The sequence below is a fragment of the Babylonia areolata genome, chromosome 6, assembly GCF_041734735.1.
Source record: "Babylonia areolata isolate BAREFJ2019XMU chromosome 6, ASM4173473v1, whole genome shotgun sequence".
NCBI lineage: Eukaryota > Metazoa > Mollusca > Gastropoda > Neogastropoda > Buccinidae > Babylonia > Babylonia areolata.
Genome location: NC_134881.1, coordinates 15,461,194 through 15,533,282, shown reverse-complemented (window position 1 = coordinate 15,533,282; position 72,089 = coordinate 15,461,194). Strand labels below are relative to the sequence as shown.

Sequence of the window (72,089 nt, the reverse complement as noted above, 5' to 3'; positions counted from 1 at the left end):
GCAAAAGCTACTGGAAAGACGCCACTTTTTCTTTGAGAATAGATAAGAGAGGGAGAGAGAGGGAGAGATCGGGGGGGAGGGGAGGTATTTGTTGTGGTGGTTGATGACTATACAGTGTAAAAAAAATGTTTAAACCCAAGCGATCTGCGGGGTGCATAGAGAGGAAGAGAAGAGTGATTCTGTTGACATCGGAACAGATATTATTATATCTGCCATAGCACATTCCCATTCCTAGCTGTACTTGGTTCTTTTTTGTGCAAACACTTTATGTAAAGCAATGCATTTCAATTCAAAATTACAAAATGCACTGGTGTCTGTGGTGCAAGTTCGGTCACACTTTGTTTGAAAATGTATCGGGAAAGTTGATCAATCTGTGTTGGAATACATTGCCAAGTTGTTGGGTTTTTCGTTGTTGGTTTTTTTGTTTTTTTTTTTGGGGGGGGGGTTCTTGTTTGGTTTGTTTTGGGTTTCTTTTTCATTTTGTTTGTTTTTTGTTGCTTTTTTGGGGAGGGTTTTGTCGCCAAATGTTCAAGGGTCACGTGTGTTGTGCTATTACATTTTTTGATTATCTGTTTTCTTGGATACTGGAGCCTATTTGTAAATACTATTTGGAGCAGACATGATGTAACTGGTTCACTTCGTTACACCTCCACGTGCACCAAGTCTCATGCCACCACCACCACCACCACCACCACCCCCACCACCCCACACCCCACCCCCCAACTCTCCCTCTCGCTCTCTCTCTGTTTCTCATGCTCACTGACACACACATGCTCAAGCACACTCAGAGCCTCCTGTCGTGTCCACATAGCTTAATTTCAAGGAGGACGTGTAGAGAGAGAGAGAGCTTCCAAATAATTGCCATCTTGCCAGCAGTTGTATTCTGAATAAAGATGAACTCTTGCAGTCATTTTCATAGGGGGGAAAACAGTTACCTGATTTTGTAACGCTTGATCCCACTGCTGACCTAAACCATATAAAGGATCACTAACAAAATACGCTGAATACCATTTTCTTCCATGATACGCTTGCAGCGCAGGCTGACTGAAAATGTCCATTAAATGTGGAAATATGGATCCCCCACTCCGCTGAATCATACAGGTGGTGTAAAAGGTATGGTGAAATAACGCAAACGGGACAAATAAGTGAGCGAATAATATGAGCACAATAAATAAAACAACATGTTACTGACAATTAAATTCAAAAATCCTTTCCTCACACTGAGGGGGCACAGTTTGGTACGGAAGGGGAGAGGGATTCCTGACTGCCTGACCTCTGTTCTCGATAAAGGAACATCACACTAAATCAATCAACAGCTAATTTGGACTGGGGTTTTTTGTTTTGTTTTGTTTTGTTTTCGTTTCTTTTAAAGATGTTTTATTTAATCAATTCATTTGTCATTGTTCTTTCTGCTAATGTTGTTGTTATCACTGTTTTATTTAATCAATTCATTTATCATTGTTCTTTCTGCTAATGTTGTTGTTATCATTGCTGTTGTCAGTGGATTTTTCGAGTGGGTTTTATGTTGGACTGACAAAAATGATGAGAAGAAAAAAAGAACAAAGATGAAGAAAGATGCACTTCATTTTGTTGTCTTTAGTTCTTTCTTACCGACCTTGTTGATAGCTAAACGAGTAATCAACTAAATCGAAAAGCTATGAACACCCAGGTAAATCGCGCTGCTAAAAGCTGAACGTTCTGGTTTTGGGTTGGAGAACAGCAAGTTCGGGTTCAGACAAGGTGGCATGCTACTGTGTTCACGCTTTGTGGTAGGTATACTTACATTCCTACGATGACCGTCTTTAGAATTGACGTTTTGTCCATTTTTACATATCGCTGTGACCATAACTGTCATGACGATTGTGCTCGTTAACTGTGTGAAGGCGTGAGAATATTGCAGTACAAAATTAATGGAACTAAACTTACATCATGTAAATGGAAAAAGTGAGGATAATTATGGCTGACTGACGAGCGGTATCGTTAAGATTACTTTTGTTTCAATAACAATCAAGCCCGTCATAGCGGAGTTAGATATGGAAGGATGTTTTTTTCGCTTTTCTTTTCAATTATGAAAAATGTGCTTTGTGCAACTTGTCATACACTTGCTAAGCTTTGCTCTAACGTGCAGAAGATCGTTCGTTTCTATTCCAGTAAAGTAAGACATAAAACAAAGAATAACCCTTACTGTAAATCATAGAATGCTCCACATGTCCAGCAATTTCTATTACTTTATGTTCAACCCTTTTTCCCATCCGCCTTCAAATGTGTATTGACCACCAATGTAATGATTGATTTCAATTGTATCTTCTTTTCTTTTTCAAAGTGAGATGTATTGCAGATCAGCAAAAAACACACACCACATGTTTGATAAGTGCACTGTATGTGTTTTACATTATCATGGATGAAGTTCAAAATCAGAAACGTGTGTTTTTATTAAAGACACAGTTGGGAAACAAAATAAAAGATACGAAGGAAGATAAACAAATTTGCTTGGTGGTGATTCTTCTGTTTTCTGTCGTTTTCTCTCGGCAAGACCTGTGTGCACGTGTGTTTCAGAGAGAGAGACAGACAGACAGACAGAAAGAGATGTTGAATGCTTTTCCTTGGAGTTTATCATTCCCTTTCTAAATCTCTTTCGCATTCGCCCAGACAAACATGTGCGAGTTAGCACCATCCCCTCTCTCTCTCTCTCTCTCTCTCTCTCTCTCTCTCTCCACACACACACACACACACACACACACACACACACACACACACACCACACACACACACACACACACACACACACACACACACACACACGCATATCGTCATATCGCTTTCAGTGGAAAGACTTTTCTTCAACCTGAAGAACATCAATGTACACACACACACACACACACACACACACACACACACATGCCTTGCGATACAGAAATTACGATTTCTAATTAATAATAACAATCATCATCATCATGATAGAAATGATAATAATCCAACAAATAGTAATAATAGTATTAATAATACCATTTATTTTCAGTCTAATATCAGAAAAAGAGCTCCAGCTGGATCTGGTCGAGGAGGAATTCCCTACTCAATCTAGGCGTACGATGGCTCAGTGGTTAAAACGTCTGCCAGAAAAGGTGACTCAGTTATGAAGTGGCGACCACCTTGGAGGCGTGGGTTCGAGCCTGCTGAGGACCAGAGAAAAAAAAAAAAAAAAAGAAAAAACGAAAAGGCGGCAATACAGGGGCATCCAGGTGTCATGACCTGGGTGCGGCCCGGCCCCCCCTAGAGTGTAAGGAGTTAAGGGCCGGAACACTTGACTGAGGGGGGCTTCTTCTCTGAAGACCTTGTACTACTGTCCAGCTCTCCCTACAGTTTCTTATCACTCATCTTCTCAGATGAACAGACTAGAAATAAATCAACGAAACGAGTGCACACAAACTCGCACAAAGCAATACACAAGTTCATTCAGGTTTAGTGTTCTGCCAGACTCTTCGATCTTGTTTTCAGTTCATTTGAGGACGGGGCTTCGCGTGCAGGAAGAAACAATCAAAGCGAAACCAAGGAAACAAAATAAATGAAGAAAGTAATCAGAAGAGAATGAAAAAAAAAAAAAAAAAAAAAAAAAAAAGAATGAAAAAAAAATCGGATTACTCGCTTTTTTCGTTGGAAACAAAAAGGACACGAGAAAGGAACAGGCAAGGCTGGAACTGATCCTATTTTCGTAGCAGAAAGAAAGGTAAGTGGACAGAAGCTGAGAAAAGATTCGCATTGTTCTATCCCCTCGCACTGTCAGAAATGAACTCGGGTGATACTTTCAACAACAACAACAACAAACAAAAAAATCTGGAACAAGAAGGATCACAGGAAAACCTTGAAAGATAAAATTTTTTTTTGTTGGTGGTGTTGGTGGTGGTGGTGATTTTTGTGGGTTTTTTTGTGGGTTTTTTTTTTTTTGGGGGGGGGGTTGTTTGGTTGGTTGGTTGGGTTTGTTTTGTCTTTTCGTTGTTGTTGCTTTTATTATTGTTGTGGGTTTTGTTTTTTGTTTTTATTGTTGTTGTTGTTATTTAAGAGGGGAGTGGGGGGGGGGGGGGTTTCTACACATACGAGACGAGTCCCTGGTTACTTCTATCGGCAGAAACACCCCAAAATGAGAACGGCTATTTTCGTTGTCCATCATACCGGGCTGCCTACATGGTGGGTGTCAGTCAGCCACCTTCCTCACTCTCGGGGTGCTCATCCCCATCGACAATTCACCCGAGGAGGAAGGTGACAGAATGGTTAAGACGCTCAGCTGCCGATACAGAGTCCGTGAGGGTGTGCGTTCGAATCCCGCTCTCGCCCTCTCTCCCGAGTTGGACTGGAAAATCAAACTGAGCGTCTAGTCTTTCAGATGAGGCGATAAACCGAGGTCCCGTGTGCAGCAGGCACTTGGTGCACTGAAAAATAACCCATGGCAACGAGAGTGTTGTCCTCTGTCAAAATTATGTAAAAAGTGATAAGAATGCAAATATATATGCATGCAATGAAAGCCTGACAAGCGCGTTGGGTTATGCTGCTCTCAGGCATCTGCCTAGCAGATGTGGTGTAGCGTATATGGATGTGTCCGAACGCAGTGACGCCTCATTGAGAAACTGAAACTGATCACCCTAAGTGGAGATGTCGATGCTAAACCCGGACTAGTGTAACAAACAAACTACCAGACGAAATCGTCATGAGCTGCATCTTTCTGTTTCAGCATGGGTGCCGTGTTGTTCGTGCCGTCTGAATGTGCACATGCTTTTCGTTTAATAAAGAACAGCAACGACATCAAAATCTGTCAACTGTACCCCGATTCTCTTATCATTCAGTCTTTTTTTTTCCATTTTCTTCTCCGTTTTCTCGTCTTCTATATATGAAAATGATTTGAATCTTGCATGCATGTCAATCCTTGTGAAGCAGACTGCAATAGTGAAATGCGGTTACATCATCGTCTACTGTTTCGACAATGACTGCTTGCCACGCTTGCTGAGAAATACTAATGACAGCACTCCTCACTCGTCAAGTCGCATTGTCGTGAGTTCGCTCACGGCGATGCTCACACCTGCTACTTCTCTGCCCAGCAGTTGCGCTGAAGAAGCTGGCCGGATCGCCGACGAAAGCTACGCAAGTGAGTAGCCTTCTTTGACTAAGAGATCGATTTAACTTGGTTGTCACTAATGACAGTTATTTATTTGTCCACACCAGGAGAAACTAGCCCGAAATGATTTCGTACAATTGTTATAACAGTGCCACTAAGCCAGATGCCCAAGTGGAGTTAACTGTATACATCATTCTCACGTTAATCAGTTTCAATCTAAGAAGCATGCTGATGCATAGCGTGAAGATGGAAAGAAACTTTCAAGGGTTGCATCTCGGCCACACTTGCACATATGTTAATCTTTGTTGTTTTCTTTTAAGCCATTCAGTGCACAGAAATTTCAGCGTTAAGGGTAGAGAGTCAGAGTGTACAGTCAGAGAACCATTTTCTGACATAAACGAGCCTTGTTTTATCTTTGGCAGAAGCACCAATGTATTGCGTACCTGAAAATCATTCATTGACCTGAACTGCCCAAAATGTGTTGTTGATTTTTTTTTTTAAGATAAAAACAGTTAAAAGTTAAGTCACACAAAAAAAAAGAAAAAAAAAAAAAAAAAAAAAAACCCGGAAATGTCATGACCCTTCAATAGTAAACGTGTACAATGTTTTCAGCACATGACATATCATTGACATGAAAACTAATAGTCCTCTTCATGGCACTGCGATGCTTTACTGGTGAAAAAAATACGAGGAAGAATTCACACACCAAAGGAAAAAAAAGTAACAGCATTGCACAAAACGTCAGAATTCGTTGTTTTTTGTTGTTGTTTTCTTGTTTGTGTGTTGGTTTCTGTTGTTTTGCTGTTGTTGTTTGTTTGTTTCTGCTGTTGTTTTTGTTTGAAAATACCTGACGATGTCTGGGTCACTCCAGTCCTCGGCGAAGGGAATCACATGATTCCGCTGATATGCCACGAACACCTGTCAGCACCGGTTAATTAACCTGACCACAACATGTACAGCAACAGGTGAACGGACTCCAAACGAAAACCACATACCTCAAAGCAAACAAACACAAAACAAGACACGAACAGCGAAAAATACAGGTGACCGAACATGAAAATATGACGCATTGTGGTTTCAATTGATAACGGTGCGTTAACAGCGAACTAATCAAAATGAACGATAATAATACAACAGCTCTGCAGTCAGCATTTCGTTTTTAAGATATTCCGAGATAAAACGTCTCCTCTTCTGTGTAATAGATTGAGACATGTCTGATGTGACCGGCCGTGTCCACCTGACACTCACGAACACAGCTAGCTAAGCCCTCTGTGTGCAGTGTCTACCTGTTGGACCCCAGAAACCAAGGGAATCCACAAGACTTGACCTTGGATTACAGGACCCTTCGGACAGGAGCACCCACAAAGGAGGAGACGGACCAAGAGGTGTGGGTTTGAAGAGAGTGAAACACAAAAACACGTTCTCACACAGTGAGGAAGGTGGTCAAATGGTTGTGACGCCTGTCTGTCAATACAGTGTCCGTGTGGGTCTGGGTTCCAGTCCCTATCTTGCCCTTTCTCCCAAGTTTTGACTAAAATATCAAGCAGAGCGTCGAAGTCATTCGGATAACACGATAAACCTAAGTCCCCTGTGTAGTAAGCATCGAGTGGACTGAAAAAGAACCCATGGAAATGAGTGTTGTCCTCTGGCAAAATTCTTTGGAAGAAATGCAATAGGTATACAAATATATATGCATGCGCTCAAGACCTAAATAAGTACGTTGGATTATGCTGCCGGTCAGGCATCTGCCTAGCAAATGTGGCGTGGAGTGTATGGATTTGCCCGAACGCATTGACGCCTCCTAAGAAAGAAACAAAACGAGCAACAGCCCCATGAAGTTTCGCATTCCTTTACTCATGGGGTGAGTTCGTCTGACTGACTTCTTTTCTTTTCCTCTTCATGTCCTTTCAAACCGTTGAAAAGAAAGAAGTCTGTTTCACACTGAGTTATGCAACCCATTACTTACTTACTTACTTACTTTACTTTTTCCTTCCGCTTGTACCGGTGGGCGTCGCGTGGAGATATAGTTGTCTGTCTGCAGCAAGGCGAGTGGCCTGGAGGAGAGACATCTCGTGGGCTCTGAGGGTGTCTGCCACTGAGTCGCTCCAGCGCCGTCTTGGTCTTCCTCTGGCTCTCCAGCTAGAGTATTTGGTGGTGTATGCCCGAAGACCAGCTCAACACAAGCTGCGAGAACTACAACATGAAGATCAGCGTCAGTTAGACCGAGGTCATGACCGTCAGTAGGAGACCAGAAAAATTGGACATCAGCATCAATGGAACCCAGTTGAAGCAAGCAAGCGAATTCAAATACCTGGGCAGCATCTTCACTGAAAGCGGCAAATTAGAGAAATAGAGACCAGATGCCAGAAAGCCAACGCAGTCCGCTTCCAACTCGCCCCTCTCTTGAAACATCCCAGCATCCCCATGAGCACCAAGGCGAAACTCATCAATGCCATTTACCTACCAACGCTCACATACCAGTGCTAGAAATGATCCTTAACAAAAGCCCTCGAGAGAAAATTGGTCACCTGTGAAATGAAATGCTTGAGAAAAGCAGTGAACAAGACCAGGAGAGACAAGATCAGGAATGAGGTGATACGAGACATGGTGGGAACAAAACCAGTACAACAACACATGGAACAACAGAGGATCAAGTGGTTTGGACACCTCACACGTGTGCCTCTGAACCAACCAGCTCTTCGCGCAACCCATTACAGGAAGACTAAAACAAACCAAAAGTCTGCTTCACACCCAGTTATACAACCCATTACAGGAAGACTAAAACAAACAAAACAAAGTCTGTTTCACACCCAGTTGTGCAACGCATTACAGGAAGACTAAAACAAACAAAAAGTCTGTTTCACACCCAGTTATACAACCCATTACAGGAAGACTAAAACAAACAAAACAAAAAGTCTGTTTCACACCCAGTTATGCAACGCATTACAGGAAGACTAAAACAAACAAAACAAAAAGTATGTTTCACACCCAGTTATACAACCCATTACAGGAAGACTAAAACAAACAAAAAGTCTGTTTCACACCCAGTTATGCAACGCATTACAGGAAGACTAAAACAAACAAAACAAAGTCTGTTTCACACCCAGTTATGCAACGCATTACAGGAAGACTAAAACAAACAAAAAGTCTGTTTCACACCCAGTTATACAACCCATTACAGGAAGACTAAAACAAACAAAACAAAGAGTCTGTTCCACACCCAGTTATGCAACGCATTACAGGAAGACTAAAACAAACAAAAAGTCTGTTTCACACCCAGTTTTCAGCCCATTACAGGAAGACTAAAACAAACAAAACAAAAAGTCTGTTTCACACCCAGTTATACAACCCATTACAGGAAGACTAAAACAAACAAAAAGTCTGTTTCACACCCAGTTATGCAACGCATTACAGGAAGACTAAAACAAACAAAAAGTCTGTTTCACACCGAGTTATACAACCCATTACAGGAAGACTAAAACAAACAAAACAAAAAGTCTGTTTCACACCCAGTTATGCAACGCATTACAGGAAGACTAAAACAAACAAAAAGTCTTGTTTCACACCCAGTCATACAACCCATTACAGGAAGACTAAAACAAATTAATTCAATCTGGCTCTCTCAAAGGGCTGGGGTGGACACTCGGAAATCTGAAAAGCACCATGAAACCCGCGTGAGTAATTCCGCTTTGTGCATCGGTGAAACGTCATATTGTGTATATGCTATTCTGTGTGTGTGTGTGTGTGTGTGCGCGCGCGCGCGCGCGTGTGTGTGTTCTTGTTAACACATGTTCGTGTGTGTGTTTGTATGCGGAGTGTGGGACCTGCATGCGCGTCGATGGAAAACTGGACCTGGATGTCTGTGCTGCACATTGGTGCGTGCGCGTCAAGTTGTGTATGTGTGCGTGCCTACGTGCCCACGCGCACTTGCGTGCTTAGGTGTGAGAGTGTCTCTGCGTGTGCACGCATCTGTATGTATGCACGTGTACGTATATGGTTGACTTGAGTTCACTAAATATGGCTCATTTTCATTACTGATTTAAATCATTTTCCTTTTATCTAACTTTTTTTTATGTAGTTACTTATACATTTATTACTTTTATCTGTTTTGTCTTATTTTACGTCAGTGTTTTCTCTAAACCTGTGCTTAGTTTTCAATGGCCAGACCAGAGTGTTGGGTATATATATACATATATGTATATTATATCATATGTATGTATATATACATATATATATGTATATAGATATAGTTCGGGCATGTGCTCCCTTTTAGCAGATGTTTTACGTGTACGGGTGGATTAGTCCTAACGCTTTTGACACCTCGTTGAAACTGAAACTGGAATGCACAATCAAACATGGTTAATCTGATGTGCTTTGTTTTGTTGTGATATGCACCTGTGCGATTTGAGACTGTGATGGCGCCTGTGTTGATTTCCATTTTATGTCATTTAGTCTTACATAATGTATATCTCAGCCAATGTCATGTAAAACTGTGTTGACTTTATACATATTTTACGACATTTAATCTTAAATTTATATATTTTATTGTAAAGCGCGGTGAACCCCATCTGAGATGGGGGAACTGCGCTGTGTAAGCCTACGTTTTATTATTATTACAAATGCAGTACGAGACAAGAACCATGACAACTACACCCCCACATGAACGGACAGAAAACTGTCAGGCTGCACGCTCAGACAGTTCTATAGAGCACGATGATTTTTCCTGTTTGGTTTTTTTTTTTTTGGGGGGGAGGGTGTGTGTGTGTTTTCTGTTGGGTTTTTTTTTTCCTTTGACCGGGGTGGTTCGAATTCTTTTGGGGGTCGTTTTTAGTCAATGAGTGCCACGCACCACACTCGGGTTTAGACCACTGTTCTAAAAATACATGGATAGCGCATGCCTTCTTTGAACCCCTTTGCTAACTGAAGCCAGCGGAAGTGTTCAATCAGCCATTTTGCTTCTCGTGTCAGTATAGCGCGAAGCGGTGACTTCATATGTGTAGCCGAGCGATCAGCTGGCTTCACGGCAAGCTTTCACTTCCTCGCGGCGTTAGTTCAGCTGACATTCCTCTGTGTGTCTCCACTGCAAGTTTGCGTCACGTGTCACTGCACTGTTTTCCTGTAATAACTTTGGTATATAAATCATTTGTATATTTCAATCAAGACACAACATTTAGCATGCCGTGGGGGCAAGCGTAACACAATTTCATCGAAGATACACGGTTACAGTAAAGAAACTACCACCACTTAGCAGAGGACTTGTCAACGGACTGATGGCCGGATACGAGAAACAATGTGGCGTCCAGTTGGCTTCAGCTTTCCTGGCCAATGAGCTATCCATGTATTTTTAGACAGTGGGTTTAGACAGAAGCGTTTGACTTGACCAGGGATATATCAAGCAAACGGAAACCAAGTGTAAAAAATGAAAGATGATTTTAATGTTTGTTTTCCGGCTAGGTGTTCTTTGACACTGAAGGTCAGAACGTATATTAACATTGCGATTTTCTTCGTCGTAGAATGTCAGTTGTTGCTATGAAAAAGGAGCCATGGCGACATCATCAGTTGGCGGTACGAATTAAATTAAATAAAATGACACTTCGTTACATCTCGCCATCGGTGACTCATCAGCACGAGCACAAACAGGACCAGATTATAGAATTATCGATATTATCAGGCGGACGGGGCAGAACATTAGACAGTCTGGTATGCAGCTGTCACATGAAACTAAACCTTGATGAGATGTTATTATGGCTTATTTAAACAGCAGACTGAAGAGAGAGACAGAAGCACACAAAGAGAGAGAGAGAGAGAGAGAGAGAGAGAGAGAGAGAGAGAACTAACGAACGAAATTTTATTTTACGATTAAAGGAGTAAGCACAAACTACTTGCGTACATCCGGGCCTCTGGGCAAGAATAATAACTGAGAAGAAAAGCAAGAAAAAAAAAGCGAGAGAGAGAGAGAAAAATAAAACCGCACGTGCGAACGAACGAGCGGACGAACGAAAAAAATTTTTTCAAGGATATTGATAAGCATAATAACAAGAACGCTTTTTTTTTTTCACCCAGCCCCGGGGTTCATAATAAAAAGAAAAGCACAAGAAAAAAAATAATAAAGCGGGAAAATTCACACCAGAAGAGAGGAAAAGAGGGAGGGGGAGGGAGCGAGAGTGAAGAAAGTAAAGAAGAAATAATGAAATGAGAGAGAGAGAGAGAAGAGGAAGAGACAGACAGACAGACCTGGTGGATCTCAAAACGAGAAACAAAAGCACAATATGCAGTGACTTTTAGCACTAGTGAGCGCTCGTTTTCAAAACTGGCATTAAATGTACACCAGCTTCCCACATCAGAAACGGTAGGCTTATATGTGCAGTGAGCAGCAGTCAGACTGACCTGCATAAGAAGACTATTTTGGAAAATGGGGTTGAAAATAAGATACCTCAAAATCACTACGATAACCCAGCGGTTTTATTGTTGTTTTTCTGTATCATAAACATTCTGCTAATGCGGTGCAAATGTTATGGTAATCGGTATCCTTTTAATCCCTCCCCCCCATTTGAAGTGAAAACTTGTATAATCTGCCCAAATTGCAGCTAGCAACTCTCTGAACTATCATCAGAAATTCAACAGAACAATAAAAGCGTTTATTGTTACGAATCCATTGTTAACAAAACACACTCCTAAAAAAAAAAAATGTAGAAAAAAAGGAACAATGTCAAAAAGACCAGTACAATGATATTGATAACCTATACACACACAAAAACACAACAACAACATAACAACAAAAACTGTTTTAAAATGGCTAGTTAAAACACGACACAACCTTGTACCACATTCTACGGTTCATATTGAAAGGACTTTTTCAAAAATAAAAAGTTTATGGATGTTTTTTGTTTATCTTGTTTGTCCGCTTTAACCATTCGGTCGTGTGTTCGCCAGATAGGTACACTAGTACTCAAGTGATCGTTGGTGGAAGCGCTCTCTCTCTCTCTCTCTCTCTCTCTCTCTCCACACACACACACACACACACACACACACACAGAGACACACACACACACACACACATATATATATATATATATATATATATATATATATGATGTTCATCGTTCGGAATCGAAGATGACCATGGCTTCAGAAATCAGATGGAAGATCGGTGGCTGTGGGTGTCCGGAGGTGACTGAAGAGGCCAATCCGGACCCTGAAGGTTCGCCCACATGTGGGACACAAGTGAGTGGGTGATTTTGTGGCAGCGGATGTTGCTCGGGCCTTTCTATATGTATGTATGTATGTATAGACTTTTAAATCCGTGTGTCTTGTGTGACAAAGTATGTCCGCGTGCATGCGTCTTTGCACGTCAGGAAAACAAATTGATTCTGTCATTGTCTTGCCTTCTCAAATAATCGTGAAAATGGAAATTATATAGTCTCTCATGACCAGCTTTGATTTGATCAAGTAGAACAAAACCTGGGTCTCTGCGAACGGCTTTCCTGTACGTTCTCAGATGTTGTCAGTTCTTTTGTGTGTGTGTGTGTCTTATTCTTGTTGTTGTTGTCCCTTCCGTCACCCATCTCTCGAAAGTTCCTCGGTGATTTTTGGGTTGTTGTTTTTTTTTTTCTTTGTTTGTTTGGGGGTTTTTTTCAAGGCCAACTGATCTTGTTATTTGATTGAAAACTACGTCAGTTCGTCCAAATTGAACATAAAAAAAACGTAAACGGATATCAAAGACAGGAACGCCGATTTTTTTTTTTTTTTTTTTTTTTTTTTTTTTGCAAGCTCGATCGACCAACTCTACAGCCGTCATTTCCTTTTCCATGTAACATCAGTTTTCGCTGTCTGGCTGACACAAAGACAGGGAGACGCTCTACGTCATTCATCAAATTTCGTCATAAGTGACATTTTTTTTTCATGACGTGTTGCATCCGTGTCACAATTCTGAAGCATTGAAAACATGAACGTTTTATTGAAAAGTTACTCGAATTCGACCATCACTTTCGTCTTTTGCACTGTTACTGTCTTCAGAGAGGTGACGGCTTGTTTTCCGTTATCACTCACCTTCCAGGCTTTGATTTCTATACCGCTTGAGAAAATGTCAACGTTAACGATTACCACACACACACACACACACACACGCACACACACATAGGCACCATACACACCTGCGCGCGCGCGCATTACACACACACACACACACACACACAAACACACGTATGCGTGCTCGCAACTGAAACAGGATTGTCGCAAAGACTGACTTTAAAGCGCGAACACGCGTCAAAACTTTGCAAATACTTTCTATGTGAAAAAAAAACAAAAAAAAAAAAAAAACGGTCTTCATTTTCTTGTAAAGGGATGCATGGTTCGGGGCTCCAAAATCCATTACATTCATTCCGTTCTCTAGACTTCTTCAAACTTTGTCGTACGTTGAGGGAGGATGGGGGAGCGGGGCTGGGGGGGGGGGGGGGGGGAGGGGCGAAAGAAAAAAAAAAGCAACCATATATTTTTACCATTGTTCGTCGAATGTTTTGTACGAGTGTCACTGTTGTGTCTAAAGGTCGCCTTTGTCGAGCCTGCAACCGTCTGACGTGTTTTTTTCTTTTTTGTTTTGTGTGTGTGTGTTTTGTTTTGTTTAGTTTTTTTTCTGGCCCGTAATTGTGTTCTGGGTTTCAGCTGAAAAGAAACTTTTTTTTTTCTTTCTGGTGTTCCATGGTTCAGTTGACACCCAACCGAAATGAACGGAAGAAAATCCCGTAACTTACTGACCACTCTCTGTGTGTGTGTGTGTGTGTGCGTGTGTGTGACATCAACTTGTCATTAGGTTGTGAATTATTTTAGTTCGAAAACAAAACACCGTTTCAATTATTAAAAATAAATACATAAATAAAATGAAATAAATATTAAAAAAGAAGAAGAGAAAAGGTTTTCAATTAAATAAAATTTGATCGAGAACACTCCAAACTGAGTTACTGTAAGTTATATTGAACAGTTAAGTGTTCCTGAAGCCTTACATGTCAACACGAGCTGTGTTTTTCATTTGTTTCGCTTTTTTTTTTTTTTTTTTTTTTTTTGGTTGTTTTTGTGTTTACCTTTGGCCTACCTTTCCCCACTCTGTGTGTCTCGAGAGACAGAGAGAGAGAGAGCGAAGGGGGGATGGGGGGATGGACAAACGTAGATTAACGTTTCCTTTTAAACAAAAAACGGACAGGAAGCACCCAGAAAATAAAAAGCTACACGCTAAGAAGCCCTAACAATTATAAGATTTTTTCCTTTTTCTAAATCTCCCGGGGAAGGAAACCAGAGACTGATAACATTTCTCAGTATCCGCCGTCTAACACACGTCTTCCACGAGTAATCAAAGAGACCCGCCGGTCCTGTGCCAACACTGGGAGAAGTTTACTTACGTCACGTGGAGATCCCCCTCAGCTCAGCACCTGCCGACAAGCACCTGCGGCGGGATCCGGCCTTTCAAACTGGGGATAAAGCTTGTGATGTAAAAATACTGACAACTTCTGTTCAGATAACGGATGCAACAATAACCTCGTCACCTGCTGAATGCGCTCTTCACGTCAAAGAATGAGAAAGAGAGAGAAAGAAGAGAAAGAGAGAGTGGTTGGAGGGAGGGTGGGGGTGGAGGGAGGGATAGTGGGGTGGGTGGGGGAACTCAAAACGCAAGAGCGCGCGCAAAGCTGGCAATGCTTGCAGAATTAGTTATTGATTGGGAAATCGTGTCACAAAACGTCGTTGTTGTTTTTTTGCTGAAGATGTGTGATCTCGAATTGCTGGGCACTGATTTGGTCAGATGGCTCAAACAGATCTCATTTCTTCAATGAGTGTGTGTGTGTGTGTCTGTGTGCGTGTACATGTGCATGGTTACCTGAGTAAGTATGCGTGTGTGGGGTGGGAGTGGGGAAGAATTGTGTCTGTGCATGCATGCGTGCATCATAGCTTAGGGAATTCTTGATCACCAACAAATCAATGATTGCATATACATTTTTTGGTAATAATGAAAACTTGCGTTTTGATTCTCTTTTTGTAACTTAGCTGTGGCTTTGATAAAGACTGACAAAAGACAAGGCAAGAAAACTGGTTGCCATCACAACTCCATCAGTTTTTAAGGTGAGAAAAGTTTTCTGGCACTCAACTAACTTCAGCTGCTTTACAAAAAAAAACCAACAAAAACCACACACAAAAACAACAACAATAAAGCATATTTTCAATCAGGTAAACAACCCGATGCTTACCTCAGACTTACCACAAGGGCATGACACAAAGTCAAAATACATCAGCAAGAACGACGACTAACCCTGTGAAGATGATGGAAAACTGATGGTGTCAGCACTACACAATATATTCTGAGATGACTGCTTTCCCTACTTTACATCCCCAACTAAAGATTATTTGTGACTCTGAGAGGAAGGAACTGCACATGAATGAAAAAGAAAGACAGAAAGACAGAAGAAGAAACTTTCTTAAGTCAGGGAATTAACTGGTGACAGAAAAAACTAGTTCACCGCACTGGTGGGGAAATACCAGAGGTCATGCACTCATATGCACAAGATCAGTGGCACTCAGATCCAACAATTTTATCCATCACACATTTTATCTGAAGCAGCCAGTCTGGTAGTGTAATGCATTCCAACCGCACAGACAGGGAGGGAAGAAGGGAAAGAAGGAGCGGACAAAGAGAAAGAAAGAGAGAGAGACAAAGATGGAGAGAGACCAGAACAAAATAGAGTATACACTAATCCCCTTCTCTGTCTTTTTGTGTCCTGAGATCTTTTTTTTTTAAGTCCACCCATCTATGGGGGAAAATATCCACAAACAAATTAACCTTTCCCTCCCCACTTTCCCTTAGCAAAAAAAGAAAAAGAAAGAAAAGAAAGCATTTGTGCAGACAAAGGAAAAAACCAAAACAAAAACAAACATCCAAGATGGTAGTTACTGTACTGAGTGGTGTGACACAAAGAGGTCTCTGCCATGTCCAAGTACTATTTTTTAAAGTGAACAATGAGTTACATCAAACAACTGTCTCTGTTCTCATAGCTTCTTCAACCAGTAATCATAATTCAAATCTTGGATCAAATCAGTTACGTGCAGTGTGTATGAACATAGGAATTTTCTTTCCTGGCTCCATAGTCCGAAGTCGTTCATACTGTGCAGTCTGTTTACACAAGAAAAATGACAAATATCATCTTCAAAATATCTATCAAAACAAAAAGCCTAACTGCTTAGGCCTAAGATGTTCCACAAGATTTAGAACTCTGTGAATGAAATCAGTGGACTAAAATCAACACATTCACAGTTTGATTTCCAATACAAACACTGATCAGATATTATTACTGGACTGTTCCAAGAAGTGTACAAACTGAATATGAAAGTTATTTTACACTTGTCTCAAATCTCAGGAAAAACTACTCGACCAATGTAAAACAGCAACACAGAACTTTGGTAGTGCTCAACAGCCTAACTCTACCTTGAAGTCATGTTTAAGTCTGTAAAATATATACACAGATTGGTACAAGTGTCTTTTGGGTTTTTTTGTTTTTTGTTTTTGTTTTGTTTTTGTTGTTTTTTTGGGTTTGTTTTTTTTTTTTATCAAAACTAAGTTCATTTTTGTCATCGACAAGATGTGATGATGATGAATGTAAATTGTCTTCTTTTTTCTTTTCTTTTTTTCTCATAAAAGCATGTACATTCTGGGAAACACTAAGACCCTGTGTACTTCATTGCAGTGTTTCTGTAGGCCTCATTGCAGGAATTGATAATTTATGGTAGGTTTGTTATTTTCGTTGTCTGATATTATGTCCCTTTTTTGTTGTTGCTTTTTTTCAAGGATTTTTTTTTTTTTAATCAAGGAAGCATAATATTCCATATTCTATTACTTTTTTTCAAGGAGTATTTTAAAATCCAGGAAGCATAATATTCCATATTCTATTGCATTGTAGTACTAGGTTCTTGTTTTATTATGTGATCTGGTGAGCAGAACTAGAGAAAATCAGCTGTTTGCGAGAGCCTGGAACAAAACAATGGAATATAATTCTACATGCTGTGATGCTCATCCTAACTGAATTATGCCACCAAATGGCTGTGACCAACTCATGTAAATCTATTCAATTTTGCAATCACCAATGAACCCCACTCCCCCACCACCACTCGGAAAAAAAAAAAATTATAAAAAAAAAAGTCACACATGCAGTGAAAACAATGTGGCCATATTTTATTCTGTCAAATATAACCTAAATTATATTTCAAAAGTGACTAAAATAAAACAGTTGAATATATGCATGTGTGTGTGTGTGTGTGTGTGTGTGCAAGTGAGTGAGTGAATGTGTGTGTGTGTGTGTGTGCGCGAGTGAGTGAGTGAATGTGTGTGTGTGTGTGAAGCAACTTAATTACAAATGACTTGGTTTTCACAACTGTATAAATAACATCATCATTATTGTTATCATTGTACACAACTTTCATTTCCTCCTTAAGAGTTCTTGGAGTGAAGGGAAATGGTAAAGCTGCCCTGAACCATTCATGTATATTCATGTGTATGCCATGCTAGAAAACAAAAACCTGCCCACTCAAATAATTACAATGAAAAATATCTTGTTTTCCCTAATTATCTTAAATTTAACTCTACCAATAACACATTTTCTTAATCACTATTATCAAGCCACTTCTAAACTTCCATGTCAACACCCCTTCCTCACTATACTTCCCTACCCCCAGCCCACCCCCAAAATGAAAAAAAGTGTCACAAGTATTTCATTTTTTTAATCTTTAAAATAGAATTTCAAAGGTGGACAAGTCTGATTCTTCCTCCATGATCTTAAGTTCATATTTCAACGAACTTTCAAACTCAGTCAGTATAACTTTTTCTTTTATTCAAACTCTGTTTTGAGTGTAGATATTTTTCTTAACGATGTTGACACGACCTTTAAATGAGATGCCACATTCTTGCTTCGAGAGTCACAGAGCTGTACTGGAACTGGGAGACAACCATCCTCTTTTGTCATTCTACAAGAAACAGTTTCGTCTGATAACTGGCAATGGAATCTTTTTCGCAAATAATCTTTCTTCACTGGTGTTCCCTCATTTAGACTATAAGCTATCTACTCTGACCTTTTCTGCAGTCAACGGATCTGGCCCCAAGTATTTTTCTGAACTCATCCATATCTATACCCCATCTCACCAGCTCCGTTCTTCCTCTGATACTCGACTTCTCAGGATACCTCATGTCAGAAGTAAGACCTATGGACACAGATCGTTTTCTTTTCAATCGCCAAAGACGTGGAACAAGCTCCCTGATAACCTCTGTCATTCTGATTCCCTCGCGTCCTTTAAATCTCGTCTCAAAACTCACCTTTTCCCTCAGCAATAAGTTCAATTGTGGCAGGTCCACTTCCTTTGCGTTAGCTGTGCTTGACTATGTGTGTGTACGTATGTATGTGTGCATAACTACATGCATGTATATGAATGTGTATTGTGTGTGCGTGTGTTTATGTAAGTTTGTGCCTGCCTATGTGTACATATGTGTTAGGGCAGCTGTTACTTACACATGTATGTTAAAATGTATGTATGCAGTGTGTGTGTGTGTGTGTGTGTGTGTGTGTGTGTGTAGTCACATTTTGGTGTGTGTATGTAACATAGATATAATGTTTTATGTTAACAAAAGCGTTTTTGTAAAGCACCAAGAGCAGATTTCTGGATAGTGTGCTACATAAGTATCCATTATTATTATTATTATTTATATGCATCTCTTTACCCCTGGTTCCTCTCAAAAAATCAGTAACACATCTGTTGTTTAAGCTTCCATCCCAACTGGGCTGAGAAATGCGACTTCCTCTTTCTCCAAATATTAGAAAATCATGGCTATCTTTTTTTCAAATTCCTTTCAAACAGATCAAATCATGATTCATGCCCTTTAAATTCAAATGGAAAAGGAGCATCACAGTCCGATTAGATCCTCACACAGCTCTGGTGTCTGGAGACTGACAGTCCAGTCTGACTAAAACCTGTGCTCAGAACTCGAGCAGGTTGGGCTTGGCAGTCCGGCTGCCTATCCTCACTTTGTTCACAGCTTTTGCACAGCTCTCCACACCGTCTCCTTCACAGCCACACTGGTGTGGACCCTCAGCTGTGCTGAGGTCTCCAGTCTCCTCAACATTTCCCTCAACACTTTCTGAGGTCGTCTGGCTGCTCCTGCCACAACCTCCTTTCCCACAACATCTGCTGCCAGTGGTGAAGGCAGCGGAGGAGGTGGTGGTGGTGGTGTCACTGTTGGGATCTTTTGCTGCTTCCTGTGCTGCCTGGCGAGCAAGTTCCTCTTCCCACTGCAACAGAGGCTCTGTCTGTGAATATCCCTCTCTTTTGAAACAACACATCACCTCAGATATGACAATCAAACAAGCTTACAAGCCTGGAGGAGAGTTGATTATGAAAAAGTAAGAGAGGAAAAGCATGATACATCTTCTCTTCTTTTTTTTTCTTCTTTTTTTTTAACACCTATCATGCATAAACCAAACGCCTAAACCAAAGTGCATGTGACACACATACACACGCATGTTAGAATTTATTAATTCATTTAGGTTGCTAAACTTATGAACATCAATAACATTCAAAAAAAATTTTTTTTAAACAACAACAAAAAAACAATTAGACATTATCTTTTGCAAACTTTCTTCTCTGCCAAAGGACCTTTTGTCAGCTGTCTGAAAATGCCTTCTGCCTTCTTGTGCATGAAACCATAGGAAGGTTGGTGGAATCAGGAGGGGAGGAACTGGCTGTCTTGAGATTCACCCTCCAGTGACTGGGAACTCCTGTCATAATCTATGCACTGTGCATAAAGCTTCACTTATATATATGTGTGTGTGTGTGTGTGTGTGTGTGTGTGTCCCTCACTCTTCATTTGCATGTTAGAATTCATTTAGGATGAAAAACCTATGAACGTCAATAACATGCAAAAGAGTTTGTTTTTGTTTTTGTTTTGTTTTTTTAACAAAAAAAACATTGAGACATTTTCTTTTGCAAACTTTCTTCTCTGCCAAAGTGACCTCACTTGTTTCAAAATGCCTAATTGCCTTCTTGTGTATGACTGGTGGAATCAGGAGGGGAGGTATAGGCTGTCTTGAGATTCACCATCCAATTACTGGGAGTTTCTGTCATTATTTCTGCACTGTGTAAAATGCTTCACTTATTTGTGTGTGTGTGTGTGTCTGTTTTCTCAATCTAATAAAATTGTATAGAAAAGCATGTACTTCATTTTCTTCTTACATGAAGGCTTTTCCAATGATAGAAAATAATGCTTTTCCTGAAATAGCCCTTAGCTTAGACCTGATAAAAAGTACATCAATAGTGAACCATACAGTAAAATTAGCAAAAATCAACTGTCAAAGAGTGAATAGGAACTGAGAAAAGTCAGAATACATTCACAAGATCTGAACACATATGAAGAATATCCCTTAGGCCTCCAAAATTCCAGAACTGAAAAATAGATAAATAAATAAAAATAGCTTTCTTCAAGCATACTCTTGTCAACAATTTGATAAAACTTACTTTATCCACCAGCAAACTGGCTCAAGCCAAAAACCTGCCCCACCTATTGTTATTCAGAGTTGTTGTTTTTTTTTAAAGTGCTTTCTCCAACATAACGTAAAATAAACTAAAATGCTTAATTTCAAACTGGCATCCAAACCACATATTCCAAGGGAAATAACCTGTCACAAAACTGAAAGACATTTCACGCAAATTCTCTCCCCAGACAAAACCGGCTATTTTTCTTTCCTCTGGCGTATAGCTCAATCACAACAAAACTCCATTTTTTATAAAGGCAGGTTTGCCAAACTCTGCAAAAAATCCTTCAACATCCACTTTCTGAACATGGCTTTGCCAGTACAGCCACGTCCTTACAATGCTCACCTATCATTTTACAAATTTACCAGTAGTTCTGTTGACATTACGGCTACAGTTTCAGTTTCTCAAGGATACGTCCATTTGTTCGGACAAACCCATATTAGCTACACCACATCTGCCAGGCAGATATAGATGCCTGACAGCAGTATAACCCAACACACTAGTCAGGCCTTGAGTGCATGCATGTATATTCGTGTACCTATCTGAGTGGATTTTTTCCTACAGAATTTTAGCAGAGGACAAATCCTCCGTTGCCATGGTTTCTTTTTCACTGTGTCAAATGCGTGCTGCATGCTGCACAAGGGGGCTTTGCTTTATCGTCCCATCCGAATGAATAGATGCTGAGTCTGATTTTCCAGTCAAACTTGGGAGAAAGGGCAAGGGCGGGATTCAAACCCAGACCCTCACAGACACTGAACTGGCAGATAAGCATCTTTTCCATTCCTCCTTTGGGCTGCAAACATGCACCAGCAGAGAGGACACAGACTGAGGTTTCCCCCTTTCTGTCCTCTTGTAAACCTGGTTACTATTCACTGTGTTCTTGCTGCTCTGCTCCATCTTCTTCATCACTCTCACTCATTCGCTTCTAACGGCTAGCTATCTTTTCAGCTGAGCACTCCTTCTTCGTTACTTTGGCTCTTCCATTGCTGGTTATGGTCTTGTGCATAATGCACACACAGCGTTAGAACTTCCTATCCCCTGTCTGGTTTTCCCATCCACAAAAAGGTGTTTATTTCCCTTAATATGCAGTCCACAGCCACAACATCCAGAAAGGTTATCAGTTTTCTTTTGTTATCCCATAGCAAATACTGTTATTTCACAATAGTAGGCAGATGTCTTTCTAAATAATCAAATATTCTATATCAAACTAGCTGTCAATGCTAGTATATAAAAAAAAAATTGTCAAAGCTAGTCAAAAAATCTTTTCAAAAACAAAAAATATACTAAAAAAAAAACACCCACAACCACAACCTCCCCACCAGTAAAAAACAAGTCATAATTCCCAAATTAAAGCATAACTTTATTATTTCTTTGGAAAATGTGTTTCTCAACTTACCAAACGCCTCTCCTTGTGTGTTTTACCTATACCTAGTCTGGAACAAAAAAAGATCAGTATAAGTAAAAAGCACTGGGAGAAATACAATCAGTCAAGACACCAAGATAAATATGATTAGTCCAAGACATCACTGAATCAAACCAACTAACAAAGAATACTGTAAAACATCGACCTGTGGCACAGTCAAGACACCAAGATAAATATGATCTGTCAAGACATTATTGAATCAAACCAACTAACAAAGAATACTGTAAAACATCGACCTGTGGCACAGTCAAGACACCAAGATAAATATGATCTGTCAAGACATTATTGAATCAAACCAACTAACAAAGAATACTGTAAAACATCGATCTGTGGCACAGTCAAGACACCAAGATAAATATGATCCGTCAAGACATTATTGAATCAAACCAACTAACAAAGAATACTGTAAAACATCAATCTGTGGCACAGTCAAGACACCAAGATAAATATGATCCGTCAAGACATTACTGAATCAAACCAACTAACAAAGAATACTGTAAAACATCAATCTGTGCCACAGTCAAGACACCAAGATAAATATGATCAGTCCAAGACATCACTGAATCAAACCAACTAACAAAGAATACTGTAAAACATCAATCTGTGGCACAGTCAAGACACCAAGATAAATATGATCAGTCCAAGACATCAGTGATTCAAACCAACTAACAAAGAATACTGTAAAACATCAATCTGTGGCACAGCACTAGAAAGCACTTTCAAAACATAAAACTTGCATCGAACCCTAGTATATTCAAGTAGCTTCTTGACGATAACAATGTTTGTCCCCACCCTCACCCCCACCTCCTTCCATAAAAAAAAACAAGAGAGGCAAGGCCTTCAAGACTCACTTGTGATACACTTCAAAAAAAAATCCAAGCTTTTTATGTATTGAGTATAATTTCAAAATGTAATGTTTAAGATGAGAATGATCAGTTTAAAGCAAATTAAGTCCCCTAGTATTAATTAAAGATTAATTTCCCCTTTTTTACCCTCTGCACCAAAACGTTTGCAAAATAAATAAAACTTCCAAGCTTAGCAAAAGAAGTTCCTGTTTGAACAAAAACTGATAATAATGACTGCTCTTGTTGTTGGGTCAGAATATCAGATCAAAGTGCCAAGTTCAGAGAATACAAAAAATATAAGAGTAAATGCAGTTTGCATATAATTAGGCTTCATTTTTTATTTTTTATGCCCATCCCAGAGGTGCAATATTGTTTTAAACAAGATGACTGGAAAGAACTGAATTTTTCCTATTTTTATGCCTAATTTGGTGTCAACTGACAAAGTATTTGCAGAGAAAATGTCAATGTTAAAGTTTACCACGGACACACAGACACACACACACAGACAACCGAACACCGGGTTAAAACATAGACTCACTTTGTTTACACAAGTGAGTCAAAAAAAAAAAAAAACTGAAAATATGTCATTAATTACATTATGTATGCAAAGACAAAAACAGGTATCATATGTTTCAACATTTACACAAACATCGTGAAAAAGATCATCATTTGGAGAACTATTTGTACAACTCTCAGAATCAACGAAGCAAATGGCAGGTCTCTTTTCAGTCCATACACCACCTGAACTAACATATGCATTCCTGTTTTCACATGAAAAAGATTTTTTTTTTTCTAATCTTCCATAAAAAGCTGCAACAGCCAAACATCCCAATCTACTTTTAAAAAATGTTTTATTCAATCTCATTTACATAGCAATTTTTTTGTTCCTGCAGTTACACAATACGTGATAATCAATCACTCTATGTAAAATTTGGCCATGTACACTAACACCAACTGTAACTAATAAAACAGACAAAGGCAAAAAATGTTTCTCACCACTTATCGTCAATATCTGATCTCAGACTTTCGAAATAACCTTCTCCCATTTACACATCCTTGCTGTCAACATGGAGGTTTTTTCTCCTCCTGGAAAACACTATGGCTTCCAGTCTAAATCAACATTGTGTGTCCAGTTACTTCCCAGAAAAATGTATCAATGTATCTCAGTTTTTGATTAATGTGAAAGACTGGGAAAAATAGAAAAGATAGTCATAAGTAACGTTCTTGCAAATTTAACATCAATTTTTTTTATTGTTCAAGGGTTTGTGAGATTATAAGTAAATAACATATTAGTCTGCTATGCTTAACGCTAAAACACTGTGGCATACTCCCACATACAACATTAAACATCTCATGTGGTGTGATGGCCTAGAGGTAACGCGTTCGCCTAGGAAGCGAGAGAATCTGAGTGCGCTGGTTCGAATCACGGCTCAGCCACCGATGTTTTCTCCCCCTCTACTAGACCTTGAGTGGTGATCTGGATGCTAGTCATTCGGATGAGATGATAAACCGAGGTCCCGTGTGCAGCATGCACGTAGCGCACGTAACAGAACCCACGGCAACAAAAGGGTTGTTCCCGGCAAAATTCTGTAGAAAAATCCACTTCGATAGAAAAAACAAATAAAACTGCACGCAGGAAAAAATACCCAAAAAAATGGGTGGCGCTGTAGTGTAGCGACGCACTCTCCCTGAGGAGAGCAGCCCGAATTTCACACAGAGAAATCTGTTGTGATAAAAGAAATACAAAATACAAAAAATGCAAATACAAAAACTATTTGACACTTGTACCTGGGTCGTCCCTTGTTCAGTCCTTCCAGCATGACACAAGCTTTGCACAGCTCATTGCTGGAGATGTAGCCGCAGCGGGTACATGTAGCTGGAACAAGAACCATGACGTATCTACCATGCAACAACATGATGACATTTCTCATTTCATCCGTTAGCCACAGCTGGGTACATGTAGCTGGAACAAGAACCATGACGTATCTACCATTCAACAACATGATGACATTTCTCATTTCATCTCTTAGCCGCAGCGGGTACATGTAGCTGGAACAAGAACCATGATGTATCTACCATGCAACAACATGATGATATTTCTCATTTCATCTCTTAGCCACAGCTGGTACATGTAGCTGGAACAAAACCATGACATATCTACCCAGCAACAAAACGAAGACATTGCTCATTTCAAACATTCCCAACACACGCCACACACAATACACGCTCCTCTTTCTTATTCTGCCAAAATCAGGCAGACTCTCATGAAGAGATAATCAGTCTTCTGCACATTACCTGTGTATAAATACTGGTCTGATCTGCATCTCAAAAACCACATAATTACTCTACTTGAAATAACTGAGAAAAAGCAGCCATCCACTGATTATCAAAGCATGCATGTGAAAATGTGTGCATTAGTGTGTTTGCGTGTGTGTGTGTGTGTGAAATTGGTGTGGGTGGGTGAGTGTGGGTGTGGGTGGGTGTGGGTGTGGGTGTGAAGGGTGGGGGTGGGAGGGGGGGGGGGTTATGAATGTTTGTGAGTGAAAGGAAACAGTAACTACAAGGTGGTGCGGAGGAGGCAACTAAAGTGGACTGTTGCAGACAAGAACAGCAAATCAGAACCGCTTTTGCTTCAATGTTGTCCTAAAGAATGAATGCTAGTGAAGACGCAAACAATCTGCTACCCAGAAGCTGATTCAGTCCAAGACACAGACCTCAAGAGGAATCTGTGCATCCACATCCCAACACACTGAGAGTACCTGTCCACCATTAGACTGATGACGCAGCAAGTGCAGGCTGAGGCTGACTCCCCTTGACAAAACAATGAGAGAAACTAAACCCAAGGGACTTAACACTTTCAGTACTGGAGGATAGGCTGATGCAGTTACTTCCCAAATACTGCAAGAAGTGTCCCCCAAACCTGGCTGGATCATAGCAGACTTGGTGAACTGACAACTGCTCAGAGCATATCCGGCAATGAAAAGCAGTCTTGGGCAGATTATATCAATGCAATGAGTAGCCATACTTAAATCAATGAGTACTGAGTGGCTGGAACAGGATCTGACAATGCCCATAAAAATATTTCATGGCGTTTCAACCACACTAAAAGCAACGAAAATCTGCAATTCAATTTCTAATAAAACAGTGACCAAATGATTACTGACACAGAATGCTATTTTCTAGCAATGTTTCAGAGGCAAATCTGTAGGTGCTTTAACATAACAATTAACTCCTCTTTCGATCTGTCGACTTATTTCCATGACTCGAATATGTGAAGCCTAGTTGCAGTTTCTAAAGGAGGTGTCACTCTGTTTGGACAAGTCCAAATATTCTACACCACATCTGCTAGGCAGATGCCTGACCAGCAGCATAGCCCAACGCGCTTAGCCAGGCCTCGAGTTCAAGCCCATGTATATGTCTGTGTAGCTATAAGAGTGGATTTCTTCTACAGAATTTTGCCAGAGGACAACACTCTTTGTGCCATGGTTTCTTTTTCAGTGCACCAAGTGCATGCTACACACAGATCCTCAGTTTATCTTCTCATCTGAATGACTAAATGCTCATTCTGAATTTCCAGTCAAACTGGGAGAAAGGGCGAAAGTGGGATTTGAACCCATACCCTCACAGGTTCTGTATTGGCTGATGAGCATCGTAACCATTCTGCCACTTTCTTCCAAAGCCTACAAATGAGCTACAAGTAATTTCATCATAAATTATAATCAGGATCTTTTTATAGTTTCTGGCAAAGTTTCTTCAGTTCCCTCTCCATTTCCCCACCTATTTTCTTTGCCAAGCCTTTCATCCTCTGTTGTAGCAATATATGAGTATGTAGAACATTCAATCATTTGTAAGCAGATGTTGGCTTTCCGTAAACAGCAACTTACTCTGCACAGGCATGCGAACATCCTTTTTCACACACAGGCTTTCTCCGCTGTGAATGATGTCTGCAACAGAGTAAACAAAACAAACAGATTAACTTCACGAACATAAGTGAAAACCAGTGTGTGTTGTCAATGTTGTGAGGTGTACTTTCTTACTCAGCATTTGTTCTATTTTTTTCTATTTCACAAAGCAAGAAGCATTATTTTTCGCTATTTCATTCATTACTTTTTCCATAACTGTGTCCAGCTGATCTCCTTGTGTCCAGTTCTCTTGCCTGTTTCTTGGTGGTGGTAGGTTTTTTTGTTTGTTTTTTTTGGGGGTGGGTGGGGGTTTGGTTGTTGCTCCTCCCTGTGGAAAAAGACTTTCATCTTCTTGCATTAACTCTGGCTGAAACCTGCCATCCAGTAATCAGCATGGTACAGTAATGTCCACAGCAGCCCACCTCACCTGCAGCACACGCTGGGCTGAAACTTTCATCATGTTGTTTGTGATCCCTTATGCCAGTGACTGAGCACTGCAAACAGCAACTAGTAGATTTGAGGCAAAGAAATGAACTTGATTATCAACAGCACATATACCTTTCCACACTTAAGTTGTTTTCCATGAAAAAAAAAATCAGAAGAAACATGGATACTGGGAAGAATTCCAAAATATACAAATGCTAAAGGGTTAACCAAAGGAAGAAATAAAGACGAGTGAAACTTATTGTAGAACACCTTACCAATGATTGAACTTGGTTGTATCCTCTCCAAATCTTTGATGTAGGTCCTGGCAAATCCTCTGTATGCATTGGGAGAGTAAATACACTCAGTGGAGAAATAGGTCAAGTTCTTGTGGAAAGCATACCTGAAATCATAAAACACAGGTGAATTGGATACAGAGTACAGCTAACAAATCACGGGATCAATTCAAACTTTCAAAAATAATATGTCCAACTTATTACACATCCCTACCAAACCCATCATTTTAAATATTTATAGATATACAGTATATGTAAAAAATCAAAATTTCCCTTCTTCTTCTTTGTGGGCTGCAACTCCCATGTTCACTCATATGTACGCAAGTGGGCTTTCATGTGTATGACCGTTTCTACCCTGTCATGTAGGCAACCGTATTCTGTTTTCTGGGGTGTGCATGCTGGGTATGTCCCTGTTTCCATAACCCACTGAACGCTGTCATGGATTACAGGATATCTAAAGTGTGTATCTGATCTTCAGCTTGTATATACACATGAAGGGGGTTCAGGCACACGCAGCTCTGCATATATGTTGACCTGGGGGATCGGAAAAATCTCCACCCTTCACCCACCAGGGTGAGTATGGCAGTCTGTCAGATGGAAAGTCCAACACATAAACCACTCGGCTATTGCGCCTGTCCAAAATTTACCCAAAACTGTAGCATGTCTTACTCAGCCAGTTACTTTTTTCAAAAGAATATAAGAATTCTTTGTCTCTGAATCTGAGCTCAACCAGGTATCGGAACTATAAATACAGGTTTAGCATTCACAAATTTTTCAAACAATATCTGAACTAAAAGAACAACACAGAAACACACAACATGAACCCGGAGGGAACAAAAAACAACATGAAAAAGAAAAAGAAGTGCAGAATGGTACTGTGGAGAAGAAGCAACTCAGAACTTGCTGTGTCATGGAAAGATAGGAAAAACAAAAGTACAATGTGTGGAAAGGATTAAGACATCAATATTGTTGTGGTTTTTTTTGGTTTTTTTCATTCAAATGTAACAGTTATTAAGAATATTAAAACATAATCACTTAACAATTTCAAATCAGAAACATTTGAAATACATACATATACATTGTTATTTCCAGCTAAGTTTTTCTTTATATATGTATGTATATATCATATATATCATATTATATATTATTATATAATACTATTTCTGCCAAAAATCTTTACTCAAAAGACAAACCAACCTTCTGTTTTCACTTTAAGTCCTTTGTTCTTATCAATGCACCTGTGTAAATGTTAGACGGTATTTCTTGGTGAGACAAAGTAACACAGTAACCCAGTTTTCTTTGTTTTCCTTACTCATATCACACTAGACCAAAAAGCATGAAGAATTCTGAAAAAGTTTAAGAACACTTTTTTGATGACTTTTCATATACTTCTTGTTCCCTTCCTCCCCATAAAACACTTGTTTGAAAGAAGCAGACAAAAAAGGACTCCCCCCCACTCCCCCCCCCTAAAATTACGTTTAATCTAACAGACTATACTGTGACCCAAGGTGCAGACTTTGGACGGGGTCTGATTCCATCCTGTGCAAACTGCGACCACGCTGAAGGGGAGAAAATGGAAGTAGATGTGGCTAGTTATCTCCCCCTGTACATTACCCCCCCTGTGCGTGCATGTTGACCACCATCTTCTGACGACATCTGGCCATGAACCGTTCAGCATACAGAAAAGAGAAGCTTGGAGGATGGGAGAACATTCAATGTGGGTCATGGTAAGTATGTTAAATGTAATTTTGCACACACAAAAGTCCTTTAAATTACACACACTATACCGTGAGGACTGTGACCCACAGGTGCAGAATGGCACAACAAGGTCGGGGGCTCAACTGACCCATTTTCTGGATGCAGAGATGGCTTGTGGACAACTACTGCTGAGAGTTTGAAAGAAGCAGACAAACTATATTTATTTTTCACCTCCTTCATGCCAACACTGCACTACACTGTCCGCTAAAGGTCGGAATTATGACAGTTTTAAAGGGGAAGAAGCCAGGAAGGACATATGGACAGAATCACCGAGACAAACATTCACATGACAAAGATGACACACTGACTGCCATACTCACATAACGATGTCCTTCTCATAAGTATACTTGAATGGCTTACACCTTGGCAAAGCTCCATCCATACCCTGCAAAGTCAGCAATAAAATCATGTACGAACACTTTATAATCTGAGCAGCAAACATAAAATCCAGGGTATACATATGTGGTAATCAATATACATTTATACTAGACAATAAACAGTGTCTTTTTCTACTGCACTCACTTTCAAAATATGATTTTTTTTTTTCATAAACACAAACAAAAAGCTATCCTTTTTTTCAATCTGTTCAGTGCCAGAGAATTTTCTTTAAAAATTTTTTTTTTAAAGTGCTCTCACTTTGCCAGGGAATTTCGAGGAATCAGGGGTAATAAAAAATCAATTCTAGCACAAAAGCTGTGGGAGATACTGAAAGAAAAAAAATGATTGTTTTTTTGTGAAGGGAAATGATTGAGGGTTCTGAATATGGGTTATTTTCCAGAATAGCTATTCAGGCATTTCAAAGTGAAAATAGTAATTTTTGTGCAACAATAATGTCTGTTTCCACCGCCTTAGAATGCCATTCAAATCAAAAACAAACAGAATACATCTGGGAATGGCATGCTTGTCATCAGTGTATATCCACAGATAAAAATATAACAGGATACATGCTTCTGGTAACAACCTCAACTCTTGCACACAAGTAAGCGAAAAACTGTCCCTACAATGACAAACACAGGTTCTATCAAAGGGTCAATCGTTCCTCTGAAACTGCGCAGTCAAGCTTTGTAACACCAAAGAACTTTACCCTACTGAGGGAGAAGCTCTTTGATAACACTCGCTCAACCAGTGCTGCACCTGGGCTGACAAAAACCATCTGCTGTGCATGTCAATTTGTTTCCACTACAACCAAGTCGGTCTTCTCATCAGTGACAATGTAAATAAATATTCAGCTAAACAGTCCATATCACTTTCAGAGAAAAAACATGAAGATGAGAAAAATTTGGCAAATTGAAGATATATAATTTGTCAAAATCACAAGAGAACGTGTACCAGTATCATATCTTCTAATTAGGAACATGCAACAGTTTGACACAGGTGGTGTATGAAAAAATAAGAACACATTTTTCCTGTCTATGGCAACACTTTGTGCAGGACATCAGCTAATGTCTTATAAGCACTGAACAGGTTAATACTCATAAAACTAATCACTAACATTTATAAAAGTCCACGAAGTACAAAGACATTTGTATTTATCAACATGATTAAGTTTATGATACTGGCACTTACCGTTGCAATAGCTGTGCACCTTCTCAGTCGAGCAATGTCTCCTCTGAGGACTGTAATGAACAAATAAATAATTTTCTTTTCAATCAAGACTTTTTTAAACACCATCATTGGTTACTACAAAATGGTATATTCACATCTGATGTGCCCAATATTCTTGTAAAGTGACAGATGAGATATGTAAACCAGGAAACCAAACATAACTAGTTTGTATCACACCCTAACTGTATACTAACAAAAAGTCTGCTGAATAAACAGTCTGTAGCCCTATGTGTATGAGTGTGTACTATGCGCATGCAAGGGTGTGCATGTGCACAAATATGATCACAAAATACCTGCATTTAAAAGGTAAATTCTATTACATCTTTGTGATTTCAAGTTTGCATACTGGCAGACCATTTCCGACAAAGATTCATGAAATATTTTTATTCACTGCATTAGTATGAGGTATTATATAATATTCAGATGTTTCCTACATACAACCTCAGTGTAATGTGAAAGCCTTCATAATGAATTTGAAGACGACGAAAGTGTTCTTGCTGTTTGTCCAATTTCTACGTGGCAACAACTGTCTTTTTTTGTCTTTTTCTTTTTTTACATTATAAAAAAAAAGATCTGTTCAGTCTCTTTTTCCTGTTTAGAAAAATAATTCTGCTCACAAACACTCAAAACCACACAGACGTTATACAAATACATAAGTAAAAATGCAAAGATACGTTTCAACTCTATTCTTTCAGGCTGGGGAAGTCCAGGAGGGTTTCTTCTGAAAATCAGCCGGGGCCCAGGGGCTGCTTCAGGCCCCTGGTGGGGTGTAGGGGCTGCTTCAGGCCCCTGGTGGGGCCCCTGGTGGGGTCCAGGGGCTGCTTCAGGCCCCTGTTGGGGTGCAGGGGCCGAAAACAAAATTAGTGATTTCTAAGAGGTTTTAGGGGCCTCTCCTCAAAACTGAAACAATAATTCACCGTTTCTTCTCTGTCCCCACCAAAATTGTTTTCCCTCTGATATCAACAGCTCTTTCGCTGAAAATAAGGGATCTGCTGAGAATTCCCATGCCGGTTTTTTTTTGTTTTTTTTACTATGAACGCTGAAGCTCAGAGCACAGTATTTGCTTTCACAGCACAAACTGAATATAATTATTATCACTGATAAAACTTTAATCTAGGGTTTCCCTTTTTTTTTGTAATGTAAACATGTAATCATCATCTCCTTTCAGTCTTACAGAGATGATCAATTATTTATTTACACACACAAAAATATATAAATATATTTAATTGGAGAGTTTGTGGAAGCCTGATTCACCTGAAAAAACACAGGTCACATAGTTACAGTCACTTTATGCAGAAGCACACTTGTCAGTCTGGCATCGCTGCATCAAACGGTGTATCTTTACGACTGTGACGCTTGAGATAGTTACAAATTCCAGTCATGTTTGCTTCTGTAAATTTCACTTCATCAGAAGGTAATCTACTTAAGACACTGTTTTTTTGTTTGTTTTATTGTTGTTGTTTTTTGTGTGTTAGTTTTTTTGTTGGTGTGTGTGTGTGTGTGTGTGTGTGTGTGTGTGTGTGTGTGTGTGTGCTTTTGTGCCTACCACAAATATACAGAAAATATGATTCAGAAAACACTGAATCCACAGTCTAAAGTATGATCACTGGCAGTTTACTGTACCATTCATGATGACTGTTTCTGCAATATCATCTGCATTGTGTCCTGCAAAAGGAAAGAAAGATATTATCCACTCAGCAGTTCTTGATTACTGACCAGCTAAACTTCAGAACATATATATTCAAGGACTGTTACACACTAATCGTTCAATAAAATGCTAATCACAAAACACATCCACGCTTAATCAGAACAAAATCTTCAGCTGAACAGTCCTTGTCACTTTCAGAGAAAAATGAAGATGAGTAAAATATGATAAATACAAGATTAATAATTTGTCAAAATCACAAGAAAACATGTACCAGTATCCAATCAGGAACTTGCAACAGTTTGACACAGTCAGTATATGAAATCAAACCTCCCTTACTGACAAATAAATTTCCCCTACAAGTTGCAAACTGATAACAAAAGTTTCTCCATTTTCTACACATGCTTAACACACTTTTTCCCCTCTACATCCCACTGATGACATCATACTATGTTATCTCCCCACATAACCCCGCTCCATCCCCTACTGGTCCTCTGCAGGGCTCAGAGAAGACAACCATTCTCAGCTTTCATTTAGAATAATTTGGACATTTTTTTAAAGAAAATATTTACTTTTCAAGGAACAGACAGATCCTCAGTCACACTGGAATACATGCAACATTCAACTATTACTAACACAGCATATATTCAACATTCACCTGCAACAAAGTCAGATTCTTTGTTTGGAGACTGCAAGCCTGTTTTGCAATGTCCAGAGTTTTCTTTACGCTCTGTTTGCATTTCCTACGTCACTGAATCTAGTTGTGTGACTCACTTCCCCAATGCACACTCATTTCACCACATGCATTCAGAAACTACCTTGTGGCTCACAAGATGATATGCGGGTGATTCTTTGTAGCTAATAATGAACTCATCAGAACAATTCTGACAATGGCGGTAACATCGTAACAAACCACCATCACTCGAAACAAAAAGACAATGACATTGGTAACATTGGTTACTGAATTCCTAACATTCCAACACAAGAAGCCATACCTGACTAGAGAACAACTGCAGTGTACAGTCATTGTCACGGAATACATAACATTCCAACACAAGTAAGAACCCATGCCTGACACGAGAACAGTGGCAGTGTACAGTTGTGGTCACTGAGTACCTAACGTTCCAACACAAGTAAGAACCCATGCCTGACAAGAGAACAGTGGCAGTGTACAGTTGTGGTCACTGAGTACCTAACGTTCCAACACAAGTAAGAACCCATGCCTGACAAGAGAACAACAGCAGTATACAGTCATCATCACTGAATACCTAACGTTCCAACACAAGAACCCATGCCTGACTAGAGAACAACTGCAGTGTACAGTTGTGGTCACTGAGTACTTAACATTCAAACAAAAGTAAGAACCCATGCCTGACTAGAGAACAACTGCAGTGTACAGTCATTGTCACAGTATACATAACATTCCAACACAAGTAAGAAACCATGCCTGACACGAGAACAGTGGCAGTGTACAGTAATCGTCACTCAGTACCTAACCTTCCAACACAAGTACGAAGCTGTGCCTGACAAGAGAACAACGGCAGTATACAGTCATCATCACTGAATACCTAACGTTCCAACACAAATAAGAACCCATGCCTGACTAGAGAACGACTGCAGTGTACAGTCACTGTCACGGAATACATAACATTCCAACACAAGTAAGAACCCATGCCTGACAAGAGAACAACTGCAGTGTGCAGTTGTGGTCACTGAGTACCTAACATTCGAATACAAATAAGAAGCTGTGCCTGACAAGAGAACAGTGGCAGTGTACAGTCATCGTCACTGAGTACCTAACGTTCCAACACAAGTAAGAACCCATGCCTGACAAGAGAACAACGGCAGTGTACAGTGATTGTCAAGGAGTACCTAACATTCCAACACAAGTAATAACCCCTGCCTGACAAGAGAAGAACAGCAGTGTACAGCTGTGGTCACTGAGTACCTAACGTCCCAACACAAGTAAGAACCCATGCCTGACAAGAGAACAACGGCAGTGTTCAGTCATCATTACAGAGTACTTTATGTTCCAACACAAATAAGAAACCATGCACGACAGCAGCTGACCTGTGACAATTTTGTCCACCTTCAGCAACATGGCCCCTCTATCCAACGCCTGTCGCCGAAACACCCCACAATATGTGCCTGCAACAAATTCATTTCAATATACCCACTGAGAAACTGTTAATATCATATTATGCAGTTCCAAGAAATGTCACAGTACCAAATGTGGTTTGGTTTTGTTGGCATCCGTCTATCTCGGGAAACAATGTAACTCTGCGCCTTGTTCAGCCAAGTTGTTGAGTATAAGCAGCACCTGCTGTGGCTGTACAGTCCAATTCTGGATCAGCAGTCTCTGATACAGTAGGTGCAGTTAATGTGGTTTTTGTGTTTTACTAATTAAATTAGAAAATTTTTGTCAGTACCAATTTATCATTTTTTTTCCACTATCAAACTTCAGAAAAAGGCTGTCATATTATCCAGTGTCAAATACACATGCATTAATTCATCAAATATACCAAACTATAAAACATAAAAAATTCAAATAAAACAAAAAAATGCTTTAATTTAAACATTCCATACATTATGAACATTTGTGTGTGTGTGTGTGTGTGTGTGTGTGTGTGTGTTTGTATGCGACCCTGTCTATATTTTCGAGTGTGTTTGTGCAAGCATGATAATGCGGTCCATTTCTAGTTACATATGATGATGATGCTGTGAACACATTTACATTTCATTTCCTTACACAACACACAAATGAGCAAAAAAACATAATACACTGCACTCTAAGTTATAGTATGTGTGGGATTCTCCCCCCACCTACTTTTTTTTTTATTTAATTTCTTAGATTTCATTTTAAAAGAGGAAATGCTCAACAAATGCCATAGAAATGTATAAAAAGGCATTGCTCAGGCAGCTCTACAAATGTGGGCGTTTTTGTTTGTTTTGTTTTTCTTTTTTTTTCCCAAATTTTTCATCCTTATTCAAAGTAACAAATAACATCATACAGTCACAAAATAAACACATGATTTTAAATGAACATGAATCAGCAGCCTCATTTGTACAGGAGTGGTATGTATTAAACAAGAAAGCATGTAGATTACAGCATCTGAAATGCAAAAGTACAATCAAGTTTACTGCTGATAGACGGTGAAATACACCAGAAAAATAGAATGAGTACAACAGGATAAATAAAACTTACAGTTGTTCTTTAGACCAATCTGTTTCACAATGGCGTCCATAGTCCACCCATACAACTCCTGAAAAACACACATAAAAAAAATTAAACATATTCCTATTCAATAATACTATGATTCAGAAAACATGAAATTTTATGCATGTAAGATGTCAGTTTGCCCATTACAAAAAGGATTATCCTGGCTAAAGATTTCTCTGTCACAGTCACTCTACCACACATACATACATACAGATTTCGTTTGCTTTATATATCAACAGAGTATGCGTGTGAGATAGATACTGTGGGTGTGTGCATGCATAGCGTGTGTGCCAGAAACTGTGTGAAGTGGAATCTAGTTCTGAATTCTTTTTAAATGTTTATTTCTTTAGCTTTCCAGTCTGATACCAAAGGTTAGCTTGCTGCAGCAGAGATCTTCCCTCTTGTTTCAATGACAAAAGTACCTAGAACTCATATTATCACATCTCATTCTAGCTGAAATGAATACTCTGCCCTTTTCCCTTGGGCACTGTCACAAGAGGGATGTGGTGGCAGTCTCTGTAGAGCCTGTAGGGGGAGGTACTCATTTACTTTGGTTCCACTGCCAAGTGATTATTGTCATCAGATGGGGCTTTGTTCAGTTGGTTCTCTGTGCATATTGAATAATAAAAAATAAAAAAGAAGCCGCTGAACACACCTAAATTATTCTACTCACCAGCTGAGCAAGGTCTCCTCTAATGTGTGGTCTGACGGCATAAAACTGACAACTTTCATGTGGAGTTATGATAGAACTGAGACTGCCTCAGAACTGACCTGTGGCTGTTTAGTGGGGAGTCAGTAAGAGCAGCGCTGGGACTGAAATGACACCAAGAATGGGGACAGAAAAGAAACAAACACTAAAACCATTCATTTGAACATCAACATGAACATGAACAACGGCGCTACAACTGCTAAAAGAGAACGCCCAAAGACTGGGCCGACAGAACACGCGGCATTTACCTCATAGGAAACGATCTTCAGGGGCAACTCGTATTGCTGCTGGTTGATCTTGACCGTCTGTAATCATGAACATAGTCTCATGAATAAACTCCAAAACTCCAACAAGTTCAGTATCATCAGTATGCTAAACAAGTTCAGTATGTTAAAGTCAACGTGTGTGTGTGTGTGTGTGTGTGTGTGTGTGTGTGTGTGTGCATGCGTGCGTGCGTGCGTGCGTCTGTCTGTCTGTCTGTCTGAATCTAAATATGTCTGCGTGTATGAAAGACCAACTTTGTGCAGTAACTATAACTGATGCCATAAACAGGACCAAAAAAAAGTAATTCTGCACAAAACAACAGTACCTTTGTATATTAGGTCCTTCCTTTTCTTGTACAGACCACCAAAAATACTTACTCATCATTTTCATAACATTAAACCATGACATGACAACTTCCAGTTGCCATCAACACTAAAATAGTACAGCTCTGTCAGCGTCCATCATCTGAATACTGGACAGTCACTGTGACTTGGATTGGGGAAGGTCAAAATGGTAGATGAGCGGATTGGGCCCAGGCTTCCTATGCCAAGCCCTAGACACAGTGGATATGAATTCACTGCTCCAGTGGCCTATAAAAAAAAAAAAAAGCTGTAGGGCACTGAACTTTTTTTAACCACCTGAATCTAATTTAGTCTCCTACAATGTCCACAGTGGACCAGGTACCTCTAAAGAATCATCCCTGTAACCTGTGATGCCCTCATCCACTGACAGCAAGATCAGCTTGAGGCCATACTGGTGACGTTCGTTCAACACTTTCATCACATGGGCAAGCACCGTGGAATCTGAAACACAAGAAATGTGACACTCATTTAATCAACAATTCTATTTCATACACAGCTGAGCACTACTATATTTTCTATACCAGTACCTTTTATCCTTTTTAAACAGATTAGGTACTTTTTTTATGTTTTTAAACAGATTTTCCACAGATCTCCCCCCCCCCCCCAAAAAAAGGAAATCCTTCAAATGCACATATGAATGTGTACTTGATCAGCTCAATGTTTATTTTCCAGATGGAAACGTTGTACAGAGCTGCCATCTGTGTGTGTACATGGATCTCTCCAAGCTTGCAAATAAGTGAGCATACATAAACCTTGATGTCAAAGACATGTTCACATGTTGCATGTTTGAAACATTTTAATGTTCTGATAGGTTTTTTTTTTTAAACTTTTGAAGAATGCCACAAAAACAGCATTGCATTTCCATAAATACATTTTCTAATAAATCAATAAATGGCAAGTACTGAAGTGCTTTTTTTGTTCACTGTAGAAACAGAAGCCAAGGAATGGGAAACATCTTGTAAGAATTAAAGTAAGGAAAATGCCTTTGTATGCATTTGTGTACATATGTTTAAATGCACATCTCTACATGTATACAAATGCCTGTACAGAACATGTGTGTGCATGCATGAAGTGCGTGTGTGTGTACACACACACACACACACACACACACACACACGCGCTCGCGCGCGCACACACACACACACACACACACACACACACACACACATATACACATATGAAATACATCTTTTCTTACCATCAAGTAATAACCTTTTGACTAAATCAAATAACTAACATACATGTTATATGTGCAGTGATGATGGAGTTTATTTAAGACTTAACTTGAAAAAATATATTTATATCTACAGTTTCAGACTTCACTTGAAAAAAAGGGGGGGAAATCTATCTACAGAACTGAACTGTCAGTTGCTATCACCTTCACTACCTTCCACCTTTCCTTTTAGGGCATTCTGCTCTACAACAGCATTCATCAATAAGTACAGCATTTTACATTTTTACCAGAGAAAAAAAATCTGAAACAGATCCTCTGCTTACCTTTGCCTCCAGAAGCACCAATCGCCACAGTTTCACCTTGGTTGAAGAGTTTGCCTGCCATAATGGTATGGTGAATCTCCTCCTCAAATGTGTGGTAGAAGCATTCCTTGCACAATATATCTCCCTGCAACAAACAAATAGAACTATGTTGTACAGACTGCCTCTGTATATTATAAATTAAACTCAGTTAATCAAGGCCAACAACATGACCAAGTTCAGGAAAACAATTGCACAACACTTGAAACCCACAATGCTAAAAAAAAAAAACATCCCAAACAAATTCATACATCCTCTTAACATGCCGAACAAAACAGGTACATTTTGAACCATCAGGATTCAATTAATCAGTAACATCTCTAAATAATTCAAAGACACAAAGGTTATGCTGCAGCAAGGCCTGCCGTTCTGCTGAAATCATCACCTTAACTTTGCATTATATATATATATATATATATATATATATATATATATATATATATATATATCATAACCCATTACTAACTCGATAACGACAACTCACGCTTTCCCATAATTGCAATTTCGGCGGCTGTACAGGTAATGTTATGTCATTATCAGGTTTGTAAGGGGTTATGACAGTGGTTTTCAATCAATTTGCACCACAATTTACCTACTCAGATTGGATGAAAAAAGTCAAATGATTGTTATTTATGTTATACTTCATGCCTGCATTGCAATATACATCAAATATACCCTGTATAGAGCTCCAGGAATTTTGGGCGCTAAAATTGGATATTACCTATATATACTTCTTTTTTTTTTTTCAAGTTCCACAGCCTACATGAACACAAAGGCACTTCCATTTTGTGATTCAGCTTCCCAGTTTCTTGCTTTGCTATTCTCTTATACTTCTTTCATAACCTACAAATCTAGAAAAGAAAAAAAAGAAAAGAAGTTAAAAAAAATATATTATACAACAATAGCACTGAGCTATGCTTGGCTTTCTCAACTCGATCCAACAGACTCGTGGATCTAATCCCAACTTAAGCTGAACAGAATTTTTAAAACAGAAGGAAATGTGCCAGATATGCCGGGTTGTACACAAATTTAACTTGGCGGAAAAAAGGGGGTGGGGGGGGGGGGGGTCATGTTCAAAGCAGCTCAGCACAGCAGGCTCACTGCCGATCACTAGATCTAAATGCGATAACAGCAAAACACAATTTCACCCACCCATTCTTCGTGAGCTCATGACCACACCTTCGAGCAAAAACCCTCAAGCAAAAAATGCCTCAATCTTCGTACTCTGCGTTTCCGACACAACATAAGGGTCTGTTCACAACAAGTGATCCAAAAGCACATAAATGGACACTGATTATGAGGGCAAAAGGCTTTTAGCCTATAGCCAAACATTTCTGTGATAACAAAATGTAGGCTTTCAGTTCCAAACATAACACCTCCCCTTTGCCAACGAAGAACTTTGGCGGCTCAGCCAATTCACAACTGTATATCAATAGTATTATATTTGTGGGGAAATACGTTTTAATGGAACAGTAAAATGCCAGAGTGTGAGATTTCAACACACTCACGGAGATTCCTCCGCCAACCAGAGAGATGGAGATGCGAACAAGCCAGTGGATTGAGCCCCATCTCCCCTATCAATCAAGTAGCACATCCCTCGGCAGCCCAGTTAATTTGCGCCCAACAGCAACCTCCCACATAACGACAATTTTCATGAACATACTGAAGTTGGTCGTCATGTGGAAGAAGAAGAAGAACCAAACGGTGTTTTTTTAACGAGTTTATCAACGTCTTCTGCACTTTCTCCCTCCCCCCTCCCCCCCCACACACACACCCTCCCAAGTCTGCCAGTTTGTCAGTTTCCTGACTGAATTTTCACTGTGATGAACAGCTGATTCCCAAACTGAGTACTGAACAATAATAGTCTTTTTTCATTAAATCGAAGTACTCTCCAATAGATTTACAAACTGCCAGGTTACAGCGCGATACATTCACCGCCGTTCCACCTTCTCTTTGTCAGAATCTGTGTGCAGAGTGAGATAGGGAGCTGGGTGGGAGTTGTGAATTCAACGCCATTAACAATAAATAACTATTGCCACACGTTTGCGTTAGTGTTGGCCTTGCTGTCGACAAAAAAAGTCTTGTTTATTTTTTATTATATATATCATGTCGATGTTAATAATTCACGAAAGTATTGGCTCAACGGAAGCGAGCAAATCCAGATGCAAGAAGAAAGACAGCAACTCAGGTGACCCACCCAATCCCCCCCCCCCCCCCTCTTTCGGTAAAATGATCAGTGGAAGTACGCATGCGATCATGTAGACCAAAACTTAACTACAGAACAACAACAACAACAAAAAGTGTGTATTTAACGCACTGTCAAATATTCCGCAACTGACGAGCCGTCCCGATTTAAAAAACAAAACAAAACAAAACAAACAAACAAACAAACAAAAAAACGACTGACAGCTCAAAAGATACACACGCAGGTAGAAAAATAGGTGACGCTGCAATGTGGTTAGAGTATTTTGGGGCTAATTCAACACAGTAGGTTAAATGTGATCTGAGGAGAAACTATAAATATGCAAACTATCATTATTGACGTACAGTAAACGATAACACACACACACACACACACACACACAGAGGTTTCTTTATCTCAATGCACACACTCAAAACCACCCTGCTAGATCTCAGAGATATCACACAAACGATCCCATCTCGCACAGATGTTACAGCCGCACCGCATACATGTACACACACTATTCCATCTGTCTCCCGTCTCCCTCCCACCCTAACTCGTCCCCGGAATCTACAATTAGCTCCCTTGTCCGCGGCCACAAAAGCTTCGACCCCCGGGGGCCCACTGGGGGCCAAGAGTCGCCGACCCCGTTGTCCGTGAGGTATGGACCACGCGGCCCGCTGCGGTCAATATGGGTGCGAGAGAGAGCCGGGGGGACGATCCCTCCCTTGTCTCAGCGCTTAATGAGGAATCACCCCTTCCATTGCCGTAGGTCAGGCGTGAAGGGGGGGACTGGTCAAGCTAGGGAGGGGGCGGGGCAACGGTGCGGTGCCAGGCTCCAGGCAAATCGGGCGTGGCGGACAACACTCCCTGAGCAGGTGACGCAAGGCTGGGGGTCGTTGATGCGTGAGGCTGCCGCCGCTGCTGCTGCTGCTGACGACGATAATGATGATGATGATGATGATGTGGAGGAAAAGGACCCGTCGTGCTGGGTGGACAAAGGTGGCGCCTGACGTTGGTGCTCAGTTAGAATTGATACCACGTGTGGCTCACACCTCACTGGTCAGGAGTTTCTACTGATAGTGGGCGTCTTCTTCTTGCTGGCAATATCTGTGTGTGTGTGTGTGTGTGTGTGTGTTGGAGGAGTGTGGGGAACGGTAAATGGGGTGTTGATCCATGGTTGTTCAGAAAGCGCAAAAACTAAAAAATGATGAAACGAAAGGAATAGGTGACGGATCAATTACTGGCACCTGAATAAACGTATGTGTTAGTGGGTGTACCTTACATGGTGATCGAGAGAACTGCCACTGTCAATAGTGTTCTCTCTCTCCCTCACACACACACACACACACACACGCACACACACACACACACATTTAGAGAGAGTCGGTTTCACTTCAGAATTACCGGCTCTCTCTCTCTCTCTATCTCTCTATATATATATATATATATATATATATATATATATATATATATATGTATATATGTGTGTGTGTGTGTGTGTGTGTGTGTGTGTGTGCGAAGATTGTCGTGAAAGAACTGCCCTCTGGAAAAGTCAATACAAAGACCGCGGTAAAAAAAAAAAAAAATTTTTTAATTAAAAAATAAATAAATAAATAAACAACCTGCCTTTCTACGTTATAGTCAAATAAACCATGTTCTGTGCCTTTTTTATATATCCATTACTCGCTATGCTGTCAACCAAGTTAGGCCAACAGCAGAAGGACACAGTTGTAATGAAAGCGAACAGGCCAAAGGGAGAGAGAGAGGAGTGCGTCAGTTGTGTGTGTTCGTGTGTGTACAAGGGACAGCGAAAGATAGGAGGAGCGAGGGGGGCGGACCCAAACAGGCAAGCTACGTGAAACAAAGACTGACTAGACTGTTGCCGCCCAGCACAGCTGTGGCATCGTGGCAACGCGGTGGACAAACAAAAGAAGCGTGAAAACCACAATCGCTGATCAGTGCCCTGTCCGACACTGATGATACACGGTCCGGTTTATACAAGCTGTTATCAGCCTGAACCCGTCCCCGTTCAAAGTATTCTGTTCCGACAGCTGTATTTATCTATTTCATAGAGTGAGTTTCAGTTCGATTTCTTGATGGGCGTAACAGCCGAGTGGTTGAAGCGTTGACTTACAATCTGAGGTTCCCGGGTTCGAATCCCGATCTCAGCGCCTGGTGGGTTAAGGGTGGAGATTTTTTTTTTTTTTTTTTTTTACGATCTCTCCAGGTCAACATATGTGCAGACCTGCTTAGTGCCTGGACCCTCTTCGTGTGTGTGCGCATCCCCATAATCCATGTCAGCATTCAGTGGGTAATGGAAACAAAAACATACCCGGCATGCAGCCCCCACCCCCGAAAACAGAGTATGACTGCCTAAATGGCAAGGATAAAAACGGTCGTAAAAGCAAAATGCCCACTCGTGTATACGAGTTAACGTAGTGTTAGCAGCCCACAAACGGAAAAAAAAAAATCAATGTCTTTGATCTTTGATAAGTGTCCATAATAATTATTTTGACTAATTTCGTTTGATGGTGATTCTACGGTCGCTTGCTCTATCGCTGGTTTCCTTGCTTGTGTTCTGAGTTGTGATTTTGTGAGAAATGGCAAGACAGCTCTTCTGCTTGCTTGCTTCCGTGTTTCTGGTCTTCATGTGTCTCTTTCTGGGAAGTACCGCTGTTAACATTTTCCGGAAAAAAGATAAATATTTTCGTCATTATCCTCCCATTTCATTCTTTCATCGTGGAGAGAGGGCAGAGACATGCAGACCTGTAGTGTTTGTGTCAAACAACCCCTCTGGGGGCAAAAGGTCGGATAGTCAATCGAACTGTTTAGCCGCAATGATTAAAAACATCACACTCGGTTTGAAGTCAATTTTGCCAAGAAAACACGATAGAAGGGAACAACAGCTGACCATGACACGAAGGAGGCAATGCACCCCCCCCCCCCCTCCCACCCAACCAACCCCCCCCCCCCCCCTCCCTCCCTCCTCCCTTTTCCCTGCAAGCCTGAAACCCCACTTTGTTCTGTCCCGTGCCACCGTCTGCTTGATCGTGTGTCGCATACAAGCTCAGCCTTCTGTCCGGAGCAATGACTGTTATGACAGACAATACCACAAAATGGACCCGTCTTCAACAAGGGGGCGGCCCAAGGCCGATGACCACACCAGCAAGGGAGGCGGGGGAAGAGCACGTGAAATCGGAGGACGTTGACAAATTATCGGAACCTGACGAGTTTGTTTGGCTTTCCACTCGGCCAGAGGGACTCAAGAGACGGGGGACGACGGGGGCAGAAGGACCAGAATGACTGTCTGCGCTGTTGTCGTGCAAGGCTGGGGAGCCTGTGAAGTCGCTGTCACTTCAAAGACGGAGAGAGAGACACAGAGAGAGAGAGGCAGAGAGAGAGAGTGAGTGAGATGAGGGGGTGGGGGTAAGGGTGGGGGGTCCTCCGTGACCCGGGCATTGTGTCATGACCTTGCAGGGTCATCTCTTCTTGGACTGAAGCCAAGGCCTGCTTGACTTCTTCAGGATGACCGAGGGAGCTGGCATTGTGAATCTTTGCAGTCAGTCAGACAACCGTCTCCTCCCTACTAACCCCACCCCCACCCCACCCCACCCCTTCCCCCCTCTCTTTCTCTCTCTCTTCACCCCGTCTAGGAAGGTTAATTCCATTTGGACTGGAGGCTTCACTGGCCTGTCTCGCTGACTGAATCTGCACAGATTCTCATCCCCGGCCGTTTCTTGCATGCGTCTCTCTCTCTCTCTCTCTCTCTCTCTCTCTCTCACACACACACACACACACACACACACGAGGGGGCGCGCGATCGCGTTCGCGCTTTTGTTTCAACGGTCCATCACCTCTACTTTCGCCTCCTCATTCCCTAAAACTACCACCACCCTCCCCTCTCCATCTTACTTCTGACCATTTTAACCAATTATTTATTTGTTTGATGTAGAGGGTCGAGGGATAGGCAGCTAGCTAACTACTCCTCACAATGAGCAAGCCATGTTAAACCCACCCACCCCTCCCCGTACCTCCAGTGTCATCATGCTCAAGTATGATGATACAAAGTCAGCAGAAAGACACAGAAACACACAGGCAGGCAGGCAGACAGAAACAAAGACATAACACACGGGAAAAAAAAGACATAACACACGGGTAGACAGACACACACAGAGATTTCAATCCGCACTGCCGATCTGATTTCGCATTCGCTACTCTGGAACCCCACCGTGCAAGTTCAACGAGGGCAAACGCTCCGCGCGGAGGGAATAGGATAAAAATACAAATATAAAAGAAAGAAAAGAAAAAAAAGAAGAAAGAAAAAAAAGTACACATCGTCATCCCCACCCCTTTCTCTTAATCGGTCTCACAGGCAAGCGCGACCTGGCATTCGTAATGGTCACGCGATCCGGTTGCACGTGCTAAATCCTGGAGCAGGAATCAAGTTGCTCTTCTTACCTATCACGTCAAATGCTTGGTCAACCCCCTTTTTAATTGCCACCAGCGCTTGTCAGAGGTCTTTCCGTACGCGCCACACACGTGGCAAGGTGTCAAAATCACCACGCTCGTTGCTATATCACAGTGTATGTGTGTGTGCGTGCGTCCAAATGTGAGAAAGAGGCCACACGCGCGTTTGACCAAGACATGTTTCCTGCACGTAATACTGATGAAAATCAACTGGCGTCACAAAATGCTGAAAAACTGAAAAGTCTTATTCTTTTTTTTCTTTTTTTTTTCTTTTTTAAATGTTCACGTTGTGGTAGTTTTCCTTTTTCCTGCAAATAATAGTTCGTGCATTGTGCACTGTCTACACCAGTCTCTGTTTTTGTTGCGTAAAGTGACGAGTGAGTGCAGTGGTTCAATGGCTTTTTGCTGAATGAACACAGGGAGTGATCGTGTCCCCCTCACCTCCCCCCCAGCCCTCATTTTTTTTCTTTTTTCCCTATGGCGAGTGGGTACTTGCTTTATTTACAACCAGGTGCGAAATTTGTCTTTTCAATCAAATGTCGACAGACTGTTGTGCTACAAACTGCATATGTTTCAATTTGAGACAAAATGACACAGGCCCTATATAGCTCCCAATCTAAAAACGTATATCGCGCCTCTCTCATGATAGGAAGACAAAACAGGTGGTTGATTTACATATAGATATGACATGATTTGATTGATTCACAGACAGACACGACATGACAATGATTTCATACGATACGATTGAAAGGATGTGATACACGATAATGTGATATCTGACGTGGTATATGACACGATTTGTATATATGACAAATTTAAGATCCGATATGGTTATGCATGATACATGTATAAATCTCTATGCGTCACGGTCCGACAGCCCACTGACAACTCGCATCGACCTGGGACATTCTGAACAGGTTACAAACAGTTGGAACCAAGAACTGATACCGTCTTATACATCGAACGGAGCAAACGGCAAGAACCTGTGAATCTGCGATAATCTGATCAGGACACCTTCCCAAAAATATGTCCCCAGTCTCAACAGTCTGATACAGTCATGTTCGTTTAAGGTTCACTGCCTTTCCATGTGAAACCCACCCGGGAAGAAAAAACAAACAAACAAAAAACAGGACTGCTGTTTAAACACGCTACTAGTGCCAGGTGAAATAGTAGCGGGCTCCAAGTGGCGACGATGGTGTGAGCAGCCTGAAAGCCGGCTGCCTGCCAGAAACAGGAGCTAGATGGATGACAGCGACCCAAACACACGGGCCGGGTGGAGCTGCCGACCTCTGCCCGGCCAAATTAAGCCAGTGCGCTTCGTTTTCCCCCATCCAGCAAATTGTTAGGTGAGGGGCTTGACGCGGAATCTCCGGGCTCAAGTCGCCGGTCTCACAGGCCTGTCAGGGAAGGGGCGGGCACCATGAGGGAACCGGTTCCCGGGGACAAAAGCTCCCCCATGACATATGTGCAACTCAAGCGGGCTCCCTTCCACACGCCGGACGGAGGGGCCGGACCAAATCTGTCACCCCCTGACGCTGCCTACCACCTTGCCCCCGTGGTAGACACCACACACATTTCCTCCCCTGTTCTCCTTTTGACCCAGCGATGACAGGCTGACTGGAGCATTCAATGCGATCTTACTGACCAAACCACAGTGCATGAAAAGCCGAGACAGGAAGGGGGGCAGTGAAGAAAGGTGGGGAGATGAGGTGGAGGGATGAGGGTTGCAGGAGCAGCAACTTGTGTTCACTCCAGCACACATACACGCGTTTCCATACGTGAGACTACGTCGTTCATTTGTCAACCACGGAAACCGTTAGAGGTTTGCAAAACCTGTCAAGACAACAATGCATAAACTTCCATACGCTAGTTCTTTGCATGACTACCTGAAAAATAAGTGTTATTATTATTATGTGCCTATTCCCGTGACACACACCCACACACATGAGTGCACACATGAGAAAGTGGAAATGCCCAGAGTCCAGGTTTGAACCAGCAGTCTCCATTGTATAAGGCATTAAAACTCAAACTACTGATGTGATCAATATGTCTGCTCATGGATCACGATGTCTAAGTCCAAATGTCCGTGTGATATGGAACTGAAGCTGAATTTGACAGCAAAATTGACAAGGGCCAGCAAAAGAGAACTTGCCTTTTACCTGGGGCAATGGAACCGACTGTTCAGAAATGTGTCCAAAACAAACTCTCCAGATGAAATGGAATGATTTTTTTTTTTTTTTTTTTTTTTTCACTATCAAGAACATTACCTGCCCAGTTTCGAAACTATCTTTATATCTGCAAGAATGAATTGTCCAAGCCAAAGAAGATCATTGAAAAGAAACCCCTCTGGAAAGTGGCAGCCTTTCCCAAAGTGGCTGTTTCCCACTATCATCATGGAAGGGAAACTGGATCTTGTCACCGCGCTTTCCAGATGGGCAGAAAACCCCACCTCACCACCCTCAAGAAGAGACCCAAGCTTCCTGGGTCTGGTTACCCATGTAACACATCATGTCTGGCCACCTGCTGTGAACCGCTCTGTCTCTCCACTAACATGCTTATTATCTCAGCATGTCTGTGACCCATCCTTACCCTAACCTGTTATACTCTGCCCTGCTTGGTTGCTTTTATTGTTGTTGCTAGGCTTTTTGTTTGTTTTTAACCAAGTAATTGTGCGCACGCACACACACACACACACACACACACACACGCACACACACACACAGACACACACACACACACACACACACACACATTTATCTTTCTCCATGTCTTTTGGCACCTTTATAATGTCATAAAGTCCTATGCTTTCAACCTTTTCATGATATTTCAAAATTCTCCCCTGAGTCTGTCAGTCTGTCACTGTCTCTTACCTTATTTGCAAGCTTTCATACCCTATCTTTTTATTTGCAATCCTGCATACCCCATAGTAATGTTATTTTACTCTGTGTGTGTGTGTGCGTGTGTATGCATGTGGGTGTGCCTGTGCACAATGGAACAGGTAATAAAAAGTGACTAGAACCTGAACCCCTTCTCATTCACCTCACTTACGTTAGGATTAAAACCAATTAAACCCTTTCCAGCAACACATTATCTGCCTTCTACCATGGCAGCTTTGCTTATTGCTGCTTGCCCCTGAAGTGTGTCCCCATGAAACTGGAGACGTCTGAGACATCTGGGGGGATACGGTGCCATGCTGGGACTGTGCACCATTCAAGGGATGGGTTGAGTCGTTGACATATCGGTTTTAACATGCAGATAATCCGTGCTTATTTTCTAGTTTATGTCAGCCCCAGCATCGGTGACAGGAGAACTTTGCACTGGAGGTGTGGATTGTGTGGTTGTAAAGAGCAACAGAAGCTTCTACACTTTTTAACAATGGTACATTCCATTCCTTATCTAATCATTACTTACTTGATCTGCATAATGTATGAACGCACTGGATGTTTTTGGTTGACAAACAGCTATTATGTTTTTACATTTACATTTATCTGGATCATATCAGGTGCTTTGAGCAGAATGGATAATGCACCATAAAAAAGTTGTACTATTATCATTATTATTATCATTGCTATTGTTATTATCATTATTATAATCATTATCATTATTATCATTATCACTAGTAGTAGTAGTATTTGTCATGATTATAATAATCATTTGTATCATTATGATATTTCTACTAGCAGTAGTTGTCGTAGTCATAATTGTAGATGTAGTAGTAGTAGTAGCAGACACAAAGATGAAGGGTAAGTCACTAGCAGAGGTCTGCATATAAATGCTGACCTGAAAAAAACATGAAAAAACAATAGTCCACAAACCCACCAGGCCATGACTGAACCCAGGACCCTCAGATTGAAAGTCCACTGCCCTGACCACTGTTGTAGACTATAAAATAAAACTCATCTCCAAATGATAATAATAATAATAATAATAATAATAATAATAATGATAACTAGAAGAAGAAGAAGAGGAAAAGGAATATCATAATTGATTCTTCTTCTTCTTCTGCATTCACTCGTATGTACACGAGTGGGCTTTTACGTGTATGACCGTTTTTACCCCGCCATGTAGGCAGCCATACTCCGTTTTCGGGGGGGTGCATGCTGGGTATGTTCTTGTTTCCATAACCCACCGAACGCTGACATGGATTACAGGATCTTTAACGTGCCTATTTGATCTTCTGCTTGCATATACACACGAAGGGGGTTCAGGCACTAGCAGGTCTGCACATATGTTGACCTGGGAGATCGTAAAAATCTCCACCCTTTACCCACCAGGCGCTGTCACCGTGATTCAAACCCGGGACCCTCAGATTGACAGCCCAACACTTTAACCACTCGGCTATTGCGCCGTCATCATAATTGATAATAACACAAAGAACTCAACAAGAAGACGTTGAAGAAGAATGAACACTTATTCAGTACTTTTTTCTCAAATAGAGCTCAAAGCACTTTACATATACACACTGTACAAAAAAAAACACAAAAACTGATGAAATAATTAAAACATGTCAATGTATGCAAAGTTCAAAGAGGCAACATGGTACAACTCATCCATTTCATTTGTTCACTCACTCACACACACACACACGCACGCACAAACACACGCACGCTCGCACGCTTGCACACATACACACAGTATAGATGGGACGCAGTTTGGAACTGTGGTGGACAAAGATATCAGCACTGTTAAAACAGATGGGTGTGCAGAGAAGATTTGAAAGAGGCTGTAGAAGTGGAGCGTCTAGTGTTCAATGGAATGTGGCTGGACCTTGAGGAGAGTACATTACCCAAAGGATTTTATTCTGACAGATGGAACATTCAAAGAATCTGATTATCAGTAAAAGAAGCGAGATATTGTGATTGGATGTACTGACAAAGTATAAAAATCACAGAGATTTTTCAGGGCCAGTGCTAGTGAGAGATGAGAAGCTGAGTGAAGCTCTCCGGAGGCAAAGAGCGAGTCACACCCTTATCACACTTGAAATATATGCAGCTCATGTGGAATATTACAGGATTTACCAGATTTGATTGGTATATTGTGACTATTAAAGTATTATTATACTTGAACTGAAAAAAACATATCATTATTAATTTATTATCATTATCATTATGAGCATTTACAACTTCTCTTGAAAATAAGCCCCAGGCATTTATAAATATAACACATGTAAATACCATAAAGGAAACATTGAACACAAGATACCAAACATCAAAAATTATTCATCCCCCCCATCCCCCCCAAACGTATACAGACACACTACACTCAGCACACATATGTCATAGCACACAATCTGAATCATAAATAGTACACAATCAAAAATACAATCAACAAATTCTGAAACTCTCAAACTCACTCACTCACTAATTGTCATTTTAGTTCATACTGAAAAGGGATGAGCTGTTGAGAATTAAGCAGGTGGGGAAAAGGTGGGTCTTCAGACTGGATTTGAAAGATTGCAGCAAAGATGAGTGATGGAGAGGCTGAGGAAGTTGATTCCAACAAATGGGGGTTTGGTATGAAAAACTGTGTTGGCCATACTTTTTGGCTTGAGTAGGGGGGATCCTAAGCATGCGGGTATCTGACTCAGAAGAAGAGCAGAGTTGGTGTGAGGGTATGTAAGGATGAATGAGATCAGAAAGATACTGTGTACCAGAAGCCTCAATGGACATGAAACAAACAAAGAGAGACGACTTTGTAAATCATAATTCTTTCTTGTACTGGGAGCCAGTGTAAAGCATGAGGGAGAGATTGTTAAAAAAATATATACATGTTTAAGTGTCATGTAGGTGGAAAACCATTTTTATGATAAATTAAAAATTTATCTCTTCCAAAGTCTGATGGTAGCTTTAAAGTTTCAATAAAGAAAAAAATATTTCTAAAATTATTGCAACTGTTTTCCAGAACAATACAACAAATATGGTATCCTCTTTTAATTCTTGTCTGATACACATATTCTGACATAAATGACTTTTGTTTAATAATGAATGTGAATCCAAAATACTGTCATAATTCAAAAATTCATTTTCTATTATTCATACTAAATCCTGTGTAATCTAAAGAGTAATCATCAATGTATAGTATATAATATGCCACCAAGTTGATTCCAACAAATGGGGGCTTGGTATGAAAAACTGTTGGCCATACCTTTTGGCTTGAGCAGGGGGGGATCCTAAGCATGCAGGTATCTGACTCAGAAAACGAGCAGAATTGGTGTGATGGTGTGTAAGGATGAATGAGATCAGAAAGATACTGTGGACCAGAAGCCTCAATGGACTTGAAACAAAGAGAGACAACTTTGTAAATCATAATTCTTTCTTGTACTGGGAGCCAGTGTAAAGCATGAGGGAGAGGGGAGACGTGATCAAACTTAGAGGAACGAAAGACAAGACGAGTAGCATGGCTCTGGACTTTCTGAAGCCTAGCAATGAGGTAGCTGGGTGAACCAACAAGCAGGGAATTACAATAATATTTCATATACTGTTAAAAAAAATATATACATGTTTAAGTGTCATGTAGGTGGAAAACCATTTTTATGATATATTAAAAATTTATCTCTTCCAAAGTCTGATGGTAGCTTTAAAGTTTCAATAAAGAAAAAAATATTTCTAAAATTATTGCAACTGTTTTCCAGAACAATACGACAAACATGTTATCCTCTTTTAATTCTTGTCTGATACACATATTCTGACATAAATGACTTTTATTTAATAATGAATGTGAATCCAAAATACTGTCATAATTCAAAAATTCATTTTCTATTATTCATACTAAATCCTGTGTAATCTAGAGAGTAATCATTAATGTATAGTATATAATATGCCACCAAGCTAAAGCCTTTTCATTTTTGTCTTCACCAACACAGAAACAAGAAACATGACAGTTGAAAGTAAAGTGCTAAGATAGAATATGACTAATTATGAATCCAAGTATTCATGTTCAATGAGAATGAGTGTTTAAAATATCAATTAAAAAAATATTCAAGATTCTCCTTAATATCTATATTTTAAAATCCCCAAATTTCACAGCATTTGTCACAAAAAAACACATTATCACAACATTCAGGAAAGTTCAAAATAAAATCAATACACAATTTGGTTCTGTAGCTGTCTTCATTATGTTCACTTCAGTGCATGCTCATACTAAAATTGTGTTCAATCTTCAATAAGACTTTTTTTTTCAAGTTTCTGGACAAAAAGGAAAACAGCTGGGATCCAGTTTCTACAAATTCTACCTTAAGTTACTCAGACTTAAAACTATGCACTGTTCTAAATGTTTATCATAAAAATTCCAGTCATTTACCAAACAATAATTGAGAGAGAGAGAGAGAGAGAGAGAGAGAGAGAGAGAGAGAGAGAGAGAGAGAGAGAGGAGAGAGAGAGAGAGAGAGAGAGAGAGAGTGCGCACACTTTTGTTGTTGTTGTGACTTTGTGTGCATATATGCATGTGCCACTGCAAATTAGAAGGAAGGATCATTATCATGTGGATTTCTGAGGGAAAGTGAGAGGTAGAGTTAAATATTTCTTGCTGGCACAATGTCAGCATTAAGATGAACGCGAACACCTTGTGGGGGAGTGGAAGACGATGTGTGTGTGTGTGTGTGTGTGTCTGTGTCTGCATATGTGCAAGTGTACCACTTTGTGTGTGTGTGTGTGTGTGTGTGTGTGTGTGTGTGTGTGTGTGTGCATGTGTGTGTGTGTATATATATATATCTTTATGTGTGTGTGTGTGTGTGTGTGTGAATGTGTCACTATGTGTGTGTGCAATGTACACATGTTCACTTAAATTATGGGGAAAAAAAATTACGGCCCTGTATTACCAAATATGAGTTTACAAAAAAGAATATGGTTCAGAGGTTGGAAATCATGAGACCAATGTACCTGTGTGTGAGTTGCTAGAATTTGCCTATATTCACTTCAAACTGCCTTGGTTTGTTTTGGTTAGTTTTGCATTTAAAATGTTAACAAAGCCCCTCTATCACTCAGGTACAACTGCAAGCACACTTGCCCAGCCCAGATTAACTTATATGTGGCTCCAACTTATTTTGAATATAAATTTCATGGGGATCTACCTCAAACTGACTTATATTTTTCAACAATGTGTATTACACAATACTATTTCTACATTTGGATCGTTTACTGTAAAAGTATAGTATGAAAATATCAAAACTGTGTGAATTATGTCAACATGAATGCTAATGAAGTTCAAACAACATGCCCAACATATCCGCGAATGAATATGATGTGTTTCGTTTCAGTTCTAAACGAAAGACAGCATCGTCTGTGTCTTTTCTGTGAGAAAACATACTCAAGCTGATCACTCAAATACACTGTGTATGTGCGTCGATAATGCTGAACAAATAACACAAATGCCATGGAAAATAATCAGACAGTCGGTAAAACTGGTGAAAAGAAATTGTGTCAAAATATACAGATTCCATTTTACACGTCGAAGAAAATGCCAGAAATTAAGAAAACACAGCTTTTCACCAATACCCCGTAAATTTTCAATCTGTACTAAGACAGACTTGGCAACTTCACTGAAAGTATTCTGCAGAACTGTGAATATTAAATTCAGCTGCTACAACTGGCTACGATTAAGTACTATTACTGAGTAAGTTAGTTTCAGAGTGCAGATGGTAAACAGACACCATGAAAGTGAATCATAATATTTCAAACAACATTGAATACTAAGCGAATACTCACAGTTTTCGGTCTTTTGATCTGGGCAGGGCCTTGGCAAATTTTACACGACAAAGGCATCTTGTCAGTTACTGGTATGTGAACACCAAAAACCCAATATTCAATCACTCACACACGAAATGTGGTGAAATGTTCAACAGTCGGCCATCTTGTAAACACATGTGCTTTGGTGAAGCGTGATTGGTCCAGGGAGCTAACTCGCGACAACAATCTGCAAGAAGCAGACGACAGCTGAAGCAGTCCGAAGCACTGCGATAATGTTTTCAACTGTAAAAGGATAATATAGCAGGTATATTCATTGCTATAATAGATTTTAGTTCATTTCATGTTTATACGACTGTTTCGGTGGTTTTCTCGAACCGTTATCCATTTAAAAGCAAAGATTAAGGCCAAGACGATGTGAGCAAGTCCGTCACTAAAAACGTGCATGGATTCAGAAGTTAGTGTGTGACTGTGAGTGCATCTGTGTGTGCCGGACTCTAAGTGTGTGTATGTGTGTGTGAGTGTGTGGCATAGCATTTCTGCCATGTTTCTGTATTTGCACTTTGTGCATGAGTCGTTTCGCCGTGTCATGGTTAGCAGGTTAGAAACGGCAGAGAGCTCCAGTAAAAACTAATTGTAAAATAATAATGATAAAACAGTAGGCTGAGTGCCCAAAAATATCGAACTATTCTGAACTTTCTCATATGTTATCATGACGTTCTCTACCATTCTCAATATTGACCATGATATCCCGGCAATATAGGCACATTCGAACGAGTGACTGAACGTCTCTCTCTCTCTCTCTCTCTCTCTCTCTCTCTCTCTCTCTCTCATTTTAAACAACGAATGATTGATTGTTTCCATCAAGACTGACATACAAAGTAGGATGCTAGTTATCGCCATGTGACATACCACTCATTCAAATCAATTTTGGAGCCAGAGCCGAGAAATATTAATGTCATTACAACAGCCAAATTTAGACAAACATTAACTAGACTCAGGTTTGGATTATGTGAGATAACTATCAACTGTAGATATTCTCAAAAACCGGATCAATGCCCATTTTGTGATCACACCGAAAACTTGACGACAATCATTATCAGTTCATTTCCTCATTTTTTCTGTCCACTTTATTCCACTTCGAGATAAATACATTGTAAAGCATTGCAGAAATACACGTGATCAAACTCTAGCTTACTTATTACAGAACGGAGATATACTCTGACTGAGAGATTTAGCAATGTACAATTTTTACGCCTTAAGATTGCGAAATCAGTTGCTTACACTTCAATTGAATGTTGGATTGATGTATTGAATGCTTTGATACAATGTCTATTTTTCTCCCCCTTTGTTCCCCCTTCATAATTTTTTTGGCTAACTCAATTTGTGTACAGGTCGGTGGCCTCACGAATTAGACCACTTCAGAGTTCTCTCTCTCTCTCTCTCTCTCTCTCTCTCTCGGTTGATGATAGAGTGTGGTTGAAGATGATGTATGCGTGCTTGTATTGGGCACATGCATCATTAAACAATTAACTCACCTTGTTCTAGAAAAGCTTATTGACAAGAATTGTTTTATTTACTGTTCATAGTTTGTTTTTGTTTTGTTTTGTTTTTTCGTTCAATACACGACGCTGCAATTGAGAATTATGTCCCCTTGACATAAGGGCTGTAGATAGGCCAATGTCAATAAATAATGTCTGAAGTGTCTCCGTCTCTCTCTCTCTCTCTCTCTCTCTCTCTCTCTCTCTCTCTCTCTCTCTCTCTGAAATTATTCTTCGGTAAAACCGGACAATGCAATAAATGGTACTCTCAGTTTTGCTCAGAACAACTAAAGCCTCGATCGGTGTAATGAAATACTTAGGTACCATCATTTTCATTTCTTGATAATGAAATGGCAATCTGGATATACTACTGCGCAGATCCACATTTCATGCGTCGTCCAGAGCCAAATAATCTTTATTGCCTCAACAGTTTTGCCCAGAATAGCAATAAAGTCTCAATCTGCATAATGAAGATACTGCTATACTATCACTGTCATTTCTTATCAATGAAATGGCAGTGTGGATAGTGTGCACATCCACATTTGATGTATCCCTTCCAGACTGAAATAAGATAAATAGATAAATCTTTATTGTCTCAACAGTGATTCAAAAGTTCCACTGAATCTTTGGAAATACAGCAATTACTTGATATGACATTCATTGTGGATCCAGGTTACAAATGTTTTATTCAGGCATTGTATCAGTTCACTCAAATTCGCTGTGTATGTAAATTCAGCACAAATTCACACACACACACACACACACACACACACACACACACACACACACACACACACACACACACACACACACACACACACACATATTCCTTCTTTACTTACTTTATCACAAGTTGACGTGTACTGGTCAGAGTTATACTGAAATAAATCAGAATCATGTTTCATATCTTCCACACACATTAATGAAAAACCTACTCCTTTTGAGTCTATTCCTGTAATTCTCACCAGCTCTCCATGCGTCTTTCAGCAGTTCAAAACAAGGATAGAATGTGAAAACACACGCACGCGCGCGCGCGCGCGCACGCACACACACACACACACACACACACACACACACACACACACACACACACAGATTTGTGGCTGGATTGAAAAAAAAAACATTCAACAAAAGAGGTGGAGGGGATTAGTAAATACATAAACTCCAAAAGCTGCCCAGCTTCTAATTCTCCACAACAAAGGAATGAGGAGTGTTCAATGACTGCAAATAAAGAGTGTGCATTAGTTTAGTTTTAAAGAAAACTGACTGCCACTTCTTTTTTGCTTTTTTTCTCTTACTGTTTCATTACAGGCTACAGTTTATATTTACTCAGAACTCTTTCCACAATCTCAAAGCACACGGTGCTCATGTAGATGTTCCTGTTGGGGTGTCCCCTGAACGTTAGTGCATGGGAGGTATTTTCTTAGTTTCGAGAAGCTGTTTCTTGAAGTTTTTGGAGTCACTATCTGCTGTCGGCAACATGGGCCAGCAGTCTGATGATATCCCGAAGACTCATGAACAGAATTGTCATCGCTTGCTCTGGTTCCAATTTGATATTCTACCTCGCTTGTGGACGACCTGTAGACAATAAACTGCTCTCTCTCTCTCTCCAATTAAAGTATGAGCGTCGAAATAACGTATTCTGTTGCTTTTGGAAAGAAATGCTTCTTCGCGCAGTGTTCTCTTATCTTTGGTGAGATGTGTTGGGTTGGGGAATGACAGAGGAAGGACGAAATTAGTTTTTGTCAAATATTATCCGTACGCGGATAAATAAATAAATACATAAATTTTTTTTTAAATAAAAAATCAGGCCATATTCCAAAACAACGTCAGTGTGCTTGCAGCTGTTGGTTTGGGGGTAAACGTGGGATTTGAAAGCCAAAAAAAAATGGAATTTTTTTTAAATCAGTATACACTTATATATATATATATATATATATATATATATATATATATATGTGTGTGTACTTTTAAAAATATGTGTGTGTGTGTGTGATACTTATAAATATATGTGTGAGTGTGATATATATATATATATATATATATATATATATAATATGTGTGTATATTTGGTGTTGCTTTCTTATCACACTATTTCTCCGTGGTAAGTTCAACCTTTCTGGTCCATATATCTAGACTGAAAGAACACACTGCTCTTCTCCCACCAATGCACACCTCGTCGCTCAGTCATGCTGGCAGTTTTTGTTTTTTGTTGTTGTTTTTTTTCTAGCTCTTATGTGTTTCATTGTCACCATCACTATCATCACATATCATGTCATTATTGTTATCAATATCATCAGTTTTATGTGTATGTGTATCATTATTATTAGAAGTAATATTAGTATCATTGTCATCACAATGAATATTGTTATTGTTCTTGCTGTTATCGCTACATTATTTGATTTGTTTTGTCCGTTGCTTTCGCACACCATATCATATGTCAGTCCGGCTGTCACTTCCATGCATATATATAAGCTTTACATGAACTCGATAGACACAAAACCGACACTCACGCATACAAATACTGAGAGTTTAATTAAGTTTTGTTGTTGTTTTTTTTACATAATTCATGCGTTTATTCCATTATATTTGATCTGTAAACAGGCAATAGTAATAAAAAGCTTTACAGAATTTTCTTGTAACAGTTTCTTAAGACATATGCTATCGACTGTTCTTGTTTTCTATGACAAAAATACAAATGGTCGTGAGCATCAGACCAGAAGGACTGCCAAAGGCACATAATAAAAAGGGGGAGGGGGATTAGACAACAAGGGATTGGCAAAGGCGCGTGGAATCTTTTACATATATATATATATGTGTGTGTGTGTGTGTGTGTGTGTATTGTCATGTATCGCGGGACACCAGTGGTATCCCGCGATACATATTGACAAAATATTTGTCAGAGCTGAACGCAGCCATTTTGTTGCATGAATTGAACTGTTCCTTTTTCATGAAAATATGAATATACTGTTCACTGGTTTAAAAACAACAACAACAACAACACACACACACACACACACACACACACACACACACACACACACACACACACACACACACACAAAGTTCACGAGTTATTCTCGTGGCTGTTTTTGTTCAACTTCGAGGAGTCTGATTCTGAGCCCGGTACAGTCGACATCGGACTTGTTATCGCGCTTCTTCAAGTTTGGTTGGAAGGAGAAAGAGCCAGTCTTAAAACTGAAGATGAAGAAAGAGAAAAAGAAGTGAGAAGAAGAGGAGAAAGACCGAGAAAAAGGAGATGAAGAAGAAGACGGAGAAGACGCAGAATGATAATTCAAAAGTAGAATAGGAAGACGGAGAAGCCGGCAGAAGGAGAGGGAGAATCAGAAGAAGGAGGAGACAGAAGAAGACGGAGAAGAAGAAAGAAGTCGAGGAAGACGGAGAAGCAGGAGAAGACGGAAGAGAAGCGACGGAGAAGAGGAAAACGGAGAAAAAGAAAAAAAGACGAAGAAGGAGAAGACGACGGGGAAGATGAGAAAGACGGAGAAGTAAGATGTAGAAGGGGAAGAGGCCGGAGACTGACAAAGAAGGCGGAGGAGATTTAGAAGAGAAGCAGGAGAGAGAATTGGGAGAGATCAGTTTCAGTTTCAGTAGCTCAAGGAGGCGTCACTGCGTTCGGACAAATCCATATACGCTACACCACATCTGCCAAGCAGATACCTGATCAGCAGCGTAAGTTTTTTGGGGTTTTTTTGTTTGTTTGTTTTTGTGTTTTTTGGGGGGAGAGAGAGAAGCAGAAGGAGAGAAAGAAGATTAAGAATTATTTTTGTTGTACATGGGTACCGAAAGAGAGAGAGAGAGAGAGAGTGTGTGTGTGTGTGTGTGTGTGTGTGTGTGTGTGTGCGTTTGTTTATGGATGTGTGTAAAAAAACAGATATTCCTATCTATCTAAAAGTTAAGATTTGTCACTGTAGTGGACTGTTGTCTGTTATGGATGAAATGGAGCAGATGTGGTTGTGTGAACGGAGGCGTGTCAGTGCGGATGGTTGGTGAGAACGGAAGGAGCATGTCACAACAGACGCAAGACATAAATCAGACAAGCAGACATACAAAATAATACAGAAAAAGAGAATCTTTCCGCGGGCTCTGGTGCTTTGAGTAGGCATGTGCATTTCAAACAAAAGCATTTACAATAGCAAGCCGGCGCACGTTTGTTACCTTGTTTTTCGACAAATCGAAAAGATAAGATTTTCATATCTATTTCTAGCTCCCCCAATAACGTATTAACCTTTTTAAGAGCATATTAGTAAGTTTCGTTATGATATATCGACATTTTTAGATATCCGTAAGAATAATTGATCAATTATGAACATCAGTAATAAAATTATCAATATTCACGAGGGCGAAATGACTTCAGTTTGTCAACAACAAAGCATTGTGTATTTTTCATATTGATGAAGCTGTGTTTGTTATTCCTATATACATTATTGAATTGATGCATGTTTCTGGAATCCATTCAAATACAACAATGCTTTATCATTTAATAGAACAATTTTGTTGGGAAATAAAAAGTTGACTTGGGTTCTTTCAAAGTAGTGTTCGGTACTAGTGCGGACAATTGTACCAGTTCAAAATGCTCTTTGGCTGGTCGTTATTATGTTTCATAAATTTCAAGAATGAATTAAAATCATTGTCACAATTGTACAGCTTAAATACGTGTTGTTGTTTTTAAGTGTTCAAACAGAAAATGAAGTTAAAATCCTTAGTAAATCAGCTTTTTACTACTGCATTGGCACATGGCACCACCATGCAGCAACCCACTCAACGCAAGACCACTTCAAAGTAGACAGAAAATCAGAAATGTCGCTAACAGAAAGACAGAATTTAAGAAAGGATGAGAAAGATCGGGATAAAGAAAGCGTGGGTTTTAAAACTGCATGGCTATTCCCCCTCCTGGCCCAACTGAAAATGTGATATCCAAGAAAAACACGTTAAGATATTTTCGACAGTCATACACGTTAAAAGAATAAAAGAAACAGATTTTACAATGAAAAAAACAGAAGACACACTCATTTTTTCAATAAATTTATTTTATATTAAAAGTAAAAGACAAGGAAAAAATCCAAAGGCACATATTTGTGCATCAACAGTACATGTCAAATCAAACAGACGTACCATAATTTAGAACCATAAGTTTCTATGTGATTCGTCATTCCAGTAAATGATGTATAAAATGTGGAAAACAAGAGTTAAAAAAAAGCAACAAAAAAAAAACTGCATTCATGATTACAGTTCCCTTATTGTTATCATCACCATCCTCGTCAAGTCGTCGTCGCATTAATAATGGTATTGTCTGAAAAATATTATTTCGTAAAAAAAACTCAATGCACATCTTCGAGATTCCAAACCAGAAAAATCTTTTGCCATTATGATATCGATTTTAAATAATATTCATTTATGTGTTTGTTTAGTTATCGTGAATGGAAGTTCAGAGGCCCATAAAAAAGTAGTGCTAAGGTTAAGGCTCAAGAGACCACTTCAGCCTTAAAGTGGGCCCCTTGCGAACAGCTGAGCCATGATCAACATGATTTGCTCTGATCTAATGTGGTTTGACCGCAAAAGGCATTTCAGACCTATCGGCTCAAAACCAAAACCACCACACACAAATCTTCACACCGACACCCTAATATGCCCACAATCATGTCCACACTGATACCATAAAACACCCAGTATATATATATTGGTAGTCAATCCCAAGTTTAAAAACTGGACACCTATATATATATATATATATATATATATATATATTCCAACTTCATCAAGGAAAAAAAGCCCCAACAAAAACTATAATGTGAAGTCACGTTTGGAGGCTTTACGGTTTTACCACCCCTTATCATTTTGTCGATTAATTCGTTTATTATTTTATCTACTGTTTAGTTTATCTATAATAATTATATTCTTTTGTTAGAAAATTTGCTAGCAAACTGCAAAAGCCAAATGAGTTATAACTACAGTCATCAATTTGCAAGTGGGCAGCCCCCCTCCCCCTACACACACATTGTTTTTTGTTCGTTTTTTGTTTTTGTTTTTTTGTTGTTTTTTTTGTGTTGTTTTTTTTTTTTTTTTGGGGGGGTTGTTTGGTTTTTGTTGTTGTTTTTTAAGGCCCCCAGATTTTTTGTTTGGTCGTTTTTAAACAGGTATGCACACAGACACGACCTACATGCCGTGCAGTCTTGTTAAATAATAGTTTTTACTGCTTAGCACACTTTCCAGTCATTTGAATTCTTTTAAACAATGAATATCACTTGAGAAAGCAGTGGACCGTATCTCCTTTAGATATTTTCAAGTGTTGTTCGTGCCCCAACCCTCCACCCCCTAACAATGGCAATTCAAATCTTTATTCTCATTCATTAAAAAACAACAATGTGAAAAGTGAAATGTCGAGCACGCGTGCCTTGCATATGGAGACACTCCATCAAAAGGTGTTACCACCACTTCTGTTTCTTTAGTTTTCAGTGAATGTTTAAAGCCAGCCAACCATGAATGATGCAACTGGGAACCAGTTTCTAAATGAATTTCACCTGTTGAATCGATTCTTTGTCAAATGATTTAACACAGTGGGTAAAACGGATTAGATAAATAAAACGGGAGGTTTGTTATTTCAGTCCATGCCGTAGTGTTTAAACTTCAAACTGAATGGGCACGGATATAAAAAAAAAAAATTATTACAATATGTTCTGCATTAAAAAGGGCTTCGTTACAATCAAGATTCGTTACAAGATTGCGATTTAGATGTCAGTTACATTTTTTTTTTTTTTTACACGCATTCAAGGCAAGATCGTGTCATCACAAGGAAAACTCACATCATCATAAATATCTGGTAAGGTGTGCATGAGTTCGTTGTTTACTAATCGTACGGTGTACCTTGACAAACAAACAAAAAAAAGATATCACGTTTACACACCTCACATCTGTTAAAAGCAAGGGGTGTCGTTTTCTGTTATGTTTACATTCCAATTTTATGTCATTTCTTGAAATTAGTACACACACACACGCACGCTCTCTCTCTCTCTCTCTCTCTCTCTCTCTCTCTCTCTCTCAATAACACACACAAATGGTGAGTTGCATAAGTGAGACAAAATCACTGCTACATCATTTTTGTAGAAATGACAGAAAAGGCACAGCTATGTATTTTGAAGAGATACATCACAAAAATAACGTGTTTTTTTGTTTGTTTTTTTAATAAAAATAACGGTATTTTTTGTAAAAAAAATTTAAAAAGACAACTTTCGGAATTCTGTTAAGTAGCAGCTTTGAATATGTACATCTTGCTAAAAATCAATGTTAACAACAACAAAGTACGTCACACCCTGAAATGCGATTCGATTTTTCTTTGGCAGTTGTGAGGCTTCAAGGCAAGACTCCGATCGGAGTTGAGGCAGACCTCACATGCGCGTATTAAGTTTCCAGGCAAGATGATATACAGCGAGGATGGCCACAATATCGATGGCAAGAGTCAGATGAATTGAATCGTGTACATTTCATATGCCTGCGAAGTGAATCCAGATACATCCTGTCAGACTTGCGCCCAGTCAATTTATACCTTTAACAAAGCAGTGCAACTTTTCACATGGATTTAATCAACAACGCCAGAATAAACATGCTGAACGATGCATGCCACAAAATGAGAACACGTAATTACAGCAGTCGAAATATCAAAAGTTCGAACCACAGACACCCAAAATAAAAAGGTGGCTGTTTGGGGGTTTGTTTGTTGTTGTTTTTTCCTGCACATCTTAAAGCGCTGTCGTTCTGTTGGTGTCAGCAGTCAGGTCAGGTCCACCCCCACCCCCCTCCTCCCCCACTTTCCCAGGATGGTTATCCCCGTTGGCCATACACCTGAGGCCACTTAAAAGGCAAGGTTCAAAGAGAAGGCGTTGAGGTGAAGCATGTTTTTACCATTTCGCGCATTATTTCACGGTGTGGTGAACAGCGTACCCCGGGTGACACTTAAGTCATCCTTGTTCGTGGCAAGCGTTTCTTGCCTGCCCGAGTTATGAATGAAAAGATGTCCCATGCCCCATAGGGGCGATCTACAGAGCGTGAAGTTCTGTGTAACAAGAATGGAGTCCAAGATATGCTCTCAGTCTTCAAAACGTGAAGAGCCAGGTACGTACGATCACCATGATTATATGCTTACTGTATCATTACAACTATTTTTGCAGAGAGGGAGTGGAAGCTGTGACAAGGGGAAAAGGGAATCGTCCTACGTGGCCAGGAAAGGGGGAGCGAACCGAGTCCACAAGACATTGGTTGCACGTGCAGGGCGCGTGCCATCGCCCGTACATCAGAGGTCGGTGATGATCATGGACGTGAGACAGAGAGGCGTGGGGCGAAGGGTGCGCGGGAGCCGAGACGGGGGAGGTGAGAACCGCCAAAGCTGTACCGGCGGAGGGGGCCGAGGATTTACCGGGAGAGCTGGAGGGAGACAGGTCCCGGGGAGACAGTCTGGACATCACAGCAGGACCACCTCCCTGCAGCGATGTCAGCGACAGAGCCAGGGGCATGTGGACGTGAGGAGGGGCAGGAGGGTGAGTCACGGGGTGGGAGTGGGATGGGTGGTTGCCCGCAGCCCCAGTAGAAGACGATCCACTCACAGACACAGCAGCAGCCACAGTAGGGGTAGGGGAGGGTGTAGGTGTGACAGCGCCGTGGAGATGAACAGGCAGTGGCCCCCCGTTGCCCCGACCAGGGGGCGGGTGGGTCTGATAGATGTCGCTGACCAGCTTCTTCATCTCGTCAAGCGAGTTGTTGAGCATCAGGATGTAGTTCCTGGCCAGCAGCAGCGTTGCGATCTTGCTCAGCTTGCGCACGGACGGGCCGTGGGCGTAGGGCATCACCTCACGGAGGCCGTCCAGGGCCGCGTTCAGGTCGTGCATGCGACGTCTCTCCCTGCTGTTGATCTTCAGCCTCAGCGCCTGCAGCTCCCTCTCGTCCAGACACTTGCTGGCCAGGGAAGCCTTCTTTTTCATTTTAGTGGTCAGGCCGCCGCCGCCGCCGTGACTGCCGAAGGGTTTAGAGCCTGGGATGGGGCAGGGAGGTGAGGAGTGGTCGGCTGGGAATGAGTGGATGCCATCGCTGGCTGCCTTCATCTGTCGGTTGAAGTCGGCGTCGTCGTCTTCCGAATCCAGATCGTCTACGGAGATAAGCTGATCGGAAACGTCAGAGTCCTGGTCTGCCATGGTCACTGTTGGTGTTCTGCTCGACTGACCTCCTTGACGGCTTCTGCGAAAAGGAGACAACGACTGCTTTAAGTCAGTGGACGAGTTATAAGTAGACCAGCGTCACACACACAAACACACACACACACACACACACACACACACACACACACACACACACACAAAAGCGCCATCGCCGCCACTTTTTCCCGAAAAAAAACACAACTGATCTAAGTGATCTGGTTTCGGTTAAGATTTCTGGACCGGTATTTCCAAACAAAACAGTACACGATAAGCTTGAGTTTATAAGGTGATGTTTGTCTACTTAACTACTTAATTAGTTATTCATTCATTTATTTATTTTTCACACTCTCTCACTTTCCCTTCCTGACTACCATGGATATACATATAACACTTAAAGCCTTCGTTAACATTAGAATAATATATATAATTATGTACAGCTTTTTCAGCACATTATCCAACTCACAAATCTTAATCTGTTCTTGCACAATAAAATACACACACAAGACAGTGTTCACATTATTTTATTTGTGGAGAGACTCGGACGGTTCTCGCATTCGGTGACCAACACCAATAAAAAAAACATCAAAAACCCCAGCACCGGACAACTTGGCCTCAAAAGAACATAAGTTCACTGGTCGTCACACTCAACTCCACTCACGCATTTTATATATCAAAATTCAAGAATTCGTTTCTTACCTGAGTTTCCTTCAGTCTTGCTACTTTCGTTGAGCTGGGAAAGAATAAACCACGATTGCCTTTTTTTTTCCAACTCAAAGATCTGAAGTATCCACAGTAGTCACAAGCATGCAGCAGCTAACGCCTTCTCGGACAGATGACAACACAGCGAGTGGATGGGTGAGCAATCTTTCCCCTGCTACCACCTTGTATCGCGACTTGCAAGGCGACAGACGACAGAATCAGTTGGCCGTTAAACCGCTGTCATGTCCCCCCGCCAATCTTTATAGTCCCAAACTCCCCACCCCCAGAGAGCTAAACTTCAAGTCCATCCCATCTCGGAGTGGCGTCGCCGCCCGTCCTGGCTGGTGGGTGGGACAGAAGCGCGTGCGGCGACACGTCAATCTTGGTTCGGCGACCAATCACTGGGGGACACACTCGCACGGTTCGAGGAGGGGGGAAAGTCTTAACTCGTCTGCCATGTGGAGAAGGGGGATGGGCATAAACACGTCGTTGACAGAGTTTTGTTTGTTGTTGGTTTGTTGTTGTTGTTTTGTAACACTTGAAGCCAGTCACCATCTTATCTACACATTGAACCCCTTTCTAAATCATTTTGCCCTTTTTTTTGTTGAAAGTGTTATTCAATTACCCACATTCATTTCTTCATTCATTTATACCAATTTGTTTTCTCGCTTATGTAAACTGGTAATCAATTTAGCATATCTGGCTACATAATAGTTAAAACTGATTTTGATTCTGGTTCATTCTTCTCTGTGAAGCATATACACTAATGAAATAGTCTTGTATTTTGGCCTTAAATACACACTTTTACATTCTGGCTCCAACATGGTTGATGATCGCGATGTCATTTCAGACCTGGGGGTAGGTATGTGATGTTTTGAAATAAGCATCAGTTCGAGCGCATCATCACTTGGGTTGAGTGGATTTATTTTAACCGAATGGTCATGTTCGTGAGTAGCTTACACACACACACACACACACACACACACACACACACACACACACACACACACACACACACACACACTCGCGCGCGCGCGCATTAACACAAGTTAATGTATATTTCCGACATTTTCTGTTATGACTTTAAAATAAGGCCTTGGCTGTTATTACTACTACTACTACTATGATGATGATGATCATCATCATTACTATTGGCCACATTAGCCATGGTGCGCCATTTGATGCATTATTTGTTTGAAATGTTACTCTGTTGTCTGTAAATGGACGTATTATCATTATGACAACTAATTAATACGTTGTACTTTTTTTCGGGGGTGAAAAATGGCGACAAATTTTCCGGAAGCTGCCCAGACTTGACCTTCACATTTCCTAGTATTGGTCGTCCAAAGCACAAACTTTCTGATCATTTTCCTTGAAGGGGACAGCGAACTGTCTCACGAATCTCCATCCCAGTCCCACCTCACTCCAGTGACTCTCTTGGTCACCCACCCTCTCCACATTGCCATGAAATGAAAGCAACAGTGAGAGGGGGAAAAGAATGTATGCAGTCATTAAAAATCAACAATGTCTATCTATCTATCTGTCTTTCTATGCGCTTGTGCAAATCTCTCTCTCTCTCTCTCTCTCTCTCTCTCTCTCTCTCGTGTACACACACACACACACACACACATATATATATATATGTGTGTGTGTGTGTGTGTGTGTGTGTGTGTTTATTTATTTATTTATATAAATACATTCATGGAAGCACAAGTTGTGTTGTAACATGAAATAAATTATACGACTCATGAAAAAATAATCCAAAAATTATGTCGTGCCTATAACGTAATCATGTGGGTTTGTTTTTACTTCTTTTTTTTTTCTTCTTTTTTTTTTATACCACAAGGGCGCAAACCGCTTCGATACACTCAAACAAGAAACAGGGTGAGAGGGAAGAAATCATTGTAAGCCCAGTTGTTTTGTCAGCACGAGAAGTCGCCACCGTTTTTACACAACTCCTTAGTAGCCCTCACTGCATTCATCTAAAATCCTTCAGGGAAAATAAAACCGCTTCCAGAGGTTTTGGACAGAAGACGAGGCGGTCAGCTTATGGTCCTGTGATGCTGAGCACGTGCAGCACGTGGCGTGAAATCAGACCTTGTCTCCCCTCACGTGGCGGTGGCTGAGGTCATCTCTGTGGCCCTCATGGGACACAATGTTAGCGCAGCACTTGTCCCTGTTTGTGTGCTGGCTTTTTTCATTCCATGTTTCCTTGTGTTCTCTATCAGATCTTGGTTCATATAATGTTTTTACTTTATGAACCTGACAGGACATATACTTCGTTCTTTGCCATCTTCATAATTATACGTATTTAGTATTCCAAGGGCATATTTTTCTAGTTCCTTAGTTATGGTTTTTGTTCTTGTATGATTTTTTATATCATGTAAATGTTTTGGATTTTGAAAACTAAAAAAATAAAATAAAATAAACGATTCAATGCTTTGAAAAGATACAAGTGAATTTCCAGTTATTGCTCTGTATATGGTAAATATATATTTATCAAGGGGTTGGTTTACGTAGGAAGTCCCGTTGGAAAGTGTAAAAATCTTAATAGTACAGAGCAGCATGGGTTAATTTCCAGTTATGCAAATATCATATGGAAACCATTTAAAAAGAAGAATAATGGGAATGGTTCACGATCTAGTTTTTAACTGGCTCTTTGTTGCTTTTCGGAATCCAGCATGATTTCCAATTAATAACTGGATATAAAATAGGATGCTGGTATGTTCATTTCCTGTTTTGTATGGAAAGGAGAAGAAAAAACGTTATCGCTCGTATCGCCTACTGTCCCCAATGTTAACAATCGGCTTAGTCACACACACGCGCGCGCGCGCGCACGCACACACACACACACACACACACACACACACACACAGTATAGACCGAAAGTGCTCCCTTCACCATCCTTTCCACATCGGTTTTCCCCTTGACGTGTGAGTAGGAGGAATCTCCCCAAGTAAAGAGAAAGGGCAGAAACGGCCAGGGTCTCATCACCACGCCTCATTGAAGGCAGAGACTGGACACGGCGTCAGTGGAGGAGTCCCTGTCTCCCACCTCTCGCTGTTTGCCTCTGTCTTCATTCAGCCCAGCTCGCTGAACCATACCCATTTCCCAAGACCTCTTGCTCAATCCCCGTCTGCTTCCATATTTCTTCCTCACGGCTGCCAAAAGATTGTCCGAACACGTCTGCATCCTGGTGGAAAATGGAGCATTGTTGCTGGGTGGATAGCGGAAAAGTCGGCGATTGTCAGGAGGACTGGTGGAAGACTTCCCCATTGTTGGCCTTGCTTTTGCCCATGAAGGTGGCAGGTTTTCCTGGTTCTTGGCATGGCATGGCAGCGATGGATCAAAGTGTGAAGTGGCGTTGGACATCGGCGAGAACTTTTACTGGTACTGCCCTTGACTGAACATTTCTGTAATCATGCGAGAGGCTTTCTCACTCAAAGGTGCATGACAAGTCTGAGAAAGATGACACTGTGTTCGTTTGACATAGCGTTGTTTAAAAGTCCCATCCGCCTACACTTCACAATACAGCTTGACTTGAATATATAGATGTCACCCAAAAGAGTGAGTCATCCAGTTTTACGAAGACACAAGTCCCCCCCAGCCTTAATTGCCATCGTTTTGCTTGCACTTACATGCAGGCGCACTGAAAAAGAACCCATGGCAACGAGAGTGTTGTCCTCTGGCAAAATTATGCAAAAGGAAATCCACTTTGATAGGTAACAAATATTATAAGCGGGCACTCATAGTCTGACAAGTGCGTTGGGTTATGCTGCTGTCAGGCATCTGCATAGCAAATGAGGTGTAGCGTATGAAAAAAAATCATGGATTTGTCCGAACGTAGTGACGCCTCCTTCGCAAATGAGGTGTTGCGTATGAAAAAAAATCATGGATTTGTCCGAACGTAGTGACGCCTCCTTGAGAGACAGAAACAGAAACAAACAACTTTTCAACCTGTGTGACAGTCTCTGTGCGTTTCAGTCAATTTAACATTATTTTGTAGCTTCTCTTCTTTACTCATTCGTTTTGTCATCATCGTGCCACAAAAAATGTAAACAGAAAGAGCTGATCGGAAATAAATACTTGGGGGAAAAAATTCAGTGAAAATATCGATACTTTTCGCATCTTTGTGAACTGCACATTCTTTTCATAAACCGCGGAAGTCCATTGATTGTGTTTTCAAGGTTTAAAACATGAATTTAAAAAAATATCAATATCAATAATAATAATAATCTACTGAACACAGTTTGAATGCTGTGCTGGAAAAGAATTCTGTAAAATATATAAGAAAACAACTACGGTTGTTTTTGCACTACTATTTACTGCACAATTTGATTTGATCCGGTCAAAACAAGTTGAACAATTCCCCTGTGTCTTTACAGCTGTCGATGTATACATAATTGTAGTACTTATGGTTTGATCCGTTTGAATAATCCAAACACTTACAACTGTAGACTGTAAAATATTCGTAATCTCATTTCATTTTTATTAATTCAACCGTTAAAAATGAATCTTATGTTTCGAAAGAGTAGACCTTGGTTCAGAACTGATTTCTCCTTTCTCAAGAGAAAATTACGTTAAGAATTCCATTCCTGTATCGATATATATTTTTTTCTTTCTTTTCAAATTCTTTTAAGTCGCGAAAAGAATTGATGTAGAGATTATTACTGCGCTGGCGGGCTGCAGTTCCCACGTTCATTCGTATAATGAACGAATGGGCAATTTCTTGTACGACCGTTGTCACATCGCTGTGCAGGCAACAATATGATGGTTTATTGTTGCTTTTTCATAACTGTTTTTGTAATGAACGTGATAAGAATAAAGTCACTGTGCTTTTGTTATGCTGCCATTGTAAACAAGTTTGGTAATAACCTTATGTAACCCAGAGTCAGAAAGGTAAGGTGCTTGAATAAAGCTCGTCAAAGATACAGAAATAACTAATGGTAAGGCCACAGTAACATTCGCCGCAGACCAATGTATTGAAGTAGTATATAGGCCTCGGTTTGTCCAACACATGTGAACTGTACCACGGTCTCTGTATGCATCAGGTCTCCGCCATCTGGCTAATCCTCATATCCACAATAAGTACAACAACCCCCCCAAAAAGCTAGATAGAAAGTAAACAAAAGCATTAATACAGTCAGTAAGTGTGAGAGGCTCTCGCACCTTACCCAGACAACAAGCGACCTACAGGGATGTGTATGCAGTTTCACTTCAAGCCATTCTGCCATTGTTCGTAAAAAAAATAATATAATAAAAAATTAAAAAAAATGAAAATAGAATAAAATAAACAGACCTTTGCTATTCAGTCACCCGAAATCGCTGGCGACGTCGTCTTTGTTGTGTACGTCTTTTCTTTCTGCATGTTTACCGATCGAGTGGTTTTACAGTCTCTGAGGACAAGCCTGTATTGTAGGAACAGGACACCTTTTGAGAAGCTTGGCGACGCGTCTCAAGCTGTGCCCGTGCAAGGCGGTCTGTCCTATGAAAAGAAAAAGGTTCCCTCCAGCCTTAATTGCCATCGTTTTGCTTGCACTTACATGCAGGCCAGTCCTCTGTCAAACAGCCGTGGAAACATCAACCGCACTTGTATCTAGATACGAGTGGAGGGGAGAGGGGGAGTAGGTGTTTGGAGCCGGCCATATTCGCCATTGATCAAGTGTGATGACACAAGCGGCGGTCCTTTTGTGCTTATGCTCGTAAAGGATGGCTGTCTTTGAACTCCCTCTTTCTTCGGCGCTCTCACTCATTGATCATGGTGCTTTGAAGTGTCCTCTTCCGTCCCCTTTGTAGATAAGTACTATTCAGTCCGTGCCTGGACAGACCCCGGGGCCCTATGGTGGCCATCTGTCCACATGGCGGGGTTCTTCTCGCTGAAAGAAATATGTGTAAGTACTATAGTAGCCGGGTAAACATATCCATCTGCTGCATCACGGCTGTATCGCGGACTAACAGGGTTTTTGCTATGCTAGTAGACCCATAGAATATTCTAAGAACACACGTACACATACACGTGCACACATACCCAAACCCACAAACACACCTACGCTTGTACAACACACACACACACACACACACACACAGAGAGCCAATAATTATGTACACAAACGCACACATGCGCACGCATTACAATGGACTAGACGTGTTGAGTGAACAGATCTTCTCGTGACTACAAATTGTCTGAAAGTTGTATTGTCCAGTTCTGAAAGCTGTATTGTCCAGTTCTCACAAGAGTTTCTTATCACTATCTTGTCATGAACGAGGCTGCCCATTTCCTACTGCTAATTGCAGTCACCATCTTATGATCGTTCAGAAGAGAGAGAGAGAGCAAACGCGTACACACATGCATATAAATAAGACAATCAATGATCTGTTCTCGACATTGAAGGGAACATGGGAACATGTTTTATTTAGGCTTTGAGGCAGTAGTGATGCTGCTGCTGCTGCTGCTGCTTTTATGGGAATTAGTCCCTGTACTTTTCTTTACCGTATCAATTGCAAACCCCCTATGCTACAATAAATGGGAAGCTGGATTCACACACTCAGCCTGTGCCGCAGTACAGATAGGGGTCATAACTCACTGACAGCGAGAAGGATCAAATGAAACAGGCTTCCATGTATCAAGCCCGTGGTGAAGAGAGGGAGAAAAAGAAAGCGTGAAAAGAT

General features: G+C 40.5%; 3 protein-coding genes across 3 annotated transcripts in view; 1 reads left to right on the top strand and 2 right to left on the bottom strand.

Annotated features, from left to right (window-relative positions):
- The window catches only part of LOC143282780 (uncharacterized), a 70,510-nt gene extending 68,032 nt beyond the window's left edge, over nucleotides 1–2,478 (top strand). The window contains exon 4 of the mRNA XM_076588545.1: nucleotides 1–2,478. This exon is cut by the window's left edge and continues 1,062 nt beyond it. The gene's annotated coding sequence lies outside the window, so the exon portion shown is untranslated.
- A 14,806-nt stretch (nucleotides 2,479–17,284) lies between these two features.
- Nucleotides 17,285–54,145, bottom strand: LOC143282779 (cytoplasmic tRNA 2-thiolation protein 1-like). Its single transcript, XM_076588544.1, has 14 exons — nucleotides 53,996–54,145; nucleotides 38,606–38,729; nucleotides 37,431–37,549; nucleotides 36,731–36,787; nucleotides 35,759–35,816; nucleotides 34,624–34,701; nucleotides 32,532–32,573; nucleotides 30,870–30,919; nucleotides 29,624–29,688; nucleotides 27,528–27,652; nucleotides 26,809–26,868; nucleotides 24,713–24,800; nucleotides 22,053–22,089; nucleotides 17,285–19,416 (listed from the first exon to the last, which is right to left on the bottom strand). The coding sequence occupies exons 1-14, from the start codon at nucleotides 54,050–54,052 to the stop codon at nucleotides 19,105–19,107; spliced, it is 1,272 nt and encodes a 423-aa protein (XP_076444659.1). The 5' UTR covers nucleotides 54,053–54,145; the 3' UTR covers nucleotides 17,285–19,104.
- Nucleotides 54,146–63,364: 9,219 nt separating this feature from the next.
- Nucleotides 63,365–65,636, bottom strand: LOC143283300 (uncharacterized). Its single transcript, XM_076589484.1, has 2 exons — nucleotides 65,418–65,636; nucleotides 63,365–64,761 (listed from the first exon to the last, which is right to left on the bottom strand). The coding sequence occupies exon 2, from the start codon at nucleotides 64,716–64,718 to the stop codon at nucleotides 63,690–63,692; it is 1,029 nt and encodes a 342-aa protein (XP_076445599.1). The 5' UTR covers nucleotides 64,719–64,761; nucleotides 65,418–65,636; the 3' UTR covers nucleotides 63,365–63,689.
- Between the last annotated feature and the right edge of the window lie 6,453 nt (nucleotides 65,637–72,089).

Excerpts from the sequence above, each read along its gene's own strand:
- LOC143282779 (XM_076588544.1), bottom strand. The coding sequence starts at position 54,052 with ATGCCTTTGTCGTGTAAAATTTGCCAAGGCCCTGCCCAGATCAAAAGA. Across the intron at positions 38,730-53,995 it reads AGATCAAAAGACCGAAAACT|GGAGATATATTGTGCAAGGA; the intron begins GTGAGTATTCGC and ends TGTTTGTTGCAG. Across the intron at positions 22,090-24,712 it reads CTGAACAAGGGACGACCCAG|ACTAGGTATAGGTAAAACAC; the intron begins GTACAAGTGTCA and ends TTTTTGTTCCAG.
- LOC143283300 (XM_076589484.1), bottom strand. The coding sequence starts at position 64,718 with ATGGCAGACCAGGACTCTGACGTTTCCGATCAGCTTATCTCCGTAGAC.